This window comes from Notamacropus eugenii, chromosome Y (genome assembly GCF_028372415.1).
Source record: "Notamacropus eugenii isolate mMacEug1 chromosome Y, mMacEug1.pri_v2, whole genome shotgun sequence".
Classification (NCBI taxonomy): domain Eukaryota; kingdom Metazoa; phylum Chordata; class Mammalia; order Diprotodontia; family Macropodidae; genus Notamacropus; species Notamacropus eugenii.
Window position 1 is genome coordinate 1,735,386 of NC_092880.1, and position 68,158 is coordinate 1,803,543.

The 68,158-nt window shown below is 39.3% G+C and overlaps 2 protein-coding genes across 14 annotated transcripts; both read right to left on the reverse strand.

Moving 5' to 3' along the window:
• Positions 1-5,848: 5,848 nt before the first annotated feature.
• Positions 5,849-35,661, reverse strand: LOC140516602 (E3 ubiquitin-protein ligase Mdm2-like). 13 transcript variants are annotated; one of them, XM_072627595.1, is made up of 12 exons: positions 35,523-35,661; positions 35,024-35,157; positions 34,810-34,894; positions 32,778-32,852; positions 29,370-29,503; positions 28,229-28,278; positions 24,504-24,571; positions 24,290-24,383; positions 22,393-22,553; positions 11,896-12,039; positions 11,372-11,449; positions 5,849-7,012 (listed from the first exon to the last, which is right to left on the reverse strand). In XM_072627595.1, the coding sequence occupies exons 3-12, from the start codon at positions 34,873-34,875 to the stop codon at positions 6,446-6,448; spliced, it is 1,437 nt and encodes a 478-aa protein (XP_072483696.1). In that variant the 5' UTR covers positions 34,876-34,894; positions 35,024-35,157; positions 35,523-35,661; the 3' UTR covers positions 5,849-6,445. The 13 variants fall into 13 exon arrangements, with proteins under 13 accessions (XP_072483696.1, XP_072483695.1, XP_072483698.1 ...); XM_072627594.1 differs by lacking the exon at positions 35,523-35,661 and adding an exon at positions 35,315-35,401; XM_072627597.1 differs by lacking the exon at positions 32,778-32,852.
• Positions 35,662-43,462: 7,801 nt separating this feature from the next.
• Positions 43,463-56,556, reverse strand: LOC140516688 (uncharacterized). The gene is made up of 6 exons (XM_072627675.1): positions 56,524-56,556; positions 55,575-55,815; positions 54,967-55,242; positions 53,953-54,123; positions 51,273-51,425; positions 43,463-43,890 (listed from the first exon to the last, which is right to left on the reverse strand). Exons 1-6 carry the CDS (start codon positions 56,554-56,556, stop codon positions 43,730-43,732), a joined length of 1,035 nt encoding a protein of 344 aa, XP_072483776.1. The 3' UTR covers positions 43,463-43,729.
• Between the last annotated feature and the right edge of the window lie 11,602 nt (positions 56,557-68,158).

The window sequence follows — 68,158 nt, forward strand, 5'->3', positions numbered from 1 at the left end:
GAATTGCTTTTGAAAATTTTTACCAGTTCCTGATATAGTTAAGATGAAAGTTTTATCACAAATTTTACATACTTTCCCCAGTGGTACTTTCATGTTTTTCTTGTTAAAAAAATGCTCAAAATAATCCAACATTTATGATGTTGCTAATATTTCCTGTTTATTTCTTTTTTACATGTTTTATATTATCCAGTTGGAGATCATCAAGGTAGATATCTAGGAGATATAGGTCTAAATTCATTTCCCACCCATCATGAAAACAGCCTTCCCAAATAATCTGTGAAATAATGGATTTTTTTCCCCTTATCCTAAAGTGTATTGGGTGGGGCACCTGGAATCTCTATTCTGTTCTATTTATTTATTTTTGGACTTTATTTATAGTGCTGTTGAAAGACTACTTCTACAAGTTTTTTTTTTAATTATTGTAAGATAATTTTAATTATCATTCTGAGAAAAGTGCACAGTGCTATTGAGTTAGCATGCTTCAAATATCTGAGGTCAGAAATTATACTGTTACTCTGTCCTTTATTTAGTCTTTACTATATAGAGAGTATTGGAATGGAGATAAAAGAGAAGACAATCTAGGCCCCAAGAATCTAGTTGGAGAAATACAAATATATACAGAAGATTTCTGAAGTAATTTTCAACCTAGTTTGGAAGTAGGTATATAGATGAATTTAATGTTAGAGCTAGGTGGCTCAGTGCATACTCAGCTGTGTGTAGACATAACTGTGTGACCCTGGGCAAGTCACTTAATCTGTTGGCCTTAATCCACGGGAGAAGAAAATGGCAAAGCACTCCAGTATCTTTGCCAAGAAAACACCATGGACAATTTTGGTGTGCTACAGTCCACAAGTTACAAAGAGTCAGACAAGACTGAAAGGAGTGAACAGTGTGGATGATTTGACAAAGAGAAAGGAAATTCCACAAAGACAGGTGCAAAGGTAAGAATAATCTAGGCATATGCATGGTGTGGAATCACAGACTCTCAAACAAGATTTAGTTCAATCCTTACTCAAATTTTGACAGGCTTCTCAGCTTGGCTAGGGCAGTGAATCTAAGTCAAGATGGACCTTATAAGTTTCAGGGGCCGGTAGAATACTCCAATGGATAAGTCCAAGACACCACTGAAAATATGTTCTTCCTGTAAGCAAAGATCTTAAATTTCTTTTGCAATCACAAAAAATCAGAGTTGGAAGGCATCCCCGAAATCATACAGTCCAATCCACAGTTAAAGATGAAGCATTAAAAATAGCTTTTTAAGGAAAGCAGTGTTCATTTTTCCAAATTTCAAAAGAATATAAATATAGAAGAAAATGACAAATGTTGGAGAGGTTAACAAGTTCATTAATGTACTATTGGTAGAACTTTTTCCAGATCAGTCATAATGGAAAGTATTTTGGAACTAAGTCCCAAAAGTTACTAAACTGCATCCTCTTTGATCCAGCAATATGACCACTAAGTCCATATACCAAAGAGATAAAAGAAATAAGGACCCAAATGTTCAAAAATACAACAATCCTTTTTGTGTTAAGAACTAAGGAAATATTCACCAACTGAGGAGTGGCTGAACAAATTATGGTATATGAGTGCATAATGGAATTGCAATTGTGCTATAAGAAATATTAAAAGGATAATAAAAGAAATGATTTCAGAGAAACCTAGGAAGACTTCTATGAAATAATGCAAAGTTAAGTAACTAGAACCAGGAGAAAAAATTATATATTCACAACATTGTAAAGACAAGTCTGAAAGACTTAAAGCGCTCCTATCAACGTAATGACTAAACCCACTTCCAGAGGACTTTATGATGAAACTGCTACCTAACTCCTGGCAGAAAGGTGATGGACTTAGGGTGCAGACTGAGACCTATTTATTGGACTTGACCAATGCAAGATCAGTTCTGCTTGACTATGCATAAAAGGTTTGCTTTTCTTTTTTTTCTCAAGGGGGAAAGTGGGAGGAAAGATAACTTTAATGGAAAAAATTTTTTTCTAATTTTCTTAAAGCATACTGTATTTAGCTTCAAGTCAATTACAATCCCATTTTAGCCCAATTCATATCATGCTATGTCTAGAGAGAGAAGCTGGTAAATATTTAATAAATGACTCTAAAAAACAAAAAAACTGTGCCTAAACTGTGTATGTGCATATGTTTGTATTCATCCATACATATCATACCATGTACATGCATACACACGTGTGTATACACACACGTCTTTTTGACCATTTTATATTGCAGTCATGGAATTACAAAGCTCAAGCATCATCTCCAGCCATGAAGAACTCACTACAACTCCAGGTAGTCAAGTCTGACTTTTAGACTACTCTAGTTGTCAAGACATTTTCCTTTCTGTTAAACAGAAATCTGCCATCCTTTAAGGCATCCCTAGTCCTGCCTTAGTTCTGCCCTCTGTGGTTTAACCACTATCTACTGGCATGCAGAGATAACTGAATCTTAATCAAGTAATACCTATAGTAACAAGTTTTTTTTTTTTAAATGTGAATTTCACTTCCATCTTTTCCAACAGTCTCCTGTACCAAAATTTCAAATTCAAAAATTTATGCAGGCATTTAAAAAAAACCATAGTAGTACCATTTGATGCTTACAGCTTAGCTTTTGTATCAATAAGAACTTCTCATGTTTAAAAATTACCCTGAAAAGAATCTGGAGATATTATCACTGAATACTCCTTTGTACGAGCAATCTAAAGCTGTCAGGGAAAGCTGAGAGGCATGATGCATCAAACAAAATAGAGCAAACTCCCACGTCTTCAGCATCCAACCCCACCCCCACTAATTCTAGTAAGTCCTAGGAGTTTAGAATTACTTCACAGTACCAACACTGGTGACAGACATTTATAATAATGCTCCTAGGCCATTCCATAAAGTCTGGAAATACATCTTCTAAATCAAAGATTAAATGAAGCGTAAGCTCCAACTTTCCAGCTTTATTTCACAGTTCTCTCCTTAATCCATTCAATGCTCGGTTCTACATCAGACTACATCCCCACCCCAATACCCACCCACCCATGCTCTCACAATTTTATACCTCTTAGAATCCTCAATGCACTTCAGATACCCTTATCACGTCCAATCTCTCATGCTAATTTGCACTAAAACTTATAGTGTACCTGTCTCATCCACTGGACTAGACTGTAGAGTCCGTTAAAGAGAGAAACTTTTATTTTTCAACATATCTTCTCACTGTCTAAAAAAGTGCTGTGCAAATCAAAATATTTAGCAAATGAATACCGAATTGAATGCTCCCCTGGCCAAGATCCTTTAAATACAGTTCCCACTCCTATCCAGTCCTTGCCTGCTTCGCCACCCTGATCCCAGCAGCCCGACTGCTGCCCAACATCACTTAGAGTAGCTGCCTGTCTGGCACAGGACTCAATTCAGATGTTACCTTCTGCAAGTGGTTCTAGTTTTCCTAGATGAGGGCACAACACCATGATTTTCTTCTTTCTGCTTTCTATGTACATTTCTTATTTGCATGTTTTCTCCCATTAAACTGCTGGCTCCTTGAGGGCAAAGATTGTTGTTTTTGCCTTTCTGCGTATCCCCAGCACTTAGAAGTGTTCTAGGCATTTCTAATAAATGCTTGTTGACCTGTAATTGACTTTCTTCTGGTTTCAAAACATGAGTTGATACTTCCTGCTTGGAACAACTCCTTTATTTACTCTCTTGATCCCATCCTGGGGCAGCTAGGTGGTGCAATGGATAGAGTACCAACGCAGGAGTCAGGAGGATCGGAGTTCAAATCTCACCTCAGACACTTGACACTCACTAGCTCTGTGACCTTGGGCAAGTCACTTAACCCCAATTGCCTCATCCTGGGTCATCTCCAATCATCCTGATGAATATCTAGTCACTAGATTCAGATGGCTCTGGAGGGGCAGTGAAGCTGGTGATGTGCACAGCCCTCCCTCACGCAAAACAAAGTCAAGTGCAAGTCATGTCATCATTTCTCTGATGACATGGTCTTCTTCAGTAACAAAGGACGAACACATACACACACAACTGCCACTTTTAGCACCACAGCAAGTGATCACCAACAGTGAGCCCAGCATGGGGCAGCACCACTGAGTGGTACAAGCTGCAACACTTTGATTCCAGTCCAAGTTGTACTCAACAGCATTGTCACACACACCAGGCTGGGCAGCCACGGGGGTTGAGTAGGCCCAGTCTCAGCAAGAGTTGGAGCAGACATTCTAGGGAAATGATCCAGATGTACAGCTATCTGGTTCACTACCAGTCTTCAATACAAGCAGAAATGGACTCCAGTTTATTTTATTTCCTTATCTTAACTTGCACAAACACGTTAGTCACCTAAATTGGTGCAATAAAATTTCAAATTTAAATTAGCTTTCCAGTCAGCAAATAATCTGCAGTTCGAAGAATTCACAAACTAAGCAACAATAGTTATGAAGGTAAATCTGCTTCCAAAAAAACCAAATCATAATCTATTTGCTTTGGAGGTGCCCCTATGCAAAATCTTAAAAATGGATCACCTTCATTTGCATGGAAGAGCAGAAATTCATGTTAATATCAGTTTTATGTAATTGTGACTGATGTCCCCAACTTTTAAAACATTAAATTCAAGCATGTACCAATGGTTTAACTACATCTAGTAAATATTTTGACAGCCTAAAAAAACCAAAAGATTCTTTAAGAACATGCTTTCATTTGTGTAATTCCTGAATTTTTTTTAAAAACTGGACCTGGTTGTTGAAACCAAGACACCTACCTGGGGCCATATGTCCAGATTAAGATAACATAATGAGTTACATCTGAATTATGTTCAACTTGGTAGAAACAGATTTTCCCAATTCTAATCCTAATTTGAAGGGTGAAAAAGGTCTGGGGTAAGCTATCATTCATCCAAAGGGGCATTGCTACATTGTACTTGAGGCCCTTAAAAAGACCTGCCTGGTATGGTCCTGGTGGCAAAGGAGTATAGAAAGAATTATGATGGCCCCAACGATACCATTTTTAGGGCTGTATCCCAAAGGGATCATACAAATGGAAAAAGGACCCACATGTACAAAAACATTTACAGCAACTTCTTGTGGTGGCAAAGAATTGGAAATTGAGGGGATTGTCATCAATTGGGGAACAGCTGAACAAGTTGTGGTATATGAAAGTAATGGAATACTATTGTGCTATAAAATAATGAGCACGGGAACTTCAGGAAAACCTGGACTTAAATGAACTGATGCTAAGTGAAGGGAGCAGAACCAGGAGAATATGCTACGTACAGTTACAGTCATATTGTATTTTGACTAACTTTGATAGACTTGGCTAGTCTCAGCAATGCAAGGTTCTAAGACAACTCCAAAAGGCTCATGATGGTAAAGGCTATCCACATCCAGAGATGGAATTAGAGTCTGAATGCATAGTATTTGTTCTGTTTTGTTTCTTCTTTCTTGTGGCTCATTCCATTCATTCTAATTCTTCTTTACCACATGACTAATGTGAAAATGTTTAATATGAATGTATATATAACTTATATCAGATTGCATGCCATCTTGGGGGAGAGGGGAAAATTTAAAACTCAAAAGCTTGTGGAACTGAATGTTGTAAACTACAAATAAATTTTAAAAATTTATAAAAGAACTATGATGGGCTCTAAAAAACATAAAGCCACCCTTTCTTTTGTATTTGTCTGTGCAATATAAAAAGATCTCTAAATAACAAATGAAAACTATCAGGTTTTTCCTAGGAGATTTTTCCTAAGATTCTTGGAAGTAAGGACAGATAAAACTTCAAAGAATCAGAAACCTGAACTTATTTGCAACTCAAAAACAATCATTTTCATGAATCATCATCACATTTCACCAACAGTATTCAACTTAAATAATATTTATTAAATTTACTATTTACACAATTTTTTCAAAAAATTTCACACTCCCAAACTAGATAAGGAAATTACTTAACAAAAAGAAAGTCAATCTTCAAAATAACTAGTGATTCTTAACAGATGCAAACAGTAAAGGATCTATAGATTCAATATAACCCAGTATGAGTGTTTATGACTTACTCTCAAATGATCTGACTTGGCACATAAGTTTTGGGAACCAACTAAAGCACAAAGAGGTTAAATGATTCATCCGGGGTCAAACGAGCTGTAAGTGTCCCATGCAGTATCTGACCCGCACTCTATCCACTATACCTGGCTGCCTCTATAAATAATACAAATGAAAACTAATAAAAATGCAAAAATGGAAAAAATAGTAATTAAAATGTTTTTTCCCAAAGGAAGAGAATAAAAAAATTCTTCCAAAAAGTAAATTGCATGAGATTTAACTAATATGGATTAGAAGTCATCCCAGAAAAAAATGTACAAAAATAAAATTTTAAATAAAGTTCACAAGTCGTGTGAACATTCTTTAAGAGTTTCATACACAAGGTTCATACATGGTTCCATTTTTAGTACATCACATTTAGAGAAAATAAGTTAACACAATCATCTGAATTGGCTGCCTACACACTGGACAAGGCTTATTTCTCTTTTTCAGCTTCTTAGCACATGTAAAACATGCCATAAGATGTCCTGTCCTTCCATGAACAATGCATCCATTTTTAGGTCGGCTCTGACAGATGACACAGGGCTCTACTGTACTAGGGGGAAGAATGGATTCCACACTTGCTTCTTTGTCTTGCACTTCTTCCCTCTCAAATTCTCCAGCATCTTCCTGACTACTACAGATGATACTTTTAGATGTCGATGGCTGAGAATAATCCTCACTTTCTTGGGAGTCTGACATCTGTACTATTTTTTCATCACTTTCCTCAACACATGAATCTTGAGAGTCATTCATTTTATTTTTCTTACAATCTGGAACATCAAAGCCCTCTTCCTCCCCTTGCGTGGGGCGTTCTAGTCTGCCTTTATCTGACACGTCACCTTTCCCCTCAGAAAGCCAATTCTCTCGCAAAGCCCAGCATCTATGGCAACGTGGTGGAAGTGGAGGGTTCATTTTATCACAGGAAGTACACTTCCAATAGTCCTGCAATGAAAAAAGAAGTAGAACTAGTTTCAATAGTTCTTAAATAACCAGAAATAACAATGCTAGTCATGCCAATTTATTCAGCTTGTTTGTTAAAAATCAGGTTTTGCAATAAAAAGATTTGGTAGCTTATTTTGTAAAACATTTCAAATTCTACCCCATCTTTAACTCTTAGCAACTTCTCCTGAAACCTGAAATTGTGGGTAAGTGGTCTTTTCACCTTTTGGAGATTCTGACGTGAGGCATTCTATTTCTCTTAGTTGTAGACCTTTTTTTAATAGGAATCCATCCTTATCCGTATCTGTCAGGAACCATCTGCTACCATGTCTATTTTGATTGGGTAGTATTCAGAAGAATCTGTTTTAACTATTGCCCCCCCCTCCCCCTTTTTGTAAAATAGAGAGTAATGCAATTTATAGGAAACTAGCCAACTTACATTTGTAGCCAGTTCCCACCTTACAAATGATTTTTGTTATTTTACAAATCAGGTTTTTTTGAAAGTGAAAATGAATGTCTTCATAGAAATATTGCTAGAAACAGAAGTTAGGTTCCCAGGCCAAACTCAGAAAAGTCTACTTTATAATACAGCCTAATTAATAATACTAGATATTGAGAACACTGAACAAGGGAGAGGTGGAAAAGGCTGAGAGGATGGCTGGAATTATGAATGAAAATCATCTAATGGATCCCCCTCTAGTTCTCTTGCCCTGTGGAGAAGGTTAACCCTAGATGAAACCTGTCTTTGACATCTTCATTACCATTGTACTTCCTCTCATTTCTCCCTCTATGTATCCTAATGTGATTCCCCCTTAGCATTTCCTTATATTATCCTCAACTCTTATGTGCCCGCCAATGTTCTTCATGTCCCCAAATTACCTATAATCCTTTCACTCTAAACAAAATTCTTATTTCAAATATCAAGCTGTGTTAGGAAGAAAACCTAAATTAAAAGAAATTAATTCTGAGCCTCAGCAAACCTCCCAGGAGTGATAGCTCCATTTTTTTTCAAAAGGCTTGCAAATTCAAACGAATCCCTGGTAGTCATTTCAGGGACAAAGTGAAATGAAAATATTTAGTAAGCATACGTTTGGAAGAGAAAATATTTTGGAATGGGTACAGTCTGTTATCTTTAAGTTTGTCAACTGCTTAGCTCTAGAGAGCTAAACCAGAGAAAGAAGCCATAGTAATTCAGCAGTCTCTCTTCTTAACACTAAGCCTAACTTTTACTTGTTTCTTATGCCTCGAAGATCTATGATTTCACTCATGTGAGCATATTCTCACTGTATTGACATACATATGCTGCACCTTAGCACAGGGTTTCCAACTTATCACTTCTGGCGATAAACTTCTCTGATCTTGAGAGATCTTGGGTTGATCTTGAGAGAACAGACTAATAGTGCTTCACTTGGCCTAGACTTCTCACCTTGGTAGGAATTTACTAAATTTGCTAAAAAGTCTGAGTCTCACTGGAATAACTTGAAAATTCAGGATTACCTGAATTACATAACAAGACATTAAGCTAGGATTTTAGTGAAGGTCCCTCACTACCATCTTATGAGAAACAATACAGAAAACAAGTTTCAGTAAAAGGCTTTGTCTGCAGGTTTGGTGTTTGTTGAGATGGGGTCAAAGAGAGAAGCAAGAGAGAAACAAAAAGCAACCTTCCCTCCTGACTCTTTTGTTTCTGCTAATAATACCAAACTCTCAAAGGAGTGGAACCACCTCTGACTCCCCCCATTTCCTTCTACCCCCAAATTCAGTCATTATAGTCTCCTCATACTTCCTCTGAAACACAACATCCAAAAATTCTTCCCATTCTTATTGCCATTCAGGATCTTTATTATCTAGAGTAATGAAATGATTTAAACGAGCTTTCCACCAATCCATCCTGCACATTAGAGCCAGTGTTTCCCATGTCATTTCCCTATTCCAAAGCATCCAATGGTTTTCACTACCTACAACATAAAAGTCCAGACTCCTCAGCCCACCATTCCAAGGCCTCCACAACAGACAATATTTAATAAGTGAAGTATTAACAGTGAACACAGCATTGTGCAAGATCCTGAGGAAGGTATGAAGTTTAGAGAAAACATAGCCCTCACAGAGCTATTCTAGAAGAGGCATAAGACATACATACTACTAGAATGCAAAAAAGTACATAAAACACTTGTGTATTAAGGAAAGATTTCATAACCAAGTGCTATGTAAAATTTGAGGGGAGAAAGTCATTGAGGGGAAATTAGAAAAATCTTTATGAATGATGAGCATTCTAAACTGAATTGGAAAGGATAGGTAGAAAGTCAAAAGTGAGGAGGAAGGGAAGGGAAGAGAATAAGCATTTATACAGCACCTACAATACGCCAGGGGCTGTGCTAAGCACTTTACAAATATTATCTCACTTGATCTTCACAACAACTCTGCAAGGTAGGTGCTATTTGTTATCCCTATTTTAGAGTAGGGGAAGACTGAGGCAAGCAAAGATTAGGTGATTTACCCAGGGACACAAACCTAATAAGTGTTTGAGAATGGATTTGAACTCAGTTCCTCCTGACTCTAGTAAACCCTCTATTCACTGAGTCACTTAGCTAGATAGACATGCTAGGTAGAGAAAATGGCTTGAACAAAGGCAATGAGGTACAAGACACATTCAAGAGATACCAAATAATCCAGTTTAGCTGGAGCATTGAGTCCATGAAGGGAAACAGTATGAGGTACAGGTAGAAAAGTAGGGTGATCAGTATATAGATTCATATTCAGCACTTTTTATGATGGTAAAGCAGAGTGTCCAGCAAATGGACAATGACTAAATTGCAGTACATGAATGTAATAGTATAGTGTTACACAATAAGAAATAGTAACTATGAGAATAACTTAGGAACAACTGCATAAAATGATACAAACAGATAAGTAGAACCATACATACAACTACAACAATGTAAATTAAAAGAAAAAAAAAAACCTGAACCCTGAGTCACTAACAAACCAATAAGGCTCAGTCTGAAGAGAAGCTGGAGATAAGGGCAGAATGATGCAAACAATGTCAAATGCAGTTATAACTGATGGGTGAAAGCAAAATTCTTGACCAGTCAGGCTTAAGGACCAGAGCAGAGGCATCAAACACAGAGTTCACTGATGCACCACAACGCTTCCAAGCACTCCCTGGAACCAGAATAAAATGTGCCTGGGAAATGTTACAAAATAAATAAATACAATAAAACAGAGGTAACATAAGTCAATAAGTAGCCCACAGGGATCTTGATGTAGAAATCGGTGGCCCCTATATTTAGTCTGACACCAATGGACTTTAAAGCACATCATCTCACAAAACCAAGCATGCCCAGTGTCTACAATGCTATCTTATAATATTAAAATGGAAGTCATAAAAGAATGTTAGGAAATAGTTTTCACTAAGTTCTTTTAAAATCATAACGGTATATGTTACTGTTTCTGTTAGGATGAGATAAAACTATTGCTAGATCTACTATGTGACTATGTACTTCAAAATTTTTATATACAGTATGTTATATGAAACAGCTTACTCAACTTGACCTCAACTATATCAATATTATGAAGTCATTTTAATTTTCTAGTTTTTGTCTTCCAACATTACAATGAAATTTAAAGTTTTCTTTTCAAGTCACACAGTATTATGGTGTTCTTACAGTTCTCAAATACCTTTGATCTCAATGATTTGGACATTCCCTCTAACAGAAATGCACATCACAACTCATCCAGGCCTTGCACCACATCCTTCCCTAAGTTCACCATGGGGGGACAATCTTCCTTAGAAGTTGTTTGGCACAAGGATACTGAGTGCTGTGTCATCCCCCTGCCATCCTCTGTCCTCAAAATGTAGCACCCAGGCCACCTTTTTTAACCTTTTTTCTTATTCTACATACAAAGAGAGTATTTGAAGTCAGGTAAACACAGATATCCCTATGGTGTATACCTGATTTTATAATCTTTTCTCTTCTTTAGCATATGAAAATACACTTTACTACTAATCTATTCTTAGAAGGAAAGAATAACTAGCAATATTAACCAAATAAGAAGCTAAAACAACAGTTTTAACAAAATCTTTCTCAACATCAGTTAATTAATGAACAGGAAATCCTAAGTGTGTGGCATAAATGTGAGCATTTAACAAAAAAATATTAATCACATTCCAATAAACAACATATATGTAGCAACAGATGACTGCCTTAAGTCATTAATGTATATTGTAATGTTAAAAATAAAGTAAATTCCACAAATTTTTTTACTTCTTACAAAGTGGATATACTTTTCTAACCCTACTCTAAATTCACATCTCACTGTCATTTGCTTTTGTGTCGCAGGAAATCAGAATTTTATACTTACAGCTAAGGATATTTCAGGATCTTCATCAAACGAGTCAGTGTCACTATCCTCTGCCTGATATAAGGTTACCTGGGATATCTAAAACAAGGCCCAACAACTCCATTAATACCAATCTATTACTTCATTTTATCTAAACAAGTTCCCTAGATTTACTAGAAGTGGAGTTTCGAAAATGAAGAGCTGACCCACAAGCAAACAGAAGCACAGCACTGGAGCTGAGCAGAGCCCAGACAGGCTCCGCAACTTGCCAAGGGCAAGTAACTTCACCTTTCTAAACTTCTATCTACAAAATGAGAATGATACTGCTTGTGTTAGCTACCTCTCAGAATTACAAGGTAAACAGACTTTTCTTTCATGCGTGAAGGGTGATGAAGACAAAGATAAAGAAATTTCTGGAATTTTAAATGAACCAATACATTCAAAAATTGGGATTAACATTTCAATTTGCTGTACAGAATGCACTAAAAACAAGGAAAACACTTCACTTATTTCTTAAGCAGGTATGTTAAAAAAAAAAAACCCACCTCATCATCTTCATCTGTGAGTTCTTGTCCTTCTTCATTGTGGCTATAATCTTCTGAATCAATAGACTCAACTTCAAACTCAACACTGAATTGGTCTGAAACTGAATCATCTGAATTTTCACTTAATACACCAGTATCAATATCCTAAACAAAAGAAAAGGAATTTTAACTCAAGCAAAAAAAACGATCCAGTTTCCTAACTGCTCTCCCTTACTTGTCCAATCCCGCCCCCACCTTAAAATCCAATCAGCACATCAAACTAATTCTTCCAAAAACACTTTGTCATTTCCTTACACAAAATTGGACAAAACCTAGACTCCTTATCCTGACATTCCAGGCCTTCAAAAACGCTAATATTTAAAGCTCTTCTTACACTTGATAACCTCAAAATGAACCATCCTCTCCAGGCAGACTGTCCCTACCTCCAAGCCTTTGCTTTAACCTTTCCTCCTATTTGAAATGTTTCCTTCTTCTCCTCCCCAACCACATCCCACTCCTCCACAGTCCTTGAGGGTCAGCTCAAGTTCCATATTCCTGGAAAACCTTCCCAATCACACATCTGAAAATTATTTGTCTCCTTTGAATTACTGAATTACAGATGTACTATCTAATTTTCCCAAAAGATTATGTATTTGAGGACAAAGACTGTCCTCTATACTTTCTTAAGGCCTCCCCCACAGAACTAGCACATGACTTGTGCACACTTGGGTCTTTAATCTGTTGACTTAGAAACATAAACTTTATACAGCTTAATAAACAGGATTACAGGTTGAATTTGGAGAGGTAAAAGAATGGTCCAATTCACATAATTCTAGCACTTACCAGAGGGCTTGCCCAGAAAATACAAATAACTGGCTATGTAAAATAGTCTAAATTTGAGACTATTTATAAAAAATCCTGCTAAAGGTTCTCAATTTTGAGACAACTGCCTTTCCCAGCTATCTCTGAACATTTCAGAAATCAGGAGAAACTAATGTTCATCAGTATTATGTGCCTTATACAAGGTACAGCTTAAAGATGAGTTTTTGGACTCTGAGCCAAAGAGCTATTAAATTTGTTAACCAAGGCAGGTGTGACAAAGACCCTTACTGTGGAATGAGATCTAGTCACATAGCTGAGTGTAAAGAATTGGAAGTCAGAAAAACTGAGTTTGAATCTTAGGTCAGTCATTAACAACCGAGTGACTGTAGGCCAATCACTTAACTGCTTAGGTTTCAGTCTCCTCATCTGGATTATGAGGTCTACTAAAATATTTCTAAGGTCCCTTCTTGCTTCTCAATTCTATCAACTATGAAAAATGCAAGTAACATCTTCTTGAAGAAATCAATGGAAACTATATGACACTCATTAACCACCACAGCTTCCACGGATTTTGAATCTTTGCACAGAAAATGCAAGGATCACACTTAAAGAAAATACTTTAATGAGATGATCAGCCAGTCCCTAGCGGATGCTGCCATATCCCAGAGAAGGCAGAGGTGGAATGGGTAATTGTTTTCAGTATACCACTTCTTTAATCAATCATCCAGATGTGGCCGGAGACACGCTAGAAGCTTGATTATAATTACATGGCCATATGCTATTAGAAGTCCACATTCTTCATTTGTAACACAGTCTGATTATGGCACCAGCAGCTATACAATTCAATAATATAGCACTGGCACTTATGAAAATAGTACCAAGTTTGTACAGCTCCAGTCCTAAGTGCAGCAGGTGAGGACAGCCAGTTCAGTAGCCAGCATGACTGATGTCACATTTCCCTAGCTTGGGGGAGAATTCCAACCAATGAATTTACCAACCCTCCCTCAAAGAAAGCCTTTCCTTCTTTTCTCTTCTCCCCTCCCCTGCCCTTTTGAATCACTATGATTTGTCTGTTATACAGATGAGTTAGAATTCACTTCTAATTTTTCCCTGACAAAAATGATTCCAGCCAGGTTACAAATTTTGAGTGTGTAGCCATATAAAGAGAGTTTGAGGAAATAATCTTTTTAAACTTCTTGCATATTGAGAGAATTTTAGCCCTTAGTTAAGAGAATAAAATATTTTAGGCAATTTAATCCTAGCCCCTTTTCTACACTACAAATTTTGGAAGTAGAAATGAAGGTTTAAATGCATAACAAGGAAAGAATGCTGCTATGCTCTAATCTGATTATTTTACTGGAGGGCAAAGGTGAAGATGGGCAGCAAAACATTTGCTATTATTTCCTAAGTTCTTTAAGAAAAGGCAGGAATTAAGAAATTTTAAAGAAGTGCCTCTCAGGAGACTGGCCTGCATATTGGACTTACAGCTGATCGCATGTGAAAGGAAAAAAGGAGTAGCCAAACTCAAGGTAGGATGAGTTTGCTGATTCTCCCCAGCTAACATCCACCTTAATAGATCAGCCTAATTAGATACCTACCTTACCAAGGAATGGAAGAAAAACATTTACATAATACATAAATGTGTTAAGCTAGAAACTGGATTACTGTACTTCAATTATTGCCAGAATCGTAAGGTGATTCTTAGATGTCAATTTAAAACCATATATTATTTTCTACGCTATCTGAAATGCTGTATCTCAGCTACAAGGTGGGTGCTACATATGTCAATCATACTAAAAGGAATCAACAGTTTCCAAATGTCTCATATATACAAAAATATTGACAACAGTGCTTTTCGTTAGTAACAAAGAACCAGAAGGAAAGAACATCCTTATATCTTTTTATTCAGAGATTTTAAAAAGATAACAATGGTTCACTGAAGAACTCTGTGTATACCTTTTTAATCTCTGCAGTTTTATAACTGAGCTGAGTATTATTTCTCAAATATTCTTTTGAAACTCAGCTTTTAGAATTTATAAAGCATTTTAAAAGGGAAAGATTCAAAACGACATGCATTCAATTCACTATCTATTTGCAAGCTGGTAGGCATTTCCTATTCCTAATGAAGTATGCTGCCTATGTGACTTTCTTTGGCATAAGACATAAAGGGCAGACTCTCAATCTGGCAAGAAAAAAATTATGCTTTATGTCTAACGCCCAACAAATTGACATCAGTGGGAGAAACTGAAAACATCCACTTTGACATTCTAACTATTAAGTATGAATAGAATACATAAAAGAGGTCACAACTACATGGATGAGCAGCTTATCAATAAAAAAGCTGGCTGTGTTTGGTTTCATTGTATACTCAAATTATTTCAAAAGATTCTCAAAATCAACATAAGCAAATATACCACCATGAAGATAACTAGCTCATGTCGCAATATCTACTACAGAGAGTAGTAGAGAAATTCTACTTAAGAACTTGACAACGTTCTTCAAGATAAATCAATATATACTTTGAAATTCAACAACTTCAATACACAAGTGAACACGGGTAGAAAGTGAAAACTACACTGGCAAATATGGCTTATGATCAAAAAACTTAAAAGCCAAAGTGAAAGTAGACTCCTAAAAATTCTCATACAAATCTTAAGTACAGTCGTTTAGAAGAGCCGGAAAGGCACTAAACAGGGCAAGAAACATTAAAAATTTAAATTTGCCATTTTTCAACAGACAGGAAACAAATCACATCAAATCAGCTGTCTGTGGAATCAGCTGACCAGATAGAGCAGAGGCTGAAGTAAGCATCCAAAAAGGATAAAGGTATAGACACTGCATACAATTACAGTAGCTCCTACAAATCCAGAACATATAAAGTAGACTTAAGAAATTGGATATCACCATTTCTAGCCCAATCTCTCATCTCAATTCTGGTCTGTCCTTAATTATATTTTATTAGCATTTAGGTAAAAGGGATAAAATTGCCCTTATTTCATTTTAATCCTATTCCAACCTTAACACACAACAATCGCACTCAACAAACAGGCTCTCTTTAAGTTCTATTAGTTTTCTAAAAATTCCAGTTCCCTCTTCCTCCCCTTTGAGATCAGTATTAAGAGTGCTTACCCTTTCTCCTCTCTTCCTATTCTTTGTTGTTTGTTCTCCATTTTCTTCACCTTTGATGCTTATACTCAATTTCTCTTCTTCCCTCCTCCCTTCTCCCTCACCCCTAAAACGATCTCCCTAGAGTGATTACATTGAGTTAAACTGTAAAACTCACTTTGGTTTTCATACCTTGACGATGATCTGCCTTCTTGTTGCAAAGCTGCCTTAAGACTGGCTCTCTCCTCCACAAATCCTTGAAATCCCCGTAGACTCAAAATGACCACCTTTTTTGTCTTCAAAAAGATTCTATTAGAAACTTAGCACAAATGGAAAACTAAACTGGATTTGGGATGAAATTTTATAGCTTTAATTTTTTAGAACTAAACTATTTCAGATTCTGCCCTTTTTCTTGTTTTGCTAGAAATGTTATATAATTCAAACTGATGTTTTCTGGTATGAGATGCTTTTCTCAGTGACTTGCAAAATCATCTCTTTATCAGGGCAGTCGTGAAGTCTAACAATGATGTATCTAGGCAAGATTACCTTAGGATTAACTGTTCCATTAACTTATAATCTGTCCCTCATTTTCAATATATTCTCAGATTTCCCTATATAGTTTCCCAGAACGTCATCTTGTTTTCTTCAGCTTCCAGAAACTGAGAATTCTGATATTCTTTTGCCTTGTTCTGGCTTCCAGATACAATTTATCCAACTGTTCTAAATCTTTGTCCAGTTGTGAAATTTTTTGAGCATGTTTCCCTTTCTTGGTTTCTTCAATTTTGTCCTCCAGGGAAATAATTCTATTTTAAACATGTTACCTTTTTCTTCAGATACTTCTAAGCTGTTGTTTCAGAAATCTCAGGAAAGTTCTCATTCAGTTTCTTTTCATTTTATTTCAGCTCCTCCATGGCATTTTTCTTAAATTCATTTCTTCCTTAAATTCCTTTACTACATCCACTGTTCCAATATCCACTGTGTCCTAAAAAGATTAATGCTTCTGTTTTGTATTTTATACATTCTATTTGTCTGATGTTTATGTCTCTACTCTTATATTCATTTTGATTGTATCAGAACCTTTTCTCATGTTTATTAAGCCTTGAATTTTTTCCCCCAAAATTTTTCTCTTGAAAAATGATAGTGTTTTTCACTCTTTCAGGCATTTATTGACACAATTTTTGGCTCATTTGGGATACTGAGAAGGTTCTCCATGGATCTTTTACTCCTCCATCTTCACAGAAGTTCATTAATCACATTTCTTAAAATTTCAACTCCTGTACAACAGTCATCACAACAAAAAAGTGGGGAAAAAAAGCCCATAAAGTATTTCAACCAGCAAATACTACCTCATTGGCAGGTATATACTACCTCAAATGGCAGCCAAGGGCAATACAAGTTGAATACAAACTCAACTGTAAAACTACAGAAAAATGTTGGAAAACTACAAGCAGTATTATCTCAAAACAATGAAAAGTTGTTAAGAAAACAATCCAACAAAGATGTTGTGAGATCCAGATTAAGCCAGTTCATCCTGAATGAATTTGCAGATAAAACCAGATGGAATCAAACACAAGTAAAATAGCAGAATTGTGAGGATTTTTTATGGTAGTATATCATTCCCATGAAAAAGATAGAAATCATCATATTCAATTCAGGCTTTGTGAAAAAGTGACAACTGTACTTAAACCACAAGTTGGGAGCCATTAGAAATGGCCAATTAGACACAGAAAAAATCCATGCTACAGGAAACAATTCCTGAAGCACTCAAGGATCAATTAGCAGATAATCAAAAGAGGTGAAGATTCCTAAAGACTGAAAAAGTTACGGATTTTGCTCTTACCCTGCTCCCAAAAAAAAAAAAGCAAAAATGGGTAGGGGAGAAAGGAAAGGAGGGAATTGAGAAAACAGCAGCAACTAGCACCCCATTTATTCAAATGGTCACAACAGTCCATGCTCACATCAACAGTAACCTCAACAAAAACCATTTAAGCGTTATTTTCTTAGACAATTTTCTACAAAAGACCACAACTTTACAGTCAACTCTATTGACTCAAAGATACAGAGAACACAATACACCACTATTTATTTTTCACTGATTTTCTTCTTTGAAGAATGGGTCTCCTCAACCAGTCCAAGACGGAGAACATACAGCAGCCACTAAACAAGCCTGATCCAAAACCGACTGTTATGGAAGCTTCACTCTGCTCCGTCTACGACCTGCGCCACTTTGCTCCTCCTTAGGCAGCCTGGTGGTCTTCCACTCCCAAAGGTTGACCACATTGGTGCTGCACTTAGCACACACCATTAGCTTCAGCCACACTGCAGCTCAGCACTCCCGAAATCAAGGGGATCCATCAACCTACCCCAGTAGCAAGGATTATAGATGTGCATCATCATGCCTGCCTATTATTCAGTGATTTAAAAGAATATGACTCAAAAAACAAAACAAAACAATGGAGACTTGAAGTCTCCTCAGATGTGCATCTGGGAGGCACATATCAAAATCACGTAAGACTCACAGCAAACAAGACATCATGAAAAATATACTTTACATAAAGTCTGAATGAAGGATTCCTTATCAATTACAAGCCTATCCAAATGCTTCTAATCAGATGACTGTACTTTTTGCATCATCCCCTGTAACACTACAAAAAACTTCAAATAAACTCACAGCAATGTGAGGCTGGTCTAAAAATCCACAATTGGAAAAAAATAGTGGATTAAAATATTGCCTAGATAACGCCCGACGGCCAATCAAATAAGTTTGCCAATGTTTGTAGGATAGGCGTACCAGATGGAGAATGAGCTTGGGCATGAATTGGGTAGGGATGAGACTGGGATGGGTTACATTTGGAAATCAACAGCATGTATTCATTAGTTCTAAATTACCTGATGATGCAAAAGCCTGTTTTAACACCAATCAATCACAGATACCAAATGGTTCTGAATCATAAAACAATGATCATGCATAAGAAGGGAAGTTATCAATGGGAAAATTCATTGTATTCAATAGTTCATAAAAACGAGATGTCTGTAAGATGCTTTGCAAAACTTAAAACACCATGTAAATGCTAGCTGCTATTATCATCATAATCACAAATTATCTAAAGAGCTGTTACCCAACAGTTAAGCAGTCAATACCAAGTTTTCAAAAGAATTACAAACTGTGAACAAGCATACAAAAACATGTTCCAAATCACTATTAATAACAGAAATGCAAAGAAAACAATTCTGCAGTTTCATCTCATACTCAGCAAATCATCATAACAAAAGATGAAAATAGTCAATGCTGGAGGATCTATGAGGAAGACAGCACTGCTGATGGACCTGCAAACTGGTCCAACCATTCTGGAAAACAATGTGGAATAAAATGTAGGAGAAAAATTCTCCTAAATTGTTCATAATCTCTGATTCAGAGATCCCAATGCTTAAGAGTATAGTCCTGGGGGGTGGAGAGGGAGACAAACAGCTCTCACATACACAAAAACAATCATAGCAACACTTTTTGTGGTTTCAAAAACTGGACCCATTTAGCTGAGGAAACAGTTGAACAAACTGTGGTGCATGAACATATAATATATTATTGTAGCATAAAAAACAATAAATATGAGAAATTTAGAGAAAAAACACTAGATAATGAAGAAATGCAGAGTATGAAATAAGTAGAAACAGGAGAATAATAAATTGCTGTGGTCCAGTTGTGTCCTATTCTTCTTCCTGACTCCATTTGGGGTTTTCTTGGCAAAGATACTGAAGTGGTTTGCCATTTTCTTCTCTAGCTCATTATACAGTTCAGGAAGAAACTGAGGCAAGTAGGGTTAAAATGACTTGCCCAGGGTCACACAGCTAGTAAGTGTCTGGGGTCAGATTTGAACTCAGGAAGACGAATCTTCCTAACTCCAGGCCTGGCACCCTACCCACTGTGCCACCTAGCTGCCCAAAAAGCAATATATATAAAAATGATAAACAAGGTAAATTGAAACTACACTAAAATAAAGCCAAACACAAAAAATTTAATGATCAGTATGGGCTCCTCCCCTTCCCAAGGAGAAAATAAATATATTTCTCTTCTTTCTCTGAGAAGATAAGGAACTGTGGGTTTGGAATGATGTAGACTACTGTCAAAAAGTTGCTGACAGTAGTTTTCTTTACCCATTTTTCTTTGTTACAAGGCAGGGCTCATTGTATATATGTTGGGAGGGAAGAGGAGCTATAAACTGAAATGGTGGCAATGTAAAAACATAAAAAATCCATAAAAGTCATTATTCAAAACAATTCAGCTGTACTTCAAGGCAAGGTTTATTTGGTTTATCCCTTTACTAGTGAAAATGGATTCTTCCCTCAGTTGCCATCCCCCTTCTCCAAACAGCCCCCATGTCTCTTTCCCCCAATAATGTTTTCACAATACCTAGATTAAATCCCTATTTGCCCTAAAAATCAGCCCCCCCCTTCTCTCAGTTCTGACCCAGGAAGGCTGCCCTACTCCTCCTGTCTTTATTCTCTCCAACCCCTAAATCTAGGAGTAAAAAGGACCTTTGACAGGCTCAGCATACACCAATAATCTACAACCCTTTCCTTTTTCTCACAAGGCCTGCCCCTTGAAGCGAGGGTAGAATTTTGGGATCCAAGTCGGAATGGGTAAATTTTGAGCCCAGCTTCTAATAGTTCAATGAAGGTAGCCTGAGTTTGAACGGAGCAATGAGGGTTCCAAATTCCAACAGATTGATCAAGGCTCTGAGTTCCAATAGACCAGCTGAAGAACAGAAAAATAAGTCATAAAAACTTCCTACTATCAGTGAAAGGAAAAGTATCCAAGGAGAGGTAGCATGGAACTTCTTAACCTTTTTGTATCATGCCCTCCAAACCCTGGCAGTCTAGTGAAACCCATGGACCCCTTCTCAAAAGAAAGTTTTTAAGTAATTAAGGAAAATGCTAAATTTCATTTGGAAATTAGTGAAAATAAATATGTAATTCTTCCCCCATCTAAGCTCATGGACAACCTGAAATTTATCCATGAATACCAGCTTAAGAATCAGTAGTAGACAGAGTTGGTCTCAGAACTCAGTGTCCCAAGCAATTCCATATGGTTTTAAGTTATAGAACAGTTGCTAATCTGTATTAATAGAGGAAGCCTCCTCACCTGGGACTTTACATCAATAAGATCACAGGGTAAGACTACAAAAAAGAAAAAAAAGACCCAAGTGTCCTGGCACAAGGAGATGATAATTACACTATACTATGACAGACATGTCAGACTATATTGGAACTACTATATCTAGCTCTGGGTATGACATTTTTTGAAGAAATGGTGAAAAGTTAATATTCAACCAGGAGTAGAACTGTAACAGGAGGAGTACTCTAAATCACTGTATTTTTCATTAAAGGAAATAGGAATGTTTAGCCTAGAAAAGATAACATTTTATAGGGGATATGATAATCTTCAAACACATGAAGCATTGTTATGTGAATGCAAGATCATAATTGTTTTGCTTGACCCCCTAAGACAAATTGATAAAAAATTACAGAGAGGTCATTTCAGTACAAACTAAGGGAAAAAAAATCTCCTAAAATTGAGAATATTTAAAAGTGAAATGGGCCAACGTAAAAACTAATGGATTTTCTGTCAGAGGAAATCTTCACTTAGGCTAAATGATCAATGATTAGGCATACTGGAAACAGGATTCATGATTTGGAAAGGAGTTAGATTAGAGGATCTCTAAATTATTTTTTAACTCTCAGCCTATGGTCCTCTGATAAAGAGTATAAAAGACTGTGTCAAGGATATTTATTATAGTTACATAGTGAGATAGCCAGGAAAACAGTTAAAATAATACAGCTAATTTCAAAGATAAAAGACACTGGCCTTCAGCTAGATGGATAAATTGGATAAAGTGGAAACCAAAGCCATGATTTATATCTCCCACCATGCTCAACACACAGTAGGTACTTAATGAAATGTGATAGATTTCAATAAAAACCAAGACTGATACTGTCCTACCATACATAATGTCACATCCGTATTTCCTTCCTTCCAGTTAAATCTGCCCTTTTTTACTTCCAAACCTACCACGTCACCTATGTGGTAGGTGTTGAAAATAATGGACAATGACATACTTGCTGGTGGCTGAAACGTATAGGCATTGCCTTAAATTATGATTAAGCTTTCCAAGAAAATACGCAAATTCTAGTAACTGAAAAAACTAGGAAATATACCAGTTATGGTGCTCAGACTCATATGAAGAGCTACAAATATCTAGGTTAATGAAATTTGGGGGGTTCTGCCCTGGCTTTTTTAACTTTTACAATCACTAAAGTAGAATTGCTACAAGTTTCTAAAACCATATAAGCTTGATTCTCTTAAGTATCTTTCATCACATTTAATATTAATTTTATCATCAAATCTCTAACTCTCCATCCCCAAGACTGCATCTAAGTGGATGTTATTACACAGTCGCTCCCCTTAAAGGGAAAATCTTATCACAAATTCAGAAGCCCATACTCCTGTCCTTTGAAAAAGAGCTTCTTTCAAACCCCCTTTACCTACATTTCTGCTGACAAGATAGCTAATCTATTTTAACAAGTAATGATTACCGGACTTGAAGGGATTTCTGTTGAGTCACTGCAACCGCTTCGTTCACAGCATATCTCACTTATGACACACAGGGCACAGCTTTCATCAAATGTAAGGGAAATACTATCTGACTTATGTCGTTTTCTGTGTCTTTCACCAGGCAACTCTTCCGAATTTTCTTCTTTTGGTGAAAAAAAGAAAAAACTGTTAATTTATACAATTATAATAATTCTAGAAAGTGTTCTGTGTACCTTTACATTGACAATTTTTTCACCAAAAAGTTAAAATTATAGGCATATGGACTAAAAGGTAACAGTAACATACAAACACGTCTGAAAAGAAACATCTACCAAAACACCTCCAAATGAGTCTTATAAAAGGTCATCACACATATCATTTTTGCAGACTTGTATCTCCACAAGTAATGATTTATAAAATTCACTAAAGAGATTTTCTTCTTTCAACTCCTCTGTATGTTGATAAATATTGTATTCTAGAATATGAACTTTTATCACTGGCATCTCAAAAAATAAAAAAAAATTATTGCTAAGGTGGCTTTAATCATTTCAACTTCTTCAGAATCCTATTTCTTCAGCAGGATATATCAATATAAGTGAGAGCTACTTTTAAACAAAAGATTACCTCCATGATTTAAAACAGGCCAAGATAGTTGCCAATGACTGCAATTACTTGTGCGCACAAGACAAACCATTGAGATGTAAAAATGTTAAAGTTACTAACATTTATTTATACCTTAAAAAAGCAAAATTAAGCTTTATTAACATTTAATAAACAACTTAGTACCAATATCCTCACTCAGATGGGTCACATATCACGATATGTGTGGTGTTCTAAGGGAACAGTGAGAGATATACCACACAGAAGGGTTGAGATTAGTGCCCTCATTCACTGATTTGCTTTCCCCATTATTACAACAAATTGCAGTTTGTTTTCCTGGCTGAGTGGATTTACAGTATTATCTAGGTTTATCTACACTAACCTTTGCAAAATAGACAAGTGATTTAAAAAGATTTCTGCAAAGAAACTATGGATTGAGGATAACATTAATAATGCGCGAGCACAAATGAACATGAATATGGCAGGGATGTCATTTCTCTTACTCCTTCATCAGCCAAATTACAAAATGAAAATGACAGTACAATGAACTGTAATTAAATAAGACAGAAAATCAATCAAAATCCTTTGAAATTATTCGTAATCTTTGAAAGATGGATCTCAATCCATTATCATTCATGTTTTACCTTGAATTATCAAGATTTTCAAAGATAATAAAGCACATATTCAACTGCTCTCACTCTAAGTATTGCAATTTTATGTACCATTAATAAAAAAAGTTTAACTATTGTCCTTTACCTGTCATACTTTAACTTCTATTTTTGTGTTTTTATAACGTATGTAACATATCAGTGCAATAGTTTCATGTAGCAATTTATATGACAGTGTACTACGCTGAGGGTATATACTCAAATGTTTTTACAGAAGTACAATAACAGAAGTACAAAATCAATAAAGCATAAGTGTTGTATAAGCATATTTGTGATTCAACACATTTCTAATTTTCTCCTTTTACATTTTCTATTCAAAGATATCTTCATTTTTCATTTTCTCAAATGAAAAGTTACCTGTCACTGGGAAAAACTATACTTAAGATGTACTGCAGTAAAAATAAAACATTTTAATGAGAAAAAAATGAGAAAGAATTTAAAGAAAATAATTAGCCAGCCTTAAATAAATGAGCCCATATCATATATCAACAGAGAATGAAAAGAAAGAACAGAGATCCATCCACTTAACAAAGGAAAAAAAATCCTTCAAGCAACCACCATCAATACAAAAGTTAATTTCAAGGGAGAAATGAAACAAAATTTTGAATCTAAGTTAAATATCACCATGTACCTGCTTCACTATGTGTTCTCCTTCTGGATGAGGTAGTTGGTCTAGTATTCAGATTTGGTGATGGTTTCTCTTCCTGCCATTCCTGAATAGACTCCTAAGTATTCAACACAGATGCAAAATAAATACTAAGCTTAAGAATACCAGTCAGCTAGAAGTCAAACAATTTCCGGGGCAAATGAATTACTGTAGTAGAAAATGAAAGGTTAAAGCTCACCTTTTGATCACTTCCGATTTCAAGCTGACAGCTGGCTTCATTTGTTGATGTATCTGGACTAGCAAATTCTTAGGAAAAAATATATAAATTAGGTGTTTAGAAAAGACATTGAATTGGGAAATGCAAAACATGAACCTCTTACAAAGTTGAAATTCTTGTCAAATATGCTCCTAAGAGCTGGCACAAATATATTTCTTTAAAATAGCATTTTTTCCCCGGAAAATTTAGAAATGAAAAATTCGATTAAGATTTTGAGTTAAATTTCAGAGGTTGTATGACCATGGAAAAGTTATTTAACCTCTCTAAACTTGTTTCTTCTACTAAATGGGGATAATAGGATGTAAAGTACCTACCTCACAATGTTGAAAGATTAAATGAGATAATATGAGACACATTTTAAGGGTCAGTCATTATTATTATTAACACACACATGAAGTGAAACAGCCCACTATGTTCGCATAAATTTACATGTTTTTCTTTGAGAAAACAAGAATATTTAAGAACTCAGAAAATAATATCTGAAGACAACAATCTCTATAGCTCCCTACAAAGGCTTTAAAAATTATTAGAGAAATAAAAACAAGAGAAAAATCATTCCAAATACTAAGTTTTTTAATGCATTAACATATTAAATGTATTTTGGTTTGACAGATGAAAAGTTCTAAAATTTATATTACACAGTGTAATAATTATTTTTGAATTCCTGTATTAGGAGACAGTACCACAAATCTCTATTCTGAGTAACTTTCTTTCAGATAATTGAAACGTGAGGACAGATGGATGGCTACTTTATCTACATACAGGCAATACTGGACCTCTCAGCCATGACAGTAATCAGAGGATATGGGGAGAAAGCTCAGGCTGCAAAGAAGAAAAGTTTGGGAAGATGGAAAGCAGTAGAAGCTCTGGTAAAAGGAGATAGGGGCTGCTGGAGATCCAGGTTGCTTCACAGAAAGAACTTGGAGGTAACAGTCAGGTTCTGACTTACAATAAACCAAAGAGAAGATATAACTGTAAACATTTAGGAAATCACTGATTAAGACTCATATAAATTCAAAATGAATTTAGTAGCTCAAATTTTAATTTTAAAGTAAATTTTCTGATATTTTAGAAACAAGATTAGGCCCAAGCATATGTAACCATCAAGTTTGTTTTGAGTGACAATTTTACTGAAGTTTTTCAAAGCTATTTAAGTAAAAAGACTGTGTTATAAGGAAGGAATGAGGTTAACAGATAAAGTAGTATGGTACAGTGAGAAGAGGGCCAGGTTTCAAGTCAGAGGACTTTGGTACAAATACTGATTGTGCTATTGTGACCCTAAGTAACTTATTGCATTTCCTTGGGCCTGAGTTTCCTGTAAAATGAAAGGCATCTACCATGCCTTTGTGGTCCCTTCTGGTTCTAAGTATACAATCCCATGATCACAGCTTCAGTGAGCTTTTGGTGATAGCTTGTATCCTAGTAGAAGAAAGTAGTCTTCTTACTTCCTCTATTTCTAAGCCCTATGGAACTGCATAAATAATCTAGGTCTAGACCTAAAAACTAGTCTGCTTTTAAGAATCTGAAACTGAAAGGAACTCCCTATTTTTTTTTTTAAACTTGAATTCTTTTTTATTAGATTTGCATGAAAGTAGGCAAATACAGTGTGACTAGCCTTTTAGATTGCACTCCCATCTTCAGCCAGCATTTCATTCCCATTTATTTAAGATATTGTAAAGAAATCTGAAGGCAACTGTCAGATTTCATATTCTTAATCTTGTGTTCATACCCTGAACATAAATAGGAGAATTTGGAGTCAGAACTTAGAAAGGAATATGAGTTTAGTTTGGAGCATATTGAGTTTGAGATGTCAAAAGAACATTTAAATGGAAACATTAATATACAATTTTGTCCTTCAGGTAAAATTGTTACTATTACCTCCTCTCTACTCTATAAGGAGGTTGGATACACTGTAGATTAAAGACAGACACTGAGAAGGCTGGAGATAAACTATTCAGTGGTCTCTTACAGCATAATAACTATTTTCACAAGATCCTCTTAGACAAAAGGTATCTTTACTACTCTAACTGGGACTGGCATATAACCAGAGTGACCCTGACAGCATTTCTCCAAATGAAAAAGCTGATGAACCTGCTTCTTGAGAGCCATGATGATTTGTCAGGGAAATACCTCATAGAGATCTTCGAGTATATGTAGAGATTCCTGTCTCCTAGTTTTTGGATTGGCTGTGTACCTAGGAACTCCCTATTTTACACACAAGAGACTCACACAAATTTCACTGGCCAAAAAACATCCTTGCCCTACAAATTAAGACTGATTTCAAGGTAATTTCCACTCCTTATACAAGACTTAAGGAGTTATGTCTAAATTCTGTTTGTTTCACGGAACAGGAAATTCCCTCATCTAGAGATGCCATATGCCCAAGGTTTCATTTAACTTCCATAACTTTTTCTGCCAAATATGACAGCACTCGAGGGTAGCACTCCTAACCTACATGTTCTTCTGAGATGAAAAATGAAATTGATAGTTATAAAGCCACCAATAGCTATTTGGAGAGTTCACTGTAGCTTCTATATTATAGCTACAAAGAATCTGGGAGCAAGGACAACACACAGGCAAATATGTATGCAAAAATCGAACCCAGGAAAACTCTAGTTCCAGGCCAGCCCTAATGAAGTGGGCAGATTCAGTCACAAGTAATCCCTGAGCAACTTATAAGTTTCAAAGGCACAGGCAGCATGGCACAACAGAAAGTACACTGAAACTGGAGTCAGGAAGACCTAAATTTAAATCCTGTTTCTGCCACTCAGTAGAATGCGGTCATGGGCAATCATTAACCCGTGAGACTTCATGGCCAAAGACAGACCCAGGCACATGCAGAGCTACTGTGAGGTTTAAATGAGATAACAATATTTAAAGTGCTTTTTAATCTCAAGCATTATATAAAGATCTCAATTATTATTATCATCTTTGTATTCTCAGAGCCTCTCCCAATGCCCTTTTCTTTTCACACAGTGTGCTTAATATTTGTTCATTTTAATTGAACATAGAATATGTCTTCTCTTGCAGCTGTGTCTTGGGATGACCTGGGAAGAAGCTTTGGTTTCTTCTAGATAGGAATTTCAGGTAGAGGCTGGGGAGCAGCTATAAGGCAGAAATTCAGGTTTAGTGATTCCTAATTTCTAGTCAGTGCTAAAACCAACCTGATTTCCCGGGAAAATCTTGAATTAACAAGGCTATGCTGAAATAGAACCACACACTGGGGACAGAGAAGCAAGTTATCATTTACTCAGACACAATGATCTATGTGGTACTCTGTTAGTATACCAAAAAGATACATACTTATTCAATGGTCTCATCCAGGACCACTGATTATTATACTATTAACCAGGACATAAAATCCACTTTTCAGTGTTCTAAGTTCTAGCTATATTGATTACCTCTACAAACCAAGGACTTCTAAATTACTCAACTTTCAAAATAAATCAATAATTTCCAACTTAAAGAAGGTCATGGTTAATTTTAAATTTATACATAACTGATTTAGAAGCTATAAAATACTACATAAAAAAAGTTTCTTTGTACTGTTGCATGAAATTATTCCATCAAATTATTAAAACTACTACTCCACATAATTAATTCTGCATTTAATGAAAACTAGTTATGAAATGCTAGAATGTAAACAATTCAAAAAATACTTTGGAATTCTTTCAAAATCAACTTACCTTGTTGATTGACTACTATCAAGTTTCTAGAAATCATTGCATACAATCTCCTGGTGGGGGTGGGAGAGAGATAAAAAAATATGTCTGTGATGAAAAATCTGCATAGTGGTTGAATTCAAATTAACATAATCCAAGATTTAAATAGTTTCAAACGGAATCAACATATTAGGGCCGATAGAGCACGCAAGTGACAGAGTTCAATGCTCTCTTAATAAAGAACTGACCTCTCTTAATTAGTACTAAAGTAAGCCAACAAAGAAGACAATTTTATGAGTCCTAAGGATTTAGAGAACTATATCCTTCTTAGTACTATTTCTTCTCGATTTGTCAAAACAAGGAAAAAAACATAATCTTTCTCACAGAGAAGAATCCAACCTACAAAGGAATTGTATTCATTTCTATTTTATCATTCACATTAGGCTAATCACTTGATGTTCTTGTTTTATTAGTTTAACATCTACAGAGGAACCAAGGATCACTTTAGTAACTAGGCACATGTAAAGAACAGTTGGTGACTACCATGCATGTCATTATTACATATTTTCTAGTTCCCAAAAGAGAAGGAAAATTAGCATTACCAGCTAGTTGCCTGCTAAAATGTTTCTATTTACTTCCATTTTCCTAATCAGTAATTTTCTTGAATGTTCACCCTCCTTCTATATATGAAACTTCTGGTCAGAAATCACTTAAAAATTGAACTGTACACAACAGCAGCTACAGCATCAAACATTACCTAACATGAATATATCAGAAATCATGTACAAACAAGATAATGAATTTCAACTCTACAAGAAAACACTGGCTCTAAGTTACATTTAGATGTCAAAACAAAAGTTTCACAGCAGCATGTCAAAACGGGAAATAGGCATTTTCAAAAGCTATTTACAGACTTAGTGATCAGTAACCTGTTATGGTACAGACGGGATAATGCATTTGGAGAAAACAAAAATGCAGAGCTGAAGAATTAAATTTCAAGAGTTTTCATAAGAATACAAGTTTCTAAGACTATCTCATGACGTTTAGCATGACATATAATTATAGAAAATCTTTCACTAAACAAAGATGATCCTACAGGTTAAAAAAAGAAACAAACCTGAAGTCATAACGGGATTTCTAAACGAAGTCAACAGAAACAGCTTACCTATGCTCTTTCACAGAAAAGCTTGGTACCCCAAACAGATCTCCAAGAAGGTCATCTGAACAATAGACAATGTGCTGTTGCTTTTTATCATATAATTGTTTTGACATAATATACTGGCCAAGGTAGAATAAAACCTGAAACAGAAATGAAATCTATGACTAGAGAGAAATCAATGCCACAATCTGAAATATGTATATAGCAAACAGGCTATAAAGTGTTAGTATCAACCTCTGTACCATATCTACCAGGAAGTTCTCAGGAATAGGTTTGATGCCACCTAACACAGAATTTGAGAAGTGGGAGCAATAGGGCAGCTCTCTAGTCCAAGTTAGAGACAAAAGGAATCCCAACTGTAACATACCCAACAAGCAGTCATTCAGTCTCTGCCTGAAGACCTCCTAGGAGTGGGAGTCTGCCACCTCTCATTCCACCCTGGGAGATCAGTTAGAAACTTTTTCTTAAAGCTTAAGTTTGCCTCTTTGCAATTCCCCCCGCCCCGCCCGCTGGTCCCTGGTTCTGCCCTGTGTGGTCCAATGAAACTAAGGACTGTGCCTCCTCCACGTGACAGTGCTTGAACTTCACTGTCACATCCCTCAGGTGGCTTCTTCTGGATAAACACATCCACTTCTTTCCACCAAACCTCAGCAGTCATGGACTCAAAACTCTTCTTCCTGACTGCCCTCCTCCTGCATACTCTCAAGCTTATCACCATCCTTCTTCAAAAATTACTAAGAATCCAATTCACTAAGTAAGGTCTGACAAGGTTAAGAGTGGTGAGATTTTAATCTTTCTATAAAAACGTGTTTTTCAGAGAACTGTTCCAGAATGATGTGTAGTTAAAGCTGATAGATCTTCTGGATTCATGTCTGTGATACCGCCATCAAAAGTAACTAAATTACAAGAGCTTTCTAAACTACGATGACTTAGCATCTTTCTCCTGTGGTAGTCAGTTTCTGTTCCTTTGCAATCACAAAGCTCGAGAGCCTACGAACACACTACCACGAGACAAATCATCTGCTCACTAACAACAACAGAGAACAACCCCAGGAGATCCCAGAGACAGGGCAAGTTAAACTCTACCCACATCCAAGGGGGCCTTAAGAGTACAAAAACTGATATTCTCATGAGTCATCAAAACATTCATGTTCTGAGAATTGAATTTTGTTCTGACAAAGATGGCTAAACTAAAAACTTGACCACGGACTTCTAACGTCCCTATCTTCTCACTCCAGTTACCACAGGACAGACATGTCTAAAGAATTCACTGCTTTCCTGGATTCCCACAATTACTTAAATTCCTAAGTATGAGCTCTCCCTCTCCACCTGCAAGGCTATAGCTGTGAATAAACACCCTATGATCCACAGTCTCACTAGCCCAGCTACATTTCTTCCCTCCATGTTTTTTACTTACAGCTGCTGATGCCCCCTCCTCTTATGTAATCTCCTCTCTGTCCTTCTGTTCCTGCTCTTTTACGGTTCTCCTGCCAGTCTAAATAATCTTCCTCAATTTTCTTTGCAGGATCATCACCCACTAACATGATAAAGTCCCCGAAATTCTGTCCTGAGTGCTCCTCTCTTCTCCCTTTGACCTCTTTCAGTCATCTCATAATCTCCCATGGATTCAGTTATCTCTGTGCAGATGACTACAAAATCAACATCATCAGAAATAGTCTCTTGGATTCCATACAACATTTCCAACTGAATGATGTCCAAACATACAGAAGAGAAACTCATCTTTTCTCTCCAATCTGTCCTTCATCCAAATTTCTCTTTCCGTTGAGAGCTCCATCCTCCTTACAGTCAGCCAGATTCACAATCTTAGATATCTTTGATTCTCATCACTTTCCACATCCAATCAGTTGTCAAGTTTTGTCAATTCTACCTCCATAAAGTCTCTTATGTCATTCCCTTCTTTCAGACACACATAGTCAGCACCTTATTTCAGACCCTTATCACCTATTACCTGGACTATTCCAGTAACTTCCTAAATGGTTTCCTTTATTCCAATTTCTCCCCTTTCCAAACCACCCTCCAGGTAACTGCCAAAATAATCTTCCAGCAAAAGTCTAGCCATATCATTCCTGTGCTAAATGCTCCAGGTAGATGAACTCCTCAAACCTGGGAATCAAAACCCTTTCCAGTTCCTACTTCCCCATCTCTCTTCCAGTTAAACTGGTCTAATTCTGGTTCTCTAAACTTAGCTAAAGCCCAGAAGCCTTAGACTCCTTCCAGGTACATCCTAAGTGCCACCTCTTTCTGAAAGCCTTTCCACTTTTCCTAATTACTTTTGCAAGTAGTTAATTAAATAGGGTATTTCCAATCTCTCAAAAGAAAGCTCTTTCTTCAACATCAAGGATTATTTTCACTGTCTCTGAAACCTCAAAACTTTGCATGTTTAAGAAATGTGCAATGAATTGAAAACTAAAATTCCCTTGGAGGCAGAATATGAAATGGGAAAAAAAAAGTAAAACTCACATTATTGGTCCCGAACAATACCATTTGACTTGAAGCTTAAAAAGAAGCACGCAGGCTGGAAGTACACACTGCTGAACGATTCCCCTAGTTGGGGAGGTAAAAATGGTAAAAATATTCTAAGTTTCTACCCTCTTCTTTCCTCTTCCTAGAGAACAAAAGCTAAGAAGCAACGCTTCACTTCAAAACTGGCCTTGAAGGAAAAGAAGCACCCTAACCCATGCTCAACCAACTGATATGATCATCCTTTCTCTTTGTCAGAGAATAGTGAAACCTATAATAGGCATAGAGTAAAAGGAAAGGCCTCTCTTCTACCCATCAACATCCCAAAAGACATCCTTTTGGACTAAAAAGATCTTTTTTTTTTAAATTAAATTACTCTGGGAAGGAGAATAGTGTAATGATCACATTAGTGCCAAATTACGATGAGAATAAAAATGCTGACTTAGGAAAAGGGAAAGAATTCTAGAGCAGAGGAGGATTTGGGAAGAAGTAAGGCCACAACTTTGCATATGATACCACTGTAGGCAGAGTTGAAATGCTTCCAATATAATGCTTTCTATTTTATTTATAAAGGATAAATCATGAGTTAAAACATAGTTCACATTATACAAAGTGCCTATAGGTAAGCTAGCTCAATAGTACTCCAAGTACATACATTATCTTCTCTGTGACCTCCCTGTCTCTTCCACTTGAAACCTGATGCTAGTATTTTCCACTGAGTAGTAGCATCAGTATATTAAAGTAGTGTTACGCACCTACAAAAAGAGTCAAATTCCTTCTACTATCTCATCTCCCTAGCAGCTGAACAAATTCCTCCACAATGTAACTATTTCACCATGACTGTAAGTTATATTATGCTGAACAAAAAAAATTTAATTGTATTTCATCTCAAAATACAATGTACTTCTTTCATAATTTCTGAATATACCTTACCTCCTTCAATGTGAATGTTTCTTTCTGTGCACCAGCAAACTTCAACAACTTCAAGAGCAATGGTTTTGGTCTAACCTATAAAGTACAAACATCATCTATAACACTTGGAAAATCTTTCTACAACCAAGAGTTTCTTAGTATGTAACCACGTAAAATAATCAAATACATGAAATCATAAAGTGTGGTGTGGCAGTGCTAGATTTGGAATCATAGGGCTCAGGTTCAAAACCTCTTTCTGGGTCTCAGCTTCTTCATCTGTAAAATGAGGGAGTAGGGACTAGATGGCCTCTAAGGTCCCTATCAGTCCTTAATCTACCATCTACCCAAGACTATAGATTACCTACATTTAAGTTTGATCAAGCCACATCGTGGACTGTCATGGAAGTCTAAAATAGGCAGGAATGAAAGAATCACAGCATCCAGAATCCTAAGATCTTACAAAACAATCCTCTTAATTTTACAGATGAGGAAAAGGAGGTCCAGAGCAGTAAAGCAATCAGTCCTCATAGTTATGAGCCTGTAAGTGTTGGAGCTAGAACCTAGCTCTTCTCCTCCAGATCAATGGTCTTTCCATTACCCTACAATGCTTCCTTAGGGCCTGGGCACTTGACTTCATAGAGGACCAAACCTGGGAAATACAGGACTTAAGCTCAAGTCCCTGCTTTACAAGTTGCTATCAGCTTAGACCTTGGGCATGTCACAACTTCCGTGACTCAGTTTCTTCCTCTGCAAAATGAAAACGTTAGACTAGATGACCTATAAGGTCCTTTCCAGCTACACAGATATCAGTCTATGTAAACTATGCCATAAGGGTGTGACTTAAACTCCTGCCACTGCCAAGTCAAAAACTTAGCCAAAAAAACAGCCTTGTGGATTTAGTTTAACCTAATGTAATAACCCCCAAAACATAATTTTCACGTGGTTCTTCAAGGCCTGAAATTACTTTTTCAGGACTCCCCTATCTCAAACATTCAGCATGTCAATGTCTACTAGAGTGTGAATTATGAGGGCTGAGACCTTCTCTTTTCTATTTTGTATCCCCCACAGCACCTAAGACTCTTGCAAACAGAACGTACTCCACGTCTGTTGAAGAAATATACTTCATACTTCACCAGAAAGTAGTTCTAATTTAAAAAAAAAAAAAGTTGTTCTAATTCTTACCAACCCTTTGGTTCACGATTAAACAAAGGTACACTCTTCTAAACAGAGAGCTTCTGGGGTTTTTCCACTCAAATACTAACAATTACACTGCTCAATTTATGCAGCTACGATGAGGTAACAGCTTGAGATCCAACCCGAAAAACCTGTACTTATGGAAATAGCTATTCCATGTTCAACTAAAAGGCAAATGTTCATTCCGAAAAAATCAACTTTAAAATAAAATATAAAAACAGAGTAAGTACAAACTTTCGTAAAAAGATATCTATAATACCTTTTTTTTTTTTTTACCAGAAACAAAGCACATAATAATAATGATAGAATCATAAACCTCTGAAATTTCCTATCAACTCTTTTTATGCCAGGCGGCCAGTTAGCATTTTAGCTCGTGTCTACTACGTGCAAGAGGCCCTGTACCCTAGGTTCAAGGACCGACTTCTCAGGTAAGGAGGAGACAAAGACTTCTCTTATTCAAAATGTAAACTTAGAAAGAAAAAGTGCTCCCAAAGGTCCTTAATTTCCCTCTAAAGACTCCATAAACCACATCTTGACCAGTCATCCTAACCTGAAAACTTCAAGACTTCTCAGGACAGCTCAGAACAGGACAGAAAGAGAAAGAATAAGACTTAAAGCCTAACTTTCAGCGCCTTCGCTAGATTTAGGGGGGGGGACCTCACTCTGCTAATGCTCCCGTTAGGAACAAGCCTACACGGTCGGATTGGAACTTCTCTTTTCGGCCTGAGGGGGACAATCGGATCGGGGTCCACTTTACAAGAGGAAAACCCTAGGAAAGCGGGGCTTCGTCACTTGTAGCTGAAACCCCCACGGATGACGGGGCGCAGGGAGGCAGAGCGCTGGGGACAAGCAGACTAACCAGGGTCTCTTGTTCCGAAGCTGGCATGTGTGAGGTGCTTAAGGCACCGTCTGCATCGGAAGACATTCTGGTATTGCACACTTGCCTAAAATCGGGAAAAGAAGCACAGACGACACAAGCGTGAGAAAACCGACGCCATGGCACCCGAGGCCCCAAAGTGGACGAGGCGTGAGAAGAAGCGAGAGACCCGATCAGAGAAGCCCGCGCCCCTCACCTGGGTCAGCACGGGAAGAGCTCGCCGAGGTCCGCCGGAGGACAGCTCCTGAAACCCAGAGGCCGGCAGGTGGCGGCTTCCATACCCGCGGCCCGCGGCCAAGTCGGGCCTTAGCTCCCCAGCACGGCCGCCGCCTGACGGGGCCGAACATGACCACCCCGAAGAGGAAAAGCTCGGTCAAGCCGCGGGCTGGCCCCGACCTCGCCCGACGACTTGCCGAAGAACCGGCCCCGGTTCGCCTGCTCTGCCCCCCACCCCCACGGGGGCCCGCCGGCCCCGACTTCCGGCTACCTTTGTCCCCGGATGCGAAGACCCCCTCCTCAACACCGTCCGCTTCTTCCTTTCCCTTTCCCGCCGGTGGCCGCCGACCCGCCCCTTCGTTCGCCCCCCTCCCTCCTGGTCCGAGGGAGACGTGGCGGAGCCCCAGAAAAGAGGGTCCGCCGGGAGGGCGCCCCTCGACCCCCAGGCCAGGCGAGGCCCCCCGCGGCTCCGGCCTCACCTCCGGCTCCAGAGCTGAGGGGCGCTTCTGGCCGTGCTGGCCACGGCCCGCGCCCCCGGCGGAACGGGGCCCTACCGCCCTGGAAGGGCGGTTTCGGACTCCAGACCCCGCTTCGCGGACCCTGGCCGGGCTCTGGGGGGAGGGGAGAAGGCCCTCGGCGCGCTAAGGCCCCCGAGGGAAGCCCAGAGCGGGCCCGCGCCGAAAACCGCATGGGGTCTTCGGGTGCGCAGCCGGGCCTCGGGAGCGAGCACGCACCCCTCCCCCTCCAAGGGCCCGCGCCGGAAGCCGCAGGGATATCTGCGCGTGCGCACACCTCCCTCAACCCGAAGCTACCTTCTCGAGCGCGGCGGTCCATCCGGGCCTCTGCGCGCGCCGCCGAGCGTTCTACGCGCCTGCGCAGCGGCTGCCGTTCGAAGCCGATCCAATCTCCCTCGAGCTTTCTTTTCGCCCTTCATGTGTTTTTGTTGACGCTGCTTCACCTCGTCAGTAGGGCGCCAGGGCAACGAACAGCTCCGGCTTGTGAAGAATTAAAAACAACATGACCCTCAGTAAGAACGATTTTTTAAACAGCGGAGAGCAAACTCCAGAGTTCCCCAAAGTGTTCCCAGTTTCCTGACCGAAGCTTTATTTAGTCATAAAGTGAGGAGCGGCCCTCAAAATCGGCTTCTTCAGTCAGCTTTTTACCAAAAAAAAATACTAGTACGCTATTTTAAAAGGTACAGAAATCAAAACCTTTTCGGGCTTCTACAGTTTAACGAGCTCCTGGAGACGGCAAAATTAAGGTTGGCCGGGCCTCCTATCGCGACTGTCACGATACCTGGGGCGCCTCTCACGATGCCTGTCGCGACTCAACACCTAGGCGTAACCCTTCCGCCTCAGCGTCCGTCCGCATTTACTGGCGTGGTTCTCAGACCTGTGTGAGCTCGGTCCCAGAGACTGTGGTGGAGGACTTGGGGGGCCCCCTGCGCCCCTGGGATCCCCAATTGATCCCGTCTCCATCGTGCTTGTACCTAGCTCTTGGAGCGTAGTTGTTCCCCCATGGGAGGGTGAGCTTCTTGAGGACAGGAGCTTTTATTTTCCTTTCTTTGTATCTGCGGTGCTTAGCCTAGACGCCGGTATACAAGAGGTGCTTAATAAATGTGTGATGGCTGACCCGACCAAACAGCCACTCTCACTGAGAGAGACTTCTCCCTGCCCTCCCCAACAAGAGCCTGGTGGAGTGAACATGGAAAAAACCAACCCGTAACAAAACAGCACCAAGGGAAAAGGCTGGGTGAGACACCTTCCCGAATTCCCTGAGCCCGAAGTAATCCCTCCCTTCTCTAAGCTACCGTAGGGAAGACTTTGTCCTTCTGTTAGGGCGTATTCTGCGTTATGGCATAATTCTGAACATGCACACTCCGTGAGGCAAGGTTCGTGTCTTACTTCTTTTTGTGTGTCCTCAGAAGTTGGTACAAAACAGGCACTCCAGGAATGCTGATTGAATAGACTTTGGTCAGACATTTTAGCACCGTAGCCATAGGGGAAGAAAGGAATAATATTCTCTTTTCTTCTGGAAGAATGCCCTCCAAAATCCACTAGGGAGTTAGGGAGGAGTCCCTTCTATTGGCATTGAGTGGGATAGACTTGGTGAAGACTCCTCAGATTGTGGTTTTCTCCCAAGGGTGAGGTGGGGCCTGGAGGCTCGGGGCTGCAGTGTTTTTGGAATAGAATAGTTCCATATAAGGTATAAAACTGTGTGGTGTACTGGGGTCTCAATGATTGGACAAAACTTGCGTAATTCCTCGATGTCTTCATTTCAAAGGGATTGGTTAGATTTCGTGTCTAGAATGTAAGACCATATCCTCAGCTAATGAGGATAATGGTCAGTGGGGGGAGGAGGGACTTGCGTTAGGGTTTATAAATCACTGTCCTGATTTTTGTCTTCGGCTTTCCTACTCCTACAGGTGAGCCCCGCTTCTCGAGAATCGAATAAATCACTTTTCTGTCATCACTTTGAGAGGCCTCTGAGTAACTGATTTATGTAGGGACCTGAGCCATCCCACACATATGCATTCAGCGTGTTGCCTTTCTTTTTAAGTTTTTAGGTCAACAGAATCAAGGCTGATAAAGATGTAGCCAAGAACTATAAAATGAAAAAAAAAAAAAAGGTCAGGCATGCAGCTGAGAAGTAGAAAGCAAAATTATCATTCTACTCTGGTCTTCTTCTGGGTGACCAAGAGTCCTCAGTGAAGGCAAAATTTGCACCAAAGGAAACGTGTTCCTGGCTCCCTCCCAGGAAATGTCGCAATATTTGTAAACAAAATAAACAGACAAAGTCAGCTCCCTAGCAATTTATTTTCCCTCCAGAGTTAATTTAAGCTTGAATGCCTTCCAAAAGAACTTGAAATAGGGCCCTCTGTCTATCTTGGGATATTGCAATCAAAGTTTGAGTTTTGTCTCTGTAGGTTGTCAGTCAGGGGTGTCACCCATCCTGGCATGTGGGGGTACTGACTCTGGCATCCCAGAATTGTTCCTTCCTCCAGCTTCATGGGGGAGATACTAGGCAGCAATCTCTAGAATCAACAAAATACACCACCCCGTAATCAAGAGGGTGGTCCTTGTTGAATTAGCAGAGGGAATAAAGGAGGACTCTTAGCCTGGAGCCCTGTCACTAGCTGGCTGAACCAGCGATCACCTCAGATCAGGCAGAGTGAAATGACAACCAATTGAAATGGTCCTTAGCTGTACTATTGCTGATTGATAGCTCATTCAATCAGTGATTGGTCAAAAGCGGGGGAGGGAATCAGAACTCTTGGTTGATTGACAAGTGCATTCAGCCAGTGACAATGATGAAAAGAAAAAGGGAGGAGGGTGAGAATCAGATCTCCACCCCCCTGCACTTGTATGGGTCTCATTCTGCTCTTTTGGGCTCTGTAATAGATAAGGTCCCTATTGTTGTCTCTGCCAGACTGACTGCCGTTCTTTCTTTCCTTCTTCATTTATTTATCTAAACATTTTCTTTTTGTTGATCATTTCTAGATTTATCCCTTCCTTATCTAACAAACAATGGCTTGTAACAGACTGAAAAAAAAAAGACAGGAAAAAAAGCAGTTTAGCAAAACCAAAGGTTAACCCACAGAAGAACTGCCTCTGATAATATACACGATTTCATACTTTCATCAGTCCTCAACCTCTGCAAAGAAAAGAGAGAAGCAGCACATTTTTTTTTAAGAGGAAAAAATAGGAAAAAAGCTGGCCATGAGATTCTCATACTGAAAAATGCTGTATGTATGTAATCCATGGTAAATGGAGTATGAGAGCCCAAGGGAGGGAATCCTAGAATGTCAGCTGGAAGAGATCTTGGAGATCCTTTAGTATAACTTACATCTGACCAAGAATGCCTTATAACACTCCCAACAAGTGATCCAGTTCACCTCCAATGAGTGGAAACACATTACCTCCTGAATTCCATATTCCAATTCTTGCGGAGTTCTCTCTGTTTTTTCCTGATATCAACTCTAAAACTATCTAGTATCCCCTGTTTCTAATTTTGCTCTCAGGGCAAAGTAAAAGCAGTCCTTTTTCCAGGTGACAATCCTTTAGATATCTGAAGACAGTTTTCAGGGTCCCTTCCCCTGCCAAGTTTTCTCTTCTACAGGGTAAACACCTTGAGTCTTTTCAACTGATCCTTAAATAACACGGATTTGAGATCTGCCCTTCCCCATTTTACCTTGATTTAAAGGATTATTCGGTTTCTCAATGTCCTTTCTAAAATGTGGTTCTCAGAATGGAACACCACACTCCATATATCTGGCTAAAAGTCACGTCATAATAAAATCCTTAGTTCTGACCTTAAAGGTTTCACCTACCAAGTTTCAGAGTAACTTCAGGCTCTTTGTTTTAAGCCAGGCTGATCAATGGGGCATAAATAATTCATCACCTAGGGGTGCCTCCTTACATACAAGGCTGTACAAATAATTTTTTGATGTACAATGAGGACTCACAATCTGTTTAATAATTAAAATGTTTGCATATATTTAATATCCAAAGAAATGAAAAATCCAAGGCAACAAGCTTAATGTTTATTAAATGGGCAAATAATGTGGTACAAGTCATGCAGAATCCCTTGGGGTGTTGGCATGTCCTTGCGCTCAAGGGAAGTTTATACATTTAAAGTTGTCTCTGGTACCACAGAGAGCAATTCATGTTATTCATTAGGTTTACTCCACCCAGGTGTATGAGTTTCTAGCCAAAAGGAAATACCACAGTGAAATCCAGTGTACACAGAAGGGACCAAAAAAGGGGGTGGTGGTAGTGGAGTAGAAAACCCTTCTAAGCAAGGGAGGCCATAGTCCTAAGGATCATCATATCATAGATTTAGAACCAGAAGGGATCTGAGACCATGTAGTCCAATCCCCTCATTTTGTATATGAAGAAATTGAGAGTTAACAAGCATAAATGACTTGATCAAGGTCACTCCCACAACTGGTGAATGTCAGAGCTGGAATTTGAACTCAGGTCCTCTTTTCCAGTATACCCAACTGTTTCCCTAATCAGTACATCATGAAGGTCCACTATATTCTGACCAGAAAAAGGAGGAACAAGATCTCCCTTGAAGGGGCAAAGACCCCTTTCCCCCACCTCCTACCCCCTTCAAATCAGAGCAAATGCACGGTTTTGACAGTTTACAGTAGAGGTAATGGGTAGCTAGGTGGTACAATTTATAAAGCACTGGGCTTGGAATCAGGAATCTTCCCGAGTTCAAATCTGACCTCAGACAATTAATAGCTATATGACTGTGAGCAAGTCACTTAACTCCGTTTGCCTCAGTTTCCTCATCAATAAAATGAAGTTTGTCACAAAAACCCCAAAATGGGGTATAACTGAACAACAAAGATGAATGCTCCTGACTCCAGCCTGGCATTCTATCCATTTACCACCTAGATGCCCTAAAAGTAAATAATGCAGATTAAATTTAGAATTGTGTGGCTACTGCTCCCTCCCAGAACCCATTTGTTAAACATTTGCCAGGACACCTTTGAATTGCTTCATATGTATTACTTTAGCTCTATAGGAATGTGCTAGAAGGCTGAGGGAATGAAGTCATGATCAGACTGGAGGCCAGCTGAGTTTGGGATAACAACAAAACTATTACTACTAGTAGTACTAGTACTGCTACTTCTGTGTGTTTCATCCTTCGTTGCTGAAGAAGACCATGCCATCAGAGAAATGATGACATGACTTGGACGTGACTTTGTGCTGAGTGAGGGAGGGCTGTGCAGATCACCAGCCTCACTTCTCCTCCAGAGCCATCTGAATCCAGTGACCAGATATTCATCAGGATGACTGGAGATGACCCAGGATGAGGCAATTGGGATTAAGTGACTTGCCCAAGGTCAACACAGCTAGTGAGTTTCAAGTATCTGAGGTGAGATTTGAACTCAGGTCCTCCTGACTCCTGGTCTATCCACTGCACTGCCTAGCTGCCCATACTACTACTGCTACTACTACTACTACTACTACTACTACTACTACTACTACTACTACTACTACTGCTGCTACTACTACTACACCAGCAAATGGTATTTTTATAGCAAAATGCTTTACACCCATTGTCTCATTTGACCCTCACATTACAGCTGCCTGGAAGTAAGTGCCCATAAAGACACATTTACAATACACCAGAATTCTGTTCTATTTTGATCTCTGGGGTGGATGAACTCTCTAAGTCTGTAGTTTAAATTGGGCTGAATGTGCACTGCATTACACTGGTTACAGGGCAATTAAATGGCACAATACATAGAGTGCTGGGTCTGGAGTGAGGAAGATCTGAGTTCAGATGTGACCTCAGACACTTAGTATCCCTATGTTCTTGGGCAAGTCACTTAATCCCATTTGCCTTAGTTCCTCATCCGTGAAATGATCTAGAGAAGGAAACCACTAGCAAACCATTCCACCATCTTTGCCAAGAAAAACCCAAATGGAGTCACGAAGAGCTGGGCATGATTGAAATGACTCAAAACCAACTCCCCATTCTTACTGATGTCATCTCTTGACCTTCAGGCCACTGCCCGACCTTCTCAATGATCTGGGTTCATGATTTCCGTTTTTCTCTCCATTTCATTCTCTTCCATCATCCTAGGGGATGTCAGTGTTCATAATGGCAACCCTTCTAACAATCTGACCACACAATATCTCAGCCTAAAGACCCTTTTTTTATCCAACACATTTCATTGACACTATTACACTCTAGTCTTCACCATCTCTTGAAATTGCAATACCTCCAAGATCCTGAACTTTGAAATTTCTCTCTCTGACACGACCTTTTAATTCTTCTGTCTCTTCTACTCTCCTAAAACCTAATCTGCACTTTTACTTATGGATTCTTCACCATGGATTCTTCACGTAGTCTCCTAATTCCTATACCACACTTTGGCTTTACAAAGCCAAAAACCATTTTATTAGCTTCTACCTTAGAATCACTTGAACTTTCCATGGTCTTCAACCATTCCTGAACAGAAAATTATCAATCCTAAGTGGTTCAAACTTCTGATTTCTCTACTTCAAGGGGTATTGCTGGTAAATGCCACAAAATGAAAATCAACTTTCACCTTCTATACCTTCCTCCTAACTATTTGATAACTCTTCTATCTTGGCCTTCATTGCTCCCCAGCTTTTTCCCCATAGAGATTGTTTTAAACCTTTTCTTTTTCCTCTTCTTTATCCAGCTACACTCCACACTGAGAAGGAGATTATCTGAAGGAAACTCGTATTATTTCTTCTCCTAAGAACCTCTCAGCATAATCTTTCCTGTGGCCACAGAAAGAAAGCTTCCAGTCTGTAATAAAGCAAACCACCTTCCCCTTGTGCCCCTAACCGATTTGCTCGAGAACCAAGACATTCCTCTCCTGCATCTTTCTGTCACACCCTTCTCATGCACCGACAATCATGCTCAAGTCTTCTGAATTCCAAATAAACTTTGCTTTACTATTCTACTCCTACCATTATCCCATGTTTCTTCCCTGTCACTGCCAAAATAAAACTACAACATCTATTTATGTGACTTCCCAGTCTTTATCTCCAGCTCTAACATCTTCAATGTTCTCTGTTTCCCAAGGAATGTCCCACTGGTACCTTAAACTCAGTATGTCCAAAATGGCACTTGTCATCTTTCCCAATATACTTACTCCTCCTTTCGACTCCCTATTGTCTATGGTAACATAGAGGCATTATCGTCATTTTCCTTACTGCTTACATTTTATTAGTTAACAAGCCCATCTCTGTGATATCTCTTGAATCTTTGCCCTACTCTGCATTCCCAATGACATCCCCCTAGTTCAGGCTCTCACTGCCACCAACTTAGACTATTGCAAAAATCTTCTTAGTAGATCTTTCCTCTTTTCCTTTTCTAATCCATCCTTTATCCTACTGCCACACTAATCTTCCATGAGGACCAATGAGTAGAAGTTGTAGAGAAGCAGATTTTGGCTAGATCTAAGACAAGAAAAAAATTACTTCTAGTCTGAAAGTAGAAGAAGCTACCTGGTGAGGTTTTGGAGAAAAAAGACTTAGAGGTCTTCAAGCCAAGGCTAGACAATCACTTGTTGAGTATGTCACAGGGACTGCCTTTCATGTATGGATTGGACCAGAAGGCTGTGGACATCCCTTTCCAACACTAAAATTCTCTGAGTTCCCAATTACTGGAGATCATCCATCAGAGACTGGATGATGAGAACTTTGTAGAGAAATTAAGGAAGGTCTCAAGTATTTGTTAGAATAGATTACCCCTCAGATTCCTTCAGTGCTAAACTTCTTAAACACTAAATATTTGGAATATGGTCTGTCTTTCAAAAAAAAATGCTAACCAACCAATAAAAATAACAGCTGCTCAATATGTAATGTGACTTTTCCCATCTCAGATTTTTCAGAAAAATTGTTCTTTGTTGTACTATGTCAAATTTATCACTATCCCCTCCCTCTAGCCCTAGGCAGCTCTAATTCTTGGGCTTTCCTAAGAGTTTACTTTTAGTTGCCATCACTGCATTTCTCCAAACTGCATCCCTATGAGCAAAACAAGTCTCAACCCTAAGAAGGAAGCAAGTCAGTTACTGGATTCCAGAGATTGTTGTTTTAGAGCCAAGCAATCCCTCCACCCATAGCCTGTCTGATATGAATTTGTATGGGGGAAAGACTTGTCTTTTCAAAGTAAATTTGAACCACATCAATTATATGCTTACATTTATCGTATAGGATCCAGGCAGAAGAAGAAGATAATATTCTCCAAATTTGTTAGTTCTGAAGGGGCATATATGGTTCCTGCCCTTAGCCTCCACTATTACATTTGGTATTGGATTTTTGTTCACATCAAACACTTGACCTTTAATACCTAAAAAGCACACACAAAAAAGGTTTATAGCCTGTGAGAATAAAACTTTTTTTCATTTAAAATATCTTGCCAAACTCTTATTGGAAGCTATTTAGATAATCAGATAACATTTTGTAGAAGAATCCCTCTTCCCCAACAATATTAACTTTGAGTAGGAAACCACAGAAATGTCTTTGACTCAGGACCCTCTAGAGACCCAACTGGTGCCAACACCTGTAGGATGGTTAAAGGCCAGAGGGGAGAATTTTAGGGGAAGGATGAAGCAGTCCAGTGGTTCAAATTATGTTCATGGAGAGTAAACCACAGACCATGAGAATTGAAGATGGAGGTTGCTCAAAGGAGAAGGCAGGAGGTGGGAATGGAGGTCATATCAGGCAGTTCAAAAGCTGTATAGACTGAGCATATATGCTGTAAAGTTGGAGCAGTAGTTACTGAGGAGATGACAGTTTTGCCTCACATCACTTCCTTATCCAAGATGATGAGAGTGGAGGCATGAGAGCCACACCCCCACTTTGCTCTCGAATCCCACTGCCAGACTGCACACCAGGAGGATAGCATTTTGAAGCACGCAGCTCCTTCCTTGATCTGATTCGTGACTTTTCTTTTATATCTGTTTTCAGTTTCCTTCATGACTGAATACTATCGGCATTGGCATTGAACAGGATTTTGATTGGCTGTTTGATCAGTTGTTGACGTTCTTTCCATTTCTTATTTAAGTTACAGTAGTTTTGTTGGTGTTTTAGGTCAGTTGGGTGGCATAGTGAAGAGTGTGCCCAGCCTGGAGTCAGGAAGACTCATCTTTGCCTGCTTAAATCTGGTTTCAGACACATTAGAGTCCTGATTTTTCTGCATCACCTTCAGCATTTGATGTTTTCTTTGTCTGTGATGTTAGCCAATCTGAGAAGTGTGAGGAGTATCTTAGTGTTGTTTTAATTTGCATTTCTCTGATCAATAGCATTGGAGAGCATTTTTTTCCATGTGACCACTGATAGCTTTGATTTCTTCTTTTGAAAACTGCGCAGGCAGTTTTCTTAAGAGTTTAACTGGAGAACAGTTGCCCATCTGTGGTTGTAGAGGGAGTTTCCTCACCAGGAGTAATCAACGAATTCACAATTTGGACCAAAAGACTACTTCATAAATGTATTTTAAAAAATTTCTTCAACTCAAATACTTTTTGATTAATACCATCTCAGGATCTTAGATCTAGGATGGGAAGATTCCTTATAAGCCATTGAGTCCAACCTCTCTAATTTAAATTTTTAAAAAAGTCAATTTTATCTTCAGTTCCAAATAGCCTACTCATATCCACTGAGAAAGGAAGAAAAACAAAGCCCATTACTAATAGGTATAGCTATGCAGTATCAGTCTCCACATTAGGGAGGGAAAGAGAAAGAAAAGATGTTTCATTTTACTCTCAGCCCATCACTTCTATCTGAAAGTAGATTGCATGTTTCTTAATAAGTCCTTTGGGACTGTGGTTTATCATGTTGTTGATCAGAGTTCCCAAGTTTTTCAGGGCTGATTATTTTTACAATATTGTTGTTATTTTATAACAATAATATATATACACACACATTTATATATATATGTATATATGTGTGTATATATACACACACACACACGTACACACACATATATTCTGGTTCTGCTCACTTCACTTAGTGTCAGTTCATCTAAGTCTTTCCAGGCTTTTCTGAAACCATCTCCCTTCTTTTCTTACAACACAGTAGTATTTCATCACGTTAATAATATGCCATAACTTGTTCAGTCATTCCCCATTTGATGAACATCCCCTCGGTTTCCAATTCTTTGCTACCACAAAAAGTTGCTGTAAATGTTTTGTGTACATATCAGTCCTTTCCTTCTTGCTATATGCATGGGAAAATATGGAAGGTAAAGTAAGTTGAGGTTTGAGATAGCAGTTATCATCACCATCATAAATAGCTTTTATACAACACTTTAAGGTTTGCAAAAGTGCCTAATAAATATCTCCTTTTGTCTTCACAACAATTCTCAAAAGTAGGTGCTCTTACTTTACAGATAAGGAAACTGAGGCAGATACGTTAAGTAACTTTACCAGGATTAGAGAGCTGGAAAGGATCTAAGATCAGTTTTGAACTTGAGTCTCCCTGACTCCAAATACTAAGCTTTAGCCATTGACTCCACAGCTTGCCATTTCTGACCTGGCTTCATTCATGAACACCCTGGATACTATGGCTATACCATCTGCTTATCTTCTTCTAGCCAAGCAACAAATGACAAGGTGGGCAGACATCAGAAGTGCGAGAGACAAGTAGTCTTGCCTTAGGTCAGTGTGGCTCAGGTCTTTAATGTTGATATAGATACTATGTGGCCTTTTTCTCTTTTGTTCTCTTACAACAAAGCAGTCAGGGGTGGACAAAGTTCTTTTGCTAGACTGTATCCATTGGTGAACAAAACATCCCCCAGGTTTTTATTGTCCAGCCTTTTAGATTGCTGGGTGGTCCTGGACCACAACTTGAAACGTCAGGGTTTTTTCTTTATGGGAAATCAGGGCACAGTATGTTTTCCATTTAAGATTTCTAAGAAATGACTGAAGACTGCCAAATAGCTCCAGAAATTATCTGAAGTTCCTCAAGCTCTAAATTCATGACCTTTTACCCTAAAATCCTCTTCTGGGCCCAGAGAAGAGATTTCCCAATAGGTGAAAGGATTTCCCATTCTAATCTAAGCCTCAGAGCCCCCAGGAAGCAAAGACTTTATCAAGTGAGGGGAATGGGTTGGATAAATTCTAAGGTTCCACCATGTTCTAAAGCCTACGATACTGGAATCTACAAAGAAGGCTTAGCTTCTAGAATTTGGCTCTAATACTTGTCTAAGGCTAACTCTCTGTGACACTGGCCAAACTGTTCTCTTCTTTCTAGGTCTTTAGCTTCTTTCTATGAAAAATGCAGCTGTTAGAAGAAATTATGTGTAAGCTCCCCTCTAAGCTCAGTCCTTGAAAATGCAATAGGAGATCCGATGTCGCCTGAGAGTGGCACAATAATAGAGTGGTATTCTCCCGTATTGGAGACCTCTGGTCATTTTGAAGCAGTTTCACGTGTTATCTCATTTCCCCCTCATGTGAACTCTATGGATTAGATAGAATAGGACTTACTGCCCCCATTTTTCAGAAGAGGAGCAGACACAGAACTTGCCTAAGGTCATGCAGCTAGTTAGTAATAATGATCTCTCACATTCATATAATGCTTTAGGTTTGCAGAATCATTCTCACGATTTATCTCATCCTCACCATAACTCTGTAAGATGCTATTATTATCCAGATAAAGAAACTGCAGATGAATGAGGTTAAGGGGCTTTCCTAATAAATGTCTAAGGTGGGATCTGAACTTAGGTCTTCATGATTCCAGCACTCTACCCACTGTACCATCTAGCTAACTACCTTTAACTGTAGTCAGTGATGGAACCCATGTTTCCTGCTGCCAACATCCAGTGCTCAAAGCACTACAACAAGGTTTTTATACGTAGGGTCTAGTCTGAAGTAATAGCAGTCTCAACCACTTCAGATACATCATGTCAAATGATGAAATTGGGTCATTGATGGCAAAGTCACCAGACACTTCAATGTCGAGGTCAGAGCTGAAGAGCACTAGAACAGATGCCCATTGTCAGGAAGTTCAGGAATCAAGATTTCCCATGGACTTCAAGTCACAAGGGCAGAAAAGACATTCCATGGAAGACCCTGAAATCGAAGCCTCACGAGGAAACCTTGAAAGCGGTTGCAGTTGCAATGGGAAATATCAGTCTGAAACCACAAGAGGGCAGAACTGTTGCACCAATCCATCCAGTCATTTAATTTAATTAATTAATTTTGTTTTCTGCAATAAAATTGCAGCTGGAAACCTCCCCCGGCAAGAATCCAGGAGAAATCATGTTCCTTCGCCTCCAACCCTGACCGTGGGGCACCATGAAAGAATTACAGTTAGCGTGCAAAGACCCCAATTCAGGATTCTTAAAGGATAAAACTCAAACCACATGTTTTTTTTCAAAGCAGATTTGTTTCTAAGCTGGAAGAAAAGGATGAGACCTGAGTGAAAAGCGCTCCCTTGTTCTCACTGAAAGACAAAAGAGAAGAAAATGCTGTAGTGACTGTATCTTTCTGAAATTACCTTCAGTCTTTGGTTGACTTGACTCAAGGGGACTGTAGATCTTTTCTTTCCTAAACTAGTGTAACCTTTTCTTTTTAATAATTAAGTTATTTGTTTTCAGTTTTCTGCAATCACTTCCATAAGTCTTATATTTTCTCCCCCTCCCTGAAACGGCATGCAATCTTATGTGGGTTCTACATATACATCCTTATTAAGCACATTTTCCCATTAGTCATGTTGCATAGAAGAGCTAAAATGAATGGAAGAAATCATGAGAGAAAACAAACCAAACGAAAACAACACAAAGCAGAAATGTTCTGCTTCATTCTGTGTTCTGATTCCATAGTTCTTGCTCTGGATGTGGGTGGCATTTTGTCTCAGTAGTCCTTTGGGAATGTTTGTATTGCTGTGAGGGGCTGGGTCTACCAGAAATAGTCCTCACACACTGTGGCTGATACTGTGTACAATGTAATCCTGGTTCTTCTCATTTCACTCAGCATCAGTTCATAGAAGTCCTTCCAGGCCTCTCTGAAGTCCTCCTGTCCATCATTTCCTAAGCCAGTGTTTTCTCATTCATTAAAGTCCTGGAATGGTCAGCATGGGGTATACAGTCTGCTGGTCTTCTAACCAAGCAAGAAATGACTCCACGGGCTGAATTTTGTGCCAATCACATTCTGTGTGGATAAACTACACCTCCCTTCTACATTCTACGAGTAGGATCAGTTATTTGATATGCAATGCATAAGCCGTTCTCTTTGCTTCCCTTCTCCCCTCCAGAATGCCTTTCTTTGGTTGTTTATGGTATGCCAGAGAGAGAGACTCTGTGACTGAGACCCAGGTTCCTTTACCCCTATAGTCCCTGAAGGGAGCCAATATGGACACACCTCCTGAATCAGAGCAAATGAGAATTAGCTACAGAAGAGAACTCAAACATCATGGGAAAAGCACAGACCTGAGAGTCAGGAGGCCCCAGGCCTGTCATTGAATAATAGCTAGCATTTAGAATTGGCAAGAACACTTTATAAATATTGCATCATTTTACCCTTATTACAATCCTGGGAGGGATTATTATCCCAGTTTTACAGATGAGGAGACTGAGGCCCAGAGAAATAAAGTGACTTGTCCAAGGACTCAAATGGAAGTAAGTGGAAGAGCTGGGATTGAAACCCATATCTTTTGATTCCTCCATCCTCTGCTGCTTGGCGAAAGCTATGGATCAGAGAAAAGACAAATGATTTAGGGCATAGGCCTAGAGAGATCATTTGCCTTTTCTATAACCCACCCCCTTACAGAGGTGGACTCAGGATGCAGAATGAAGACGTACTGTTTTGAACATGTCCAACATGGTAAATTTGTTTTGCTGGCCTAATTCTGTTTGTAACAGGGGTTACAGGGCACGGATGAAAAAAATTTGAGAGAAAGGTATTAGATGAGGAAAGCTAGAGGCTGAAGAGGAGGGGATTTTCAGGCTGAAGTGATTCAGGATGAATGTGAAGGGTGGATGAAATTTTAGGGTCATGATAAATTGAGGGAAGACAGATCATATATTTCATAATGAAACCTTTTTTAGTGATATTTATATCCTCTTGAATATACTTATATTTTATGACTCAACTTAGAAAACAAGCTTAGGGGGTCAATCTGCCTAAGACTTGGGTCATTTTTTTCTTTCATATCTATTTCTTATTTACTTTTAGTGAATTTTTTCTAAACTTCTATGTCCTTTCCCCCTACACCCCCTTCTGAACATATCCTAGAAAATATACTCTTGTGGTACAATTCCTATGGCAGACAGAAAGTAAAGGAGGAAGGGAAATGGATGCCCAAAGTAGACATACAGTTACGACCGAAATGACAGAAGAAGGAAGCGGGTAATTAAGAACTTGAGCATATACAACGTGTACAAATCCAGGAAGCCTAACAGACCCAGGGGATTAAGGTTTGGGGGCTCAGCACTGGTAACCAGAGATCAATCAAGGTTTAGAATTTAGCAAAGGAGAAAGACATGGGATGATGGGCAAAAACCCTAGAACCTAAGTGAAGATGGAAATGATACCTTCTCTAAAACAAACCAAAAAAAGGATGATGTAAAATGATGGCTTTTTGTTGAGGATTAGGGCAAGAACTTGGCAAAAACCAAAACCAAAAGCCCAAACGCTTTCTTTCCTCCCTGCACTTTACTTGACGTTATAGCAGAAAAACATTTGCCAATTTCTGATCTTTCTTCTGGACGTTCTAAATAGAAGCAGATGATACCAACATTTAACAAAGTCAAAGAGCTTTACAAAGCCCACATGAGTGAAGACTGAGTGACAGCTGGGGTGCTGAACTGTACATGATCCCAGTTAATATATTGCTCTTTTGTTCATTGTATTTGACCAGCAGCTGTGGGAAATACTGGCAAAGGACTTTGCGGAAGCAGGCCAGGTAGAGCCCCATGATACTAGCTTGGATGCATTTGGCAGGATTTCTAGGGGGGAGGGGGGGATGCTGGAGTCACTGTTGGTCCCTTCCTACCTTGGAAAAGAAACGGACAAAAGGTCATCAAGCAGGTGTCCAGTTACCCCTCTGGAATGTTTTGGTCCTCAAAGACCTCATTTTGCCACTTACCACTTATAACCTCAAGGAAGTCATTTGAACTCTTAGCATCAGCTTTCCCAGATGTGAAATGGGGCCAAGAAGAGTTGTACTGGGAAACTAAAGTGAAATATGGAAATTTATGAAGTTCAAATTATGAAGTCACATATGCAGGTGGGCTTTTGTTAATTTTTTTCTATAATGGGTAATAAGTAACCTAGGATAGGTCACCATTGACTTATACGGTGGGATGTGAGATGTGAATTCATGGAGGACAAGGACAATGTCACCTTTTATCTTTGCAGCCCCAGTGCCTCCTAGAGCGTCTTATATGCCAGATTCTTGTAATAAATATTTGTTGAATGAGCGTCATCCCTTTCACTAACACAGGGTGTTCTTGTCTTGAGGCCAGTTTCCAAGTGACTTGATATTTGAACTTGGGGCCCACTGGAAATCAACACTTTTTGTCCTGTCTTTTACCCCAACTGGCTGACATAGCACCTTCCCAAATATGGAAGGATTCCTCTCTAGCAGAGAAAATTCTTCACTTCTAGTTATGCCTCCTAGGAAAAACCATAATGTAGCCAGGAAATTGGTAAGTTCGCATTCTTATCCCACAGGTTTTGCTAGAAGTCATACTTGGCGTTAGCAAAGAATTCATTTGAAAATCTTACGGACCTAGATGAACCTGTTTCATGAAGCTGATTAGTGAGTCTCGCTTCTTATTCCAAAAGTCTGGGAGATTTTCTTCTGGTGGATATTTGCAGCATGACACCTCCAACGTAATTTCAAAACACTGGGCCCAGATGTAGTTGTAATCTTGCATCCCACCTAAACAAAAGCACCAGACAAACAGAAATGGGTGAATTAGGCAGCTGCAGATGCTTGTGTTACAGGAAAAGAAGAGGCATATCGCTCACAGTGATAAGAGCCTGCATTTGATGGCAGAGAATGTGGGTTAAATTCTGTTTTTTTCTGCTGAAGACCGAGGAGATCCCTGGCAAGTCCCTTGACCTCTCTAAAATGAGAGGGCTGCATTAGACTGTCTCAGAAGTGCTTACCAATTAGTATTGTTTTCTTTTGTTTTCAAAGATGACCAGCGACCTCACAAATGATGTCTTGACTTGCCCTTCAATTGTATTTAAGAGAGGCAGAGTTGCATAAAGCCTCATTCTGTCTTCCTGAGTCATCAAAGTCCAGTCACAAGACAAAAGTCAAGATGACTGGTGATGATCTGGGGTGCAGTGGATGACCATGGCATCTTTGATGTCTGACCAAGCTCTAAGCACTCCACAGAGCCTGCCTCACCTCCTTCATGACTGCTGGAACAAATTGTTCTCATCTGCCCATTCCGATGGAGGAAGTCTTCACATGTTTGGTTTAGACATCCCCCTAATTCACTGATGAGGCCTGTTGGTTACCCTTATGGTTTAACTTGGGTAGTGACCACCTGCACATGCTCCAGCTTCTTGGAGCCACAGGTGAGAGTTGGGTGACAGGTGGATACCAAAGGTGGATGAGTAGCCCTGACAAGGGCTCAGCAAGCCCTCACACCAGAAGCACTAGCCTTCCCTGAACACCCCATTCACTCCATCAATTAGTGTACAGACACAAGACCTGACAAAGCAATTATCTAGGGGCAACTGGAAATGCTCCACTATGGCTCTTATACCAGGCTGCTGAAACATGTCCAAGATTGTCCCCATGTTACAAAATTTCCATTACAAAAGGATTCCTCCCTTAACAAAATGACTCATTGCTGGATCCTCTTAAGATAGAGCTTCCTCAAGTGCACATCTCTTTAAGGCCAAAAAAAAAAAAAAAAAAAAAGAGAGGGCACACCTGCACTTTTGTAATGAAGGCTCAACTTCCTGGGCCATTTCTGGGTCAATCATCACCAGAGTAACCTTCTGATAGAAAAGCAAGGCACAAATTTTGCTGTTACTGATGCAGACTGAACTGGGGGTCCCCTCTACTCCAGATGTTGAGGGTGTTCACTCTGACACTCTTTTGCCTCTCATTCCAGCACGTATTTTTAAGACGATTATAAATTTAAAGTACAATGTTTTATCTGATTTTAACTTAGAATCCTAGAAGAGTTGAAAAGTATGCACACATCACGTATCTTCTATGGTTCAGGGGTTATTATCCTCTAAGGGTTATGTGGGTAGATGCCAGAAGGTCCATGAATTTGGATGGGGAAAAAAATTCTAACCTCATTTCAATAGAACTGGTTTCCTTTGTAATCCAATGTATTAAAAACATGCTTTTGTAGGCTTCATCAGATTGCCAAAGGGGTTCATGATGCAAAAAGATTTAAGAACCTCCCCTGGACTAGTCTATATTCCATCTGTAGAATGAATGACTTCTAACGATCTCCCTGACAAGGTTTGTGCTGGAATGGTTCTAGCTCTGATTTATAGACAGTTCTGTTTATGTTGACTGAGATCTGCCTTCCTGTAATTTCCACCGAGTACTTCTGTGGCCAAGCAGGACAAATGTAATCCCTCCTTCTCACATGCTAGCCCTTCAGACATTTGAATATAGCACACTTCCTGCCAAACTCCCCATTCATCAGCACTGAAGACACACAAGTCTATCGAGACTCACACATGGGAATGAGTCCCAGAATTACTGTTGTGTGTCACTATGTTTCCAACTAATCCGACGCAATACGGGTTTGTTCTCGTACGCAAGAGACAGACAGTAAAGCTTGCCTTTCAGCCAGAGAATATTTCTCTTCTAAATGTAAGGAGAAAACTTTGTATCAACAGTGGGGAGGAAGGTGACAGAAGCCTGGAAACAGAGGGAGCAAAGGAGGTGAAACCCATAGAAAGATGTGCTTAAGACACCTATTTATTTGGCTGCATTATCAATCCTACTGTCTGCTTGTTTTACATTCTTTCATGTGGCTGGCCCAGAGCCATCCTGCTGTAAAAAGTACCAACTTGTGTGTCTGCTCTCCGTCCTTCCCACAGCTGAACAACTGAATGGGGAGGGAGCTAGGAAAAGGGACTAGTGAGTATTCTGGCCCATCAGCACCTGGAATTCAAAAGAAGCAGTATCTAGGCTGCTATTTGTACAATCACGCCTCTAGGGGAGGGGACTCTTCCCATAGGGGCCTGACCCACTGTGGCCATGGAATGTTGCATTTTCTCATTTCTGCCTGGGTTCTTGATGACAGGAAACATTATTATCTATGTCAAACACAAACTCATCTACACTCTGTTAGCAAGGGATTGCCAGTAGTCTGCAAGGACTGGGGGGTCTTTGGATAACTGCTTATAGAGAGAAGAACATATAGCCTTTGGATTAAAGAGACAAGAAAAGAACCCAGCAGAACCAGAGAAAAACTAACCTTTGAGTGGGTACCACAAGTATCCATTTGTTATACCATCGGGGAAATTTATACTCTTTTCACAAAAGTTTCCTGTTTTCATTTCAGGATTCTTTGAAGAGTAGGTATACGCAAGATACTCGAACACATCATTGTCTGGGGTTAGGCTGAAGCCCCGTTTTGTCCCAGTCTCTGTAAATGGAAGACAGACAGATACATAGCAGTAAATTCCAACTTAAGCTGAGGACAGCTATAGCACAGCTCTGACAAATCCCCGAGGGGGCAATGTGATCATCCCACGCACAGTGAAGTGAATGGGTGTGCTATCTTCACACAAGGCAACAAAAAACAAGATAAACCTATGACCAAACCAGGAACAGGGCTGGGTTCACTAAGCATCTTGCTGTCCTGTTTATTCACTGTGAATAAGCTCTGGGAGCAGCTAAGCGTTTCCCAGGCAGGGGAAGGAAAAGCTAAATGAAATTTCCAAAGCATGGAGAATACTCTCTGCCTCCATCTCACTCCAGGGAACTCACTGGCTCTCTGTGGAGTCAGAAAATTTTGAGCAAGTGGGAAAATGAAGTGAATATTTGGCCTTTTATTATGTTGGGTTTGAACTGCTTTGTCACCCAATCAAGGCCAGAGTTTGACAAAAGCTTTGAATTCAGGGCCCGATCCAAAGCCAGAAGAGTTTTTCTGCTTTGAAGGGGAAAAAAAGTGATTTTGTTTTTAGATTTTGTTTTTTTTTTTTTTTTAAAACAACATGTTGTCTAGGACTAGTAGTTTCGAACTTAGATTTCCTGTTTCAAGTTTTACGGTATTACAATGACCTGAATCTTTGTTTCTCCTTGACAAAAACTAGTCACCTGGAAGGCTGTATAACATTTCTTCAAGAGGCTACTAGCAGCCCTGCTGGGTCTTTGAGACCCACTGTTTAGGGCATTAGGGTGACAGGGAAATGTATAGAAGGGTCTTCAAGGTTTCTCTGGAACAATCCAAGGACAGCTGGGGATATATGTATGGAGTAAGGTATACTAGGTGGGTGGGAATCCCTTTCCTCTTTTCTCTCCTGCTCTTTGGCAGCAGAGTCTAAGTGGGAGGGGGTATTATGGTGGCTGCCAGAGGAGCTGCCCCCTCGTAGCTGGTGGAGCTGCGCATGTGTGGCCAGAGGAGCTGCGCCCTCGTAGCTGGTGGAGCTGCGCATGTGTAGCCACAGGAGCTGCGCATGTGGAGCCAGAGGAGCTGCACCCTCGTAGCTGGTGGAGCTGCGCATGTGTAGCCAGAGGAGCTGAGCCCTCGTAGCTGGTGGAGCTGCGCATGTGGAGCCAGAGGAGCTGCCCCCTCGTAGCTGGTGGAGCTGCGCATGTGTAGCCAGAGGAGCTGCCCCTTCGTAGCTGGTGGAGCTGCGCATGTGTAGCCAGAAGAGCTTGCGCCCTCCCCCACCCCTACCCTCGCCGCCCTCTGTGACCGAGTAGGGCGCATTCGCATGCGCCGGGGTCCCTCCGCAGCCCTGACCCTGACCGCACATGCGCGCAGGGTCCGGGAGATAAGGGGGGGGGGGCGGGAAGAGAGAGTGAAAGAGATAGAGAGAGAGAGAGAGAGAGAGAGAGAGAGAGGGAGGGAGGGAGGGAGCGGGGCGAGACCGAGAGCGCGACCCAGGTCCGTGCAGTCCGCGATCGATCGACCGATCCTCCTGTCCTCCAGCCGCGGCGGTACGCTCTCACGGAGTGCTGGTCGACCCGCCCCGCGGCGAGCAAGCAGCGCCACGCCGGCCGCACGGCCGGCCCCCTCGCGCTCGGTTCGGGAGGAGGAGGGAGGAAGAAAGAAAGAACCGTGACGACGCTTTTGTCCACTTCCATCCAAATCTTCCCACACACCTTTTCCCTATAAAAAGGGTTCGTCTCCTCTACCAAAGCAGATTCTTACAATGTCACCCACTTTAACCAGCGTTTTAATAAAACTTGTCTCTGACTGAAGGAAGGCTTGAGTTGAATACCTTTCAGGTGGGACTCATGTCTTTTGCCCTTGGATTTCAGGGTTCCCAGCGTTCCTAGACTGCGACAGTCTTATGTTTCCTGGGGTCCCAGTCATTGTTTTTAAGTCAGGTCTCATTAAAAATATATATACACATATATATATATGTGTGTAAAATTAATTCTACACTTTATTTTCAAAATTGTCCTGTTTGTGCTTCTTCTGAACTTGCTTCTGTTCTCTTGTGTGAATCAAAAGAAGTTTTCAAGGCCATCTTCATGTGGGCATCACTATTGTTAACCCAGCACCTCTCCCCAACTAACCCAGAAAAGAAAGGGGAGAAAAATTCCTTGTAACAAACAGATAGAATCAAGCACAATAAATCCTCGCAGTGGGTATGTCTCTATGCCTTGTATCCATCACCTCTGTCAGGTGACAGGTGACGTTGGGTGATATCATTGGTCTTTGTTTGGATCACAGTTGCTAAGTTTTCAAAGTTGTTTTTCTTTACAATGTGACACTTGTCTAAATTATTCTCCCGGTTCTGTTTGCTTCACTTTCTACTCTCTAAATCCTCTGAAGTCATCTTCTTGGTGTCTGATGGTGCAATCACATTACATTACGTTTGTATACCAAAATTTGTTTTGCCATTTTCCGATTGTTTAGATCTGATCTAAGACATCCCCTTCTAGTCTGGTTTTTCATTTTCTTTTTTTCCTTACTTTCAATACTTCTTTAAGAACAATAAATGGTTTTGTTTATAGCTATCCTCTCCCCAGAATTACCCTTCCTCTTAAAAGTGCCCTCATCCTCAATTGTTTCCATGTTGAATTTAATGTATTTCCTACAACAAATTGTGGATACTCAGTTTTCCTCTGTCTTTTGGATACAAGTGAGTTTCATGTGATTCCCACTCCCCCACTCTTTCCTTTATATACTTTTTTTTTTGCAACCTTTAGACAGCTCTTTAACAAATGAGTTTATAAACTAGCAGAATCTGAATTACAAGAGAAGTCGTTTTTCTATGCTGGTGTTACCGAGTTTCATAACGTAAGCATGCAATTAATTTTACATTAATAGCACTAGGAAATATATGTCTCTTTTTATCTATACACATATGTACATACGTGCGCGCACACATATACACAGCTTTCCCAGTTTAGTTTGACAACTGTTATTGTTATTGTCATCAGGGGGCAGCTAGGATAGAGCACCAGGGCCTGGACTCAGGAAGCTCTGAGTTCCAATCTGGTCTTGGACACTTACTAGCTGTGTGACCCTGGGCATTTGCCTCAGTTTCCTCATTCGTAAGATGAGAAGGAAATGGCAAATCACTCCACTACCTTTGCCAAGAAGTTTCCAAATGGAATCAGGAAGAGTTGGACTCAGCTGAAAAATGCCTGAACAACAAAGAGGGTAGTAAAAACTAAAACCGAAGGGAGCGTGGAAAATCACAACAGCCAACACTGACACAGTACTTGGTATATGGGCAAGACCAGATGTTAGTACTCTACAAACAAGAGCTTCTTACCACATGCTTGTGTACTCGTCTCTCGCCCTTCCCCTTCTTCCTTTCTTTGCTAACCCATTTCTCTTTTTACCTTCCCTTCTCTTTCTTTGTGTTAAGCCCTCAGAACGTTACCAATCCACACCCTAGATCTCTGTGTTTATTATTCAACTTTCTCAATACCCTTTGAAGTAATTAAGGGTTTTGGGCAATGCTCCTTTTTCTCCTCTTAGGATATTAGCATTATATCACGATGCCTGGCTTACTGGGTGCTTAATAAATGTTTGTTGATTGATTGGTTGCTTCTTTCCAATTACTCACATAAATTTAACATCATTTTGCTCTTAGGTGGAACTACTGAGAAAACACAACTCTGAAAGCTGATTCTCTGAGACATGCTTAAAATGAGAATTTAAATCGGTGAAATCCTTTCATAGCTGGATAATGAATCAGATTTGTTCTTGCAGTTAAAAACCTTAAACTGCAGTTTATTAACAATGTTTAATATGGAAACGTATTATGGGAAGATTTGTTGTTGGATTTTTAGGTTACATTAAATTTGAAATTTTTCAATCTAATATTTTAGAAGGAACTGATATCTTCGTTATCAATATAGCTATCCGTAACCAAGAAAAACTATAGGGAACTGATTTAGGAATGCATGTTAAAATGTTGAAAATAAAAAATAAAACAATTTATCTAAACAAAAAATGTTAAGTTCTAGCATATTGCAACATTCTGGTTTCCCCTTTAAAAATGTCAGCTTATATCTGCCTCCAGAGAAGGAAATGATGAAGTCTGAATACAGATTGAAGCATACTTTTAAAACTATTTATCTTGCTATTATCTGTGTTTTCTTTTGCAACATGGTTAACATGGAAATATATTTTGCATAACTGCACATGTGTAATCTATAGCAAAGTGCTTGCCTTCTCAAGGAGGGGGGCAGGGATGGAGGGATGGAACTTGGAACTCAAAAATTATTTAAAAAATGAATATTAAAAATTGTTTTTATGTATAATTGAAAAAAAATAAAGATATTCTTTTTTAAAAAGTCAGCTTATCTTCCTGCACTCAGGAAAGTCTACAACTTATAATTGTGTTAGTTCTTTCTTTTATAGTACTAATAATGATGGGAGAACCTGGAGCTACTAAAACGTTTGAACCAAAATGTTGGAAAACATATAATGGTTAGACAACCAAGACTCCTGAGGCAATTCATGTCCCAATTCTTTCATTTCCTCCTCCTATTTCTAGTTTACTCCCCCCCTCCTACTTTTCTTTCTCTTTTTCTTCCATTTCTCTCTTTCCATTCCCTTTCTGTGATTCTTTAGGTTTTCTTCAATGACTACACCTAGATCCACTTTTTTTGTTACTGAAAATTCTGAACTTAACAAATATTAAATAAAATGAGTATTTTCATATATAAAGCAAATAGGAAAAGATTGTATGTGAAGTTACAAGTTTCTACTATGTGCTTTTCCTTTCAAGGATATTTTAATCTCTGCATTGTTACTTTTAAAGCTGTTGTGCCTGAGTTTCCTTCCGACCTTCCTTCTATCCTCTTCTGTGTATTAAAAAAAGGTGATTTAGTGATCTTTTCTTTTTTTCCTTTGGTGACCCTATTGCCAGCCTCTCTATCCCCTTCAATTCTCTATATCACCTGCCTCACTAGAAAAAAAAAAAAAAGAAACAAATCTCCACATTGGTCAAGTCCAAAAATATATGACTTATTATGTAAACTGAGTCCATAACCTCTGTCTGGTGGTAGAGGCTTCATCATCATTCAGATGTCTTCTTAAAATAGCAATAAATCAAGCCCTAATTTTTAGCACCAATTTCAGAGGTGTAGATTTTCACAGGGAAAAATTAACAATCAGCACTAAAGGGCCAAGCATACCCCTGCAGTTATTATAGAATTCATTTTCCTAATTCTGCTTATTTCATGCCCCATCAATTCATACAAATCTTCTCAGGTTTCTGTGAAATTGTCATTTCATCATTTTTTATAGGACAATCACATTCCATCATATTGCTATACCACAACTTGTTTAGCAATGAACTAATTGATGGCCACCCCTTAGTTTTTAGTTCTTTGGCATATAAATATTGTTGTATATATGGATCCTTTTCCTCTTTCTTTCATCTCTTTAAAATGTGGACCTAGTAGTGCTATTAATGGTTCTAAGAGTATACAGTTTAATGACTTTTTGAGTAGTTCCAAATTGCTTTCCAGAATAAATGGCACAAGAGTTCATTCAACAGTGCATCAGTATACCTGTCCTCCCATAGCCCCTCTAACAAGCGTCATTTTTTTTTATTTTTTGCTTTCTTTACCAATATGATTGACATGATATGGAATGTCAAAGTAATTTTAATTTGCATTTTTCCTACTTTTAGTTGTTTGGGTAATAGATTTCTTCCTTTTCAAACTACCTGTTTTTAGCCTTTGACCATTCAATTATTGGGGAATGGCTCTTGTTCTCATATTTGAATCAGTTTCTCATATGTCTAAAATATCAGACCTTTTTCAGAGAAACTTGGCATAAGGATCCCCCCTAATTATTTGTTTTCTCTTTTTTCTTTTTAATACAAGTTTTTATTGATATTTTCTGTTTGTTACATCACCATAATAGCCCATGTATCCCTCCTCCTCTACCTTCCTAAGAGCCATTCCATATAATAGATGGTATTTTTTCAGAGACAAAAAAAGTCAAAACAATGTTTCCTTTCTAATTTTAACTACATATTTTTTATGCAAAAACTTTTAAAATTTTATATAAGAAAATACTTCCATTTTTACTCAGTTAATACTTTTCTATCTTTTGTTTGGTTATCAATTTTTATCCTATCCATAGTTGTGTAAGGATGGGGATCCATTGATTACCCCTACTCCCACTTAAATGCAATTACCTTTGTTAGGAAAATCTTAGAACTAAGTTTGGAAATTATTTGTAAACTTCTTGAATCAATCAATCAAAGGCTTTTTAAAATTAGGTATAACTGGTTCTGTTGGGTGAGGTCACATTTGAAGTAATTTGTATAAACAAGAATCTATCCCATAATTGAGGAGAAAGTTTAAGGAGGTGACTATGGAGAGGAAAGAACAGGGACATCAGTAGTTCGACTGGAAAGAATTGGCAGCACAGGGACAACTAGCAAAAGGAGAAAGAGAAAGTAGGATTAAGATGTGACAGAAGAGGGAGAGAATGAGGAGAGCCATGCCAATATGATGAAAACAACAATATTACTTCAACTCATTTTCTTCTTTAGTATTATACCAACCAAACTATCAGAGGATGCCTTTATGAAGCTAGAAAAAAATAATAACAAAATTCATTTGGAGGCACAGAAGGTCAAGAATTCCCCAGGAAATAATAAAAAAAAAATGGGAAGGTAGTCTAGTAGCACTAGATCTCAAACTACATTACAAAACAATGGTCACTGAAACCATTTGGTACTTGTTAAAAAAAAAAATAGAGAGCTTGATTAACCTAGCAGGTTAAGTACACAACATACAGAAGAAAATGAACATAGAAGCATAATGTTCCATAATCTCAAAGACCTCAACTATTAGGATAAACACACTGTTCAAAGAAACCAAGAAAACTGAAAAGCAATATGGCAGAAATTTGGCATAGGTCAACATTTCACACCATATATAAGGTAAACTTCAAAGGGGCATATGACCCAAACATTGAAAGTCACATCCCAAACAGATTTGAGGAGCAAGGAAGGACATATCTAATTCTCTTTTAATCTCTCAGGCTAGGTTTAAGAAGAAGCATGATCCAAAAATCTGCTCTTGTTCTCATCCCACACTTTGTTCTCATAGTTAAAATTTCTAGATGTGAGATGGGACAAAAGACATAAATTGGAAGCTTTAAAGAAAAGAATAACAGTGACACCTCATTTATCCAGAGTCATCAGAGAAAAAGGTGTTCCACTTAAATGGAATAAACCTATGACATTCATGGAAAAGTGAAGTTATTCATATTTCTTACCAAAAATTTGAGACACTTGTCACAGGTTTATAGAATTTTTACCTGAAAAGTCCCTCAGAGATTATCTAGTCCACTTCCTTAGTCCCTAAAAACAAACAAACCCTCAACTAGAGATTTCAGCTTTCTGGTTGTTTGGATTAAGGAAATATAAAAACTGGCTACATTTTAATTTGGAGATTGTTGGTTAAAATATTTTTACTTAAGAGACTTCAAGGATGTGAAGGATTTTAATAGGTAAAAAAAGAAGGAAGAAGAAGAGACCATAAGAGGTCACATAGTACAAGTCTCTCTTCGACATTTGAGAAAACTGAGGCACAGAAAGGGGAAATGATTTGTCCAAGAATATGTAGGTGACAGAGGTGGAAATTATATCTATTGGAGAAAGTGAAGAATCTAGACTGACAAAAACAGAGGACAGATGCTAGCAAGAAATAGATGACTAATAAAACCTTCAAAATGTATTTTCTCTCTTCTTTGGTCCTTTCTATATCAGGCTTTAAAAAACAGCTATGTTGCTTGCCTTTGTTTAATTCTTGAAAATATTAAATAAAATGTTTTTTAAAGTTGTCTCTCTTCACACACTTTCTGGCTTAAAATCTTTATGAACTCATAGGTGTGACAATGCTGAGTTAATTCTGCCAAAATACTGGCTATTTAGCTAATTCATATTTAACCACACATGTTCTATTGACAATCACAATACTTCACTAATACAAATAACTGAAATAATACCATTTTCTTCCATTGCATTTTTACTGCATATGATTGAAACGAAATCTATACTTTCACTGACTTAATTTCAAAAATTTTTTGCTATTTTTAATAAACAATATTATTGTTCTAATTAACAAGTGTTTATTTTCTTTCTCTTTCACTCATCTCACCAGCACTGAACAATTAAAAAAAAAGAAAGAAAAAAAAGAAAACCCTCCTAACAAATCTTCAAAGTCAAGCAAAACAAATTTCCACAATGGTCAAATCCAAAATGTCTTCATCATTCTTTATCTAACGTCCATTATCACCCTTCTGGCAAGAGGTGGTTAGTAAACACACTTCACCTTTCTTTCTCTGGTCTTTCGTCATTGCATTGATCAGAGTTCTCACGTCACAAAGCTTTTTTTCTCTGTAATGTTGTGAATTGTATTAATTGTTTTGGTTCTCCTCACTTCATTCTGCATCATAGTTTCCTCTGAAACTATTCCATCATTTTTTATGACACAATAGTATTTCATTTATTTATATACTATGTTGGCCATTCCCCAGTAGGTGGGTACCTCCCCCATTTTTAATTTCCAGTGTTTAGGTAAGATGAAAAAAGCTCATAGAAATGTTTTGTATTATATGGGTCCTTGTCCTTTTTATCAGTTTGGGGTATCTGTCCAGTAGTAGTACTGTTGGGTCAGATGGCATGCACACTTCAGTGACTTTAGGACATGGTTCCAAATTGCTTTTCAAAGTGACTGGACCAATTTATAGTCCTACCAGCAATGCATTAATGTGCCTCTTTCCTTCCTAATCTCACCAGCATTTGTCATTTTTCCATCTTGTTATCTTTGTCAATTTCGTGGGTGTGAAGTGGAACCCCAGAGAGTTTCTAACTTGCATTTCTCTAGTTAGTGGTGATTTGGAATATTTTTTCACATTTTATTTTTTTTATATGGGAATAGTTATTAAATAGCAAATGAGATATAAGTAACTGAACGCAACCTTCTAGTACCCCTCCATTTCTACAAGTCCTTAGATAGAGCAACATTCAAATTTGCCTGATTTGAAAGATACTCTGGTTTTCTTTGAGTAAACAAAATAGCGCAAATCAATACAACCCCTTTTTATAATTTGTCATTTTATGTTAATACAATTTCATGCTAATTTTAGCTTTATCCTCCATAGTTACTGAAAAAGAATTCAGCTTATCTATTCACGCAGGAAAAAGCAAGTGGGTGAAAAATGCCTATTGTATTATGATATTCAGCGAGGTGGACAACCCACAGAGCTGTCACAGCATAAACAGGAGGGTACAGGTTCTCAGATCTGCTTTTTTAAAAGGAAGGCAACTTTTGAGGGGCCAGCAATCTATTTTAATCAAACACATAAATCATTCACTTAGTTCAGGGGGGAAAGTCAGCACCCTGAACTTCAGGGAAATATAAACAGAAATTACAGCAGAAATTGCAAACAGAAAGACCAACAGACAGTCCTTTCAAATGTCTGTCATAAGCAATACATACACCACAAATCAACAGACAGATCCAACTGTCTATTGATAATGGTTAATACAAAATTTTGAAATAATCTCTTTGTTCTCTCTGAAGCAAACTCAGAGAATGCCTCTTCCTATGTCAGCAAAAGCCAACCAAAGCTGACTCTGCATTCCTTGGAGACCTTTAACCTATGACATATCTTGAATAATGGGTCTTTCCTTTGTATCTTATTATCTATAGATACATACTATGTTATGACATATCTTGAATAATGGGTCTTTCCTTTGTATCTTATTATCTCTAGACACATACTATGTTATGGCATATTAATGGTAAAAAAATATAGACGTCTTAGGTCATAATTTCTATTGAACATTGTTTGCCCCTTCCTGTGTCAATTATCTGTGGTGGGATTTCCTTCCTTGTCACCAAGACATATGTTTACCCAGCTTGGAATCTCAACATTTGATTGACATTGCTTTGTTAATTGTCTTGTCTTACTGAATTTATGATTTGCGTAGTTAAGAGAGTTTCCTCCTCATGGCAAAATGTATTTAAGACAGATGATTTCTGTACTAGGTAGTCAGAGTCACCTCTGACTCCATAGCTATGACTGTTATCTTTAAGAGAGAATCAATTAATTAATAAACCACGCATGCCTTTAGTTTAATGTCTTTTCTTTAACCAAGTTTTCAGGTTAACAGTAATGGTGCCGTGACGTGCGGACTGGAACTGAGAAAAGGACGAAGACATTTTCCTCACCTCGCCAACGCCAGGACTCAGGCGCCAACAGGATCCATTTTTCCCGGAGTCTTGGATCTTGACGGGGTCGGGGTAAGTGCTTCTATTTCCCAGCTTCCAGGGGACTCCCGTTATTTTGGTTGCAGTCCAAAATATTCTCTCTTAAAGATAACTCTGGGGGCGGAGACCAATTCGCGTTATGTCTCTCTGTACTAATTAGGTCTCCTCTGAGGATCGATCTAGGAAAGCTAGCTAGCCATGGGTCAGTCAAAAACTAAGATCAGAAATCCGGCCGACAAGACCCCTGCTTCTTATATGTCGAGTCGTTACCAATCTGATGATCACAAATATTGCCAGCGCTGGTATCAGTTAACTAAGGATAGCCCTAAATTATGTTGGCCACGATGGGGCTCTTTTGACCGGTCAAAGTTACTCTATCTTAAAACCCAATTGAGTTTAAAGGCCAACAAAACATCTAATCAGGAGTGGGAATGTTTTCATCGTTGGTTTGCTGAAATGGCTGAGCGAGAAAGGAAATCTGAGGCCTCTTCCTTTAAAGCTCGTAAAGCTGCTTCAGCACCACCCCCTCCTCCGTCAACCCCTGCTACCTCTCTCTATCCTTCTCTACCCTCTTCCCCGACAGCCCCAGTCTGTCCCTCCCCTCCCCCTGCCTCTCTTCCTTCCCTCCCGCCCCCTTATTCCCCGTCTCTTTCCCCTGAAAGCTCTGATTCTGGGAAAGACAAAAGCTCTTCGAGGTTGTTCTCTCTCTCCTCTCCTGCTCTTGCCTGCTCTAATCCCGAGGAAGGTGAGGGGGATAACTCTGCTCCACCATCGTTGCCCCCTTGCTCTCTCCCTCCCCTTAAAGACTCTAATCTTAGAGCGCAAGATTGTTCCGCGTCTGCAGGTCAGGAGTCTGTGTGTGACCCCGTTGGAGCCTATCCCCTTAAGGTGGTTACTAAGCAAAGCCCCCAAACTATGCCCATAACAGACAAAGAAGGCCAGGTGAAGCCAACTGTCACGCTCGTTTCCACCACTCAGTATAATTTTAAACCTTGGGAGCGGGACGAATTGCAGGCTATTAAGAAGGACTTCCCTGATCCTCGCCAGGACCCTATAGGTTTTGCTGATCAATTCGGGGTTACCCTCCAGTCTTATAGGCCGGGAATCCCTGACATTTGCCTTTTGGTAGTGATCCTGGTTGGGAAGGGTGAAGCCAGGAATTGGTGGAAAAAGGCAGAGATAAAGGCCACAATTGAGGAAATGCAAAAAACAGATTGGGTTGCTCATAAGAATCAGGAAGACCATTATCGGGAGGCTAAAGCCCTGGGTGAAGCCCTAATTGAAGCTATTCCAGCGGCCTTTCCCCGACTCGTAGACTTTTCTAAGATTAAGTGTGTTACGCAGAGATCTGATGAGACTGTGTTTCAATTTTATAATCGCCTAGCTGAAGTTTTTGATGCTAACTCTGGCTTAGTACATGATCGGGAAGGTGGGGGACAAACGCAGTTCCTCTCCTACTTTGTTAATAACCTGCAACCTTCCCTATCACGAAATATCAAAATCACCCAGCCGGAGTGGCAGTCTAAACATCCGCAGTTCATAGCTGAACTTGCCTCCCAGCTCGCTCAGACCTAAGCAACGCAGGCTGAGGAGGACTTAGAAGCAAAAAGGGAACTTCGAACTAAGAAGGATCAGGTTTATACAATGCAGCTTCAACAACTAACAGCTCCTGTTCCAACTTCACACTCTCCTCCCATTGCGACAACACGTCGCAAACGTGGCAATTGTCACTATTGTAAGAAACCAGGGCATTGGAAATCAGAATGCAGAACGCGTCTCAAGGTACTGGAACAACAGAAACGCCAGGGGCATTACAACCCCTCCCCCCAACGACCATAGGGTTGCTCCGAGCAAGGTATGCAGGGTCCAACTTTTATCTTCCCCTCTCTATCTCTTTCTCAACTGGGGGAACTGTCTGTAGTAGTACAAGGTCACCCCATTCTGGCCCTAGTTGACACCGGTGCTACTCTGTCAGTTTTGGATCCCTGCAAATTCCCCACTCCCCTTCCTCGGAGTAACGATAGTTTGTTGGTGGTGGGGGTTTCCAATAAGCCTCTTCGGGCTTTCCGAACTAATCCCCTCTCAGTCATTCTCGGCCAGGACCACTTCCAACACACCTTCCTCCTTGTCCCTGGGGCCCCTTGTCATCTCCTTGGTCGAGATATCCTATCTTTCCTTTCTGCTCTATTAAGCTTTACCCCAACGGGTTTTCAGCTAGAACACCGTTCCCCTTCCCCAGTGCTCGTCACAGCCCTATCCCTCCTACCTCAGTCTGATATACCTGCCCCCTCTGACGAGGAACTAGCTTTAGCCGAGGTTCCGCCCCAGTTATGGGCCACGGATCATACAGATATCGGGCGCATTTCCACCGCCGTCCCCATAGAGGTTCAGATTGACCGCTCTCGTCCTCTTCCGTGTCTCCGTCAGTATCCTCTCCCTCATGCCGCTATAGAAGGTGCTAGGCCTCTCCTCCAAGCGTTCCTTTCCAAAGGATTGATTGTCCCCTGTACATCTCCTTGCAACACTCCTATTTTCCCTATTAAGAAGCCTGGTAACCGAGGCTGGCGCCTCGTGCAGGACCTCCGTGCTGTTAATGCCATTGTTCTTCCTCGATCCCCGGTGGTTCCCAATCCCCATACTCTGTTGTCCCTTATTCCCCCGTCTGCTACTGTGTTCACTGCTGTGGATCTTTGTAGCGCCTTCTTTTCTATACCCGTGCACCCTTCCAGTCAATATCTTTTTGCTTTCACTTGGGAGGGACGGCAGTATACCTGGACAGTCCTTCCTCAGGGCTTCACTGAATCTCCCTCCTATTTCTGTCAAGCCCTGCATGACAATCTCGCCTCTCTGGTCCTACCCCACTGCTCTGTACTTCTCCAGTATGTTGAAGACCTATTATATTACTCTGCTCCCCTGACCTGACTTCAGGGAGAGATGATGCGATAACCCTTCTTACATTTCTGGCTTTAAATGGTCACAAGGCTTCCCGAGACAAGCTTCAGTTTTGCCGTGCCTCTGTAAAGTTCCTTGGTCATGTCATTTCTAAGGGCAGTGTTTCCCTAGATCCCTCCCGAATTCGGGCTATCCGTGATTTTCCTCTCCCAACATCCAAGAGGCAGCTTCGGGCCTTTTTGGGCCTGGCTGGATACTACCGCTCTTGGATTCCCGAATTCTCTGTACTCTCCCGCCCTTTGTATGAAGCCCTGCGACACCAAAACCCTGATCCCCTTTGCTTATCCAAAGAACAGCACCTGGCTATTGAATCCATAAAAGCCTCCCTTTCTCAACCCCCAGCCTTGGGTCTTCCTAACTATTCCCTGCCTTTTGTACTTTTTGCTATGGACAAAGGAGGGAATGCAGTAGGAGTTTTAGCACAGAAACATGGGGAACGTTACAGAGCAGTAGGATATTATAGCAAGCAACTGGATGCAGTAGCCAGGGCCCTACCACCCTGCCTGAGAAGTGTCATCGCTATAACTGAGATTTTTAAACAAAGTGAGGACATTATACTCGATTCGATTCGCGATTGGCCAGTGACGCTTTTTGTACCCCATGCGGTTGAGGCCCTCCTAAACTCACATCACACCCAACATCTATCAAGCAGCCGCCTGGCAAAAATCGAAACCCAGTTGATGACACGACCCCAGGTCACAATCAAAAGACTAAACATACTAAATCCTGCTGAGTTTCTAGAGACTATTCCCCGTTTTGAGATAGACCAGTTCGAGAATGATCATGAG

What these genes read in the sequence shown, in the direction of transcription:
- LOC140516688 (XM_072627675.1), bottom strand. Translation starts at nt 56,556, where the DNA reads ATGGCAAAACAAATTTTGGTATACAAACGTAAT. An exon ending in GGACCTGGGTCGCGCTCTCG is followed by an intron (nt 55,243 to 55,574) that starts GTCTCGCCCCGC and finishes CCACATGCGCAG; the next exon opens with CTCCACCAGCTACGAGGGCT. An exon ending in CTTGTGGTACCCACTCAAAG is followed by an intron (nt 51,426 to 53,952) that starts GTTAGTTTTTCT and finishes GCTTTTGTTTAG; the next exon opens with GTGGGATGCAAGATTACAAC.
- LOC140516602 (XM_072627595.1), bottom strand. Translation starts at nt 34,875, where the DNA reads ATGTCTTCCGATGCAGACGGTGCCTTAAGCACCTCACACATGCCAGCT. An exon ending in TTTTCTGTGAAAGAGCATAG is followed by an intron (nt 28,279 to 29,369) that starts GTAAGCTGTTTC and finishes CACCCCCACCAG; the next exon opens with GAGATTGTATGCAATGATTT. An exon ending in ATCCTGAAATATCCTTAGCT is followed by an intron (nt 7,013 to 11,371) that starts GTAAGTATAAAA and finishes TTTTCATTGCAG; the next exon opens with GACTATTGGAAGTGTACTTC.